Source organism: Schistocerca nitens, chromosome 4, assembly GCF_023898315.1.
Source record: "Schistocerca nitens isolate TAMUIC-IGC-003100 chromosome 4, iqSchNite1.1, whole genome shotgun sequence".
Lineage (NCBI taxonomy): Eukaryota > Metazoa > Arthropoda > Insecta > Orthoptera > Acrididae > Schistocerca > Schistocerca nitens.
Window position 1 is genome coordinate 85,156,944 of NC_064617.1, and position 72,089 is coordinate 85,229,032.

The 72,089-nt window shown below is 41.2% G+C and overlaps 1 protein-coding gene across 1 annotated transcript; it reads right to left on the reverse strand.

The window, feature by feature from the left end:
- Positions 1-4,116: 4,116 nt before the first annotated feature.
- LOC126253452 (UDP-glucosyltransferase 2-like) lies at positions 4,117-48,853 on the reverse strand. The gene is made up of 7 exons (XM_049954798.1): positions 48,757-48,853; positions 24,604-24,789; positions 20,256-20,446; positions 11,496-11,955; positions 8,972-9,191; positions 7,036-7,255; positions 4,117-5,450 (listed from the first exon to the last, which is right to left on the reverse strand). Exons 2-7 carry the CDS (start codon positions 24,778-24,780, stop codon positions 5,174-5,176), a joined length of 1,545 nt encoding a protein of 514 aa, XP_049810755.1. The 5' UTR covers positions 24,781-24,789; positions 48,757-48,853; the 3' UTR covers positions 4,117-5,173.
- Between the last annotated feature and the right edge of the window lie 23,236 nt (positions 48,854-72,089).

Here is a 72,089-nt window from a genome sequence, read left to right on the forward strand (position 1 = left end):
GCAGCTCAACAGTCTTGTTATTTCTCGGGCCAAACCCCTTCTCCAGATGAGTTTTGTTGGGTTCAAGTTGTAATTGTACAGTGGCAAATGAAGAAATGCAGCATTTGTATGGTGTGCTCGATGCTGTGAAAATGATTCTTTTCCATGTTTCAAGTAGGAGTAATCAGCTGAATTACGGGCCTATATCACTAACCTCGATTTGCAGTATGGTTTTGGAACATATACTGTATTCGAACATTATGAAGTACCTCGAAGAAAATGATTTATTGACACAATCAGCACAGATTCAGAAAATATCGTTCTTGTGAACCACTGCTAGCTCTTTATACTCATGAAGTAATAAGTGCTATTGACAGGGCATCTCAAATTGATTCCATATTTTTCAATTTCCAGAAGACCGTCGACATCGTTCCTCACAAGCAGTCTTCTAACTAAACTGCGTGCCTACGGAGTATCGCCTCAGTTGTGCGACTGGATTCGTGATTTCCTGTCAGAAAGGTCACAGTTCGTAGTAATAGACGGAAAGTCATCGAGTAAAACAGAAGTAACATCCGGCGCTCCCCAAGGAAGTGTTATAGGCCCTCTATTGTTCCTGATCTATATTAACGACATAGGAGACTATCTGAGTCGCCGCCTTAGATTGTTTGCAGATGATTCTGTCATTTACCGTCTTGTAAAGTCATCAGATGATCAAAGCGACTTGCAAAATGATTTAGATAAGATATCTGTATGGTGCGAAAAGTGGCAACTGAACCTGAATAAAGAAAAGTGTGAAGTTATTCACATGAATACTAAAAGATATCAGCTAAATTTCGATTACACGATAAGGCACACAAATCTGAAGGATGTAAATTCAGCTAAATACTTAGGGATTACAATTACAAATAACCTAAATTAAAACGATCACATACATAATATTATGGGTAGAGCAAACCAAAGCCTGCGATTCATTGGTAGAACACTCAGAAGGTGCAACAGGTCTACTAAAGAGACTGCTAACACCACACTTGTCCGCCCTATTCTGGAGTATTGATGTGCGGTGTGGGATCCGCATCAGGTGGGACTGACGGATATCGAAAAAGTACAAAGAAGGGCAACTCGTTTTGTATTATGGCGAAATAGGGGAGGTAGTCTCACTGACTTGATACGTGAATTGGACTGGCAATCATTAAAACAAAGGCGTTTTTGGTTGCGACGGGATCTTCTCATGAAATTTCAATCATCAGTTTTCTCCTCACATTGCGAAAACATTGTTGCCATCCACCTACATAGAATAAAGAACATTTGGTTTTTCATTTTTGCCTTCAAAAATTAAACTTATGTTTTCTTAATTTAAGCAACCTCTATTAACTGCCTTTCATAAAGTATTGATAATTAAGAATTTATATTTGGAATGAAAACAGGAATTTAGAGTGCTGTATGTAATTAGAAACAAGAGGACGTCCATCATTGATAAAAAATGATGAATTTTACAACTGTGAGACGTAGATATTTCAAAGAAAAACAATTACTCAGGTTGAACTTGAACCAGCGAACCAGGAACTCGTTACCTCTGAATTTATGAAAAACAAAAAGAACAACCTATTTCTCGGCACTTTTTAACCGTGTTCTACTGCAGAACAGTAAGCAGCGTCAGCCATTTTCATACTGCGTATCACCGAGCGAGGTGGCGCAGTGGTTAGCACATGGACTCGCATTCGGGAGGACGACGGTTCAATCCCGTCTCCAGCCATCCTGATTTAGGTTTTCCGTGACTTCCCTAAATCGTTTCAGGAAAATGCCGGGATGGTTCCTATGAAAGGGCACGGCCGATTTCCTTCTCCATCTTTCCCTACCCGAGCTTGCGCTCCGTCTCTAATGATCTCGTTGTCGACGGGACGTTAAAAGGACGCTAACCTAACCATACTGCGTATTAATAGCGCGACAATCAGACCTCAACAGTGCAGAGACAGTGACTGTACGCTACATAGCTAACACGGTATTGAGAAATACGTCGATGATTGGTAATACGTTTGAATATCTTATTCTTTTAACTTAACTTAGTAATGACGTATCCCATGCATAAGTAGGGCCTACTTCCAAGAGTGCAACAACACCAGTGTACGTGTGATACGACTGGCCTCCGACCAATCAACGCGTTTGTGATTGGTTACATCAGGTTTATTCTTATGGTGAACGGAGTACACCCCCCTATGTTTTACTTATGTTTATCCGTGTAGTTCGTCGTGCGTTTGAGACGTCTCCCGTGTATGCGCGTGTTTATCGTCAGTTTATTCTGCCTTCTAGACCACTAGTCTGTGTGCGCGCGCCTATTTGTCGTAACTCTTTTCGGTGCATCATCGTCACTATCGCCGTCTCCATCTCGCCGCAGTCTTGTCGCAGTTTCACAGCTGCCGTGGCTGCCGTCGCCGCTGCCGATGTTGTTACCCCTGCCGTCACCACCTCCGCCAACTTCGTCAGCCATACATCAACTAGTAACTTCACCGCCACCATACATCCTCCAACCACGACTAATATTTACACAAGCCCCTCCCATCACCTGCTATCTTCACCTGAAGGTCTTCCACCTTTCATCAGGCCTAACCCATCCCTCAGTCCTCGCCCCTCCAGACATGCCTTCCTCAGCGGCTCCCTCTTCTGATCCAGCACGAGGACCAGCATCATCAAGTACAGCACCAACACCAGAACTGTCACCACCATACATCACCATAGACTCAGCCAGATCGTTTCTGCAATAGGTTCCTGGACTGTGGCACCCCTTTCCAAACAATCCCATCACCTGTTACCTTCAGTTGTGCCCACCACATCTTCCTTACATACGAACATACAAAAGACCGCCAAATGTCTCAGCACTGACACTACCCCTACCCCTGATAAAAAAAAAGCATCTAAACTAACGGAAAGCCCAGACTTCACGGACCGCCACATCAACCCATCTGCCACTAAGTCCACAGAACTTCATACCTTCCTCCTGTCCTGACTTCAACTTCCTAAAATTCAAAACCCTCCTCCTTAAAACCAGACAATATATCCCTTACATACCCATTACTTAAATAATCCCTAGAAATGACTCCGTCCTCATCAAATCCCCTGATCGAAATTTCAGACCAAACTCCTCCAGGTGATCCCTGTGTCATTTTTGGTCCCTATGCAAACCTTTCATCCTTTCCCATAAACTCCACGACCAAGCAACCACAACCTTCTCACCATGCACCAACCACCGTCATCAGACGGATCGACGTGGACACTATGATGGTGGAGGAGGGGGAGTCACAGCTCAACTGCCACTACATCTGTTTTTATATCTTCTTTTGTGACACTAATTTTCCACTCATCTGTGTATATATTTTAATTAGTCACTGAACCAACTTTTTACATTTTACTTATGGAACTGAAGATCTGTCTTTCTGTTGTACAAACTGTTTCTCTTGTCAACCACCACATCCAATCTTTATATTATGTTTTTCAAAATTTCCCTCTTATGTGGCAGAAGAAAGGCAAATGTATTCGCTGACAGTCAGCGCCTTGCTGATATGGGGTGGGGGTGTGAAATAACAAAGAAAAAAATATTCTGTTGACACATGTAAGCTGTAGTCCAAAATTTCTAGGATGCAGATGAGATGAAAAGGACTTTTACTAAAGTGAACCGATCATGACTACAAGAAAATAAGTCGTAAACTTAACTTGTTAAACACAATATCATTTATTTAATTATGAAGAAACAGTGTAACAGTTTATTAATGCCATATATGAGTTACAACATCTTGGCTCTTTTTTTTTAATCCCTCTGTGTATACAGCAGCTCTCACATCGCTAATGTAATTGTATGACGAATGGGTTTCTACAGTTGTTTTTTGCTCTCATTCTCAGGTTATATGATTACAAGTACTTTCCAAATGCTTAGTTTGTAGACTAACAAATTATTCAAGTTACAAGCTGATTGCTTTTTTTTGCAGGGAAGCTATTTCACTCAGCTTCAGAAAACGCGAAAAAATTACACACTTCAAAATGTTCTTAATTTTTTTATTTCATGAAGTGTCCTGAAGAGGATGAAATATTATTTACAAATAGTGCTCCACATAGAAGAATGTATGTGTGGTGCCCCTTTTAAGAGCCGTCAGGCGCATTTTGTCTGGTTTTTCGGTAGATATTTGCATTTTCGTTTTTACAATGCTGGAATCAGTCCAAACAAATATTGCTCATCACACATTTCGTACGGTGCCCCAGGGTCAACGGAAAGCGTCGGTTTGTTTCCCATTACTACAAAAATGATTTTAAAGCTGGATTTTCTGTGCCCGTTCGACAAAGCGGTCCCAAATGGGTCTATTACGGTATTCGTTGCATCGATATTTACTAGCAAGAACATTAAGGCACGCAGAATAACCCGTACCCCAGGCAACAACTGAGCAGCGTTGCAACATGGCGACAGCAACCAGTGTGTACCAGGGCGGCACGTGTTTGCTGATTTATTTAATTATGAAGAAACTGTATAACAGTTTAATGCCATATGCAAGTTACAACATTTTGGCTCTGTTTCTATATCCTGTATTTGTATACAGCAGCTCACACATTGCTAAGGTAATTCTTCGTGGTTTACTCTACATACATATCGATAAAAGAGTATCATACTAAACTAAGGTGACACCACTCTTTTGAATCGGCATATAAAAGTCCGCCTTAAAAATTATTTTGTTTGTAACGGGAAGTAAGCCAGCACTTTCCATTGACACTGTGTGTCGCATGAAAGATGTTACGAGCAGTGTTTGTTTGGACTGACTCCAGCCACATATGCATAGGTATGTACACCTATGAAACTTTCGTCGAGGTTGTATCATATGAAATACCACGTACAAAATTTTTAAACTTCACTTGTACAAATCGCAGAACTCAAAACAGTATTTTGAATTGTATAGCCAGCCGTTCAAACGAAAACTGTACTTCAAATAACAACAATAACAATGTAGTCATACACACAGCCTTTTTCCCACTTGCAACATTACACAACTTAGATTTAAAAGTTTTATACGTTGTATTTCATACGACACAAACACGACATAGATTTCACAAATCTGTGTGAATGTATATATTCCAACATTCCACTTGAGACATTCAAGCTCATGCTCAGTGAATTAGTAGGCAAATAGACTTCTGTATAACAGAAGATTACACGTCCTCAGTTCGTTTTCAGTTTCTTGGATTTAAACAATTTGTGGATTAGAAAGCTAGCAATGTGGTAGAGAGCTATACAAAAGGCCATTACAACAGCCAGCAAGAAGGCAACGACATCTAGCAGCAGGTATTGGTACCAGGCCAAGTCTCTTCCACCACTACGCAGATGTGGGGCTCCATTGTGGCGAAGTACATACTCGATCCACTTCACAGCTTTAGGCAGGCTCTCTTCCTTATGCTCACGGTATACAGCTGACAACCGCTTCATGTTCTCGCTGAATCTGTAGAAAGAAAGAAAGAAGGTTGATGACAATGCATTTCTGCAGTGCCTGAAAGCGATAACAGGCCATACTTCAGTGCGCAACAGTGACTAGCAGAATCAAGATAGCTAATTTTTGGTAAATCGCATGGAGACATGATATGAAATATTCGCACTGCAAGTCTGGTCGTTGCAGGGGAAGCAAATATGAAAACGAAACTGAGCGGGAGGAATTTGGGTGCAGAAGGTATTTATGATTGGAACAGGGAAAGGACCTGGTCATGTTAAGAGGGCTCACCTTACGATCAAAAAATTGTGTAGCAGAAGATGGACACCCAATGAAGACGTAATTAGGTTTTACAGTGAGTTCCTCCCATCAACAACGCATTGATGGAGACAGTTTTCTAGAAACTGAGGAGCAAATAATATTCTTAAAAGCAAGAAAAATAACTAAGTCTAAAATGTGCGTCCATTTTATTTAAACATTTATAAAAAAAAATATTGACTGGCAGTGCTCATAATAATTCAGGGAGGTGATGGGCATTTCGAGACACCTCAGTACGATATGAGGTAATATAGAGCAAGAGTGTTTTCGGTTTTCATTTCTATGTAATTTTGGTATTATCAAGCCTACTGAACAATATAAATTCCAGTGAAAATGAGGTGACATCATCAAACATAACCCTTGTGATATGGTTCACAATAAGGTACAGAATATATCGGTATCTTGAGTAAGCTAAAGTGTAGATACAGATCACACAGAAACGTGTTCGAGTAACTGGAGGTTATCCGAGACGCTTGATGTCTCTTAAGAAAAATCAGCTTCATGAGTGACATGGTAGCCCTCCTGTTGCCCAATCCACCAATTTGAAATTATCGAAAGGGTAGCTAACTGGTTAGAAAATCAATGACACTGTGTTGTTTCTCAGCTTTAATCGAAAACGTTGGGGATACTGTGGTACACAAATTCCATCTCGTCATGCCACTAGCCAGTGTAGATACTGTATTATTTGGTGAGTTCTGAAGTTGTAGGCAGACTGTCCTTCCAAGTCACCTCTCTTCTACAGTAAAGGAATAGGCTGCTGAGAATGGTACACTAGTCTTAACAATGCAGTAACTCTGATTGTCCACACTGCGATTAGAATATGTAAAGGCATCGAGCCTGTTAGTTTCACTTCAGTTCCTGTACATTAAGACTACTGAAGATTTAAAAGTGTTCAGTAACGTCGTTTCTACACAAAAATTGCCCATACGTCAGAGTCATAAATCGTACAGTATAGAACGGCATCGTCCAAACTCCTGTTCGTGCTACCCATTTCAGTGGAGCATATTTGTATAAATAATAAAATATCTATTAACTTAAGAATCTAGTAACAAAAAAATGGTTCAAATGGCTCTGAGCACTATGGGACTCAACTGCTGAGGTCATTAGTCCCCTAGAACTTAGAACTAGTTAAACCTAACTAACCTAAGGACATCACAAACATCCATGCCCGAGGCAGGATTCGAACCTGCGACCGTAGCGGTCTTGCGGTTCCAGACTGCAGCGCCTTTAACCGGAATCTAGTAACATTAACACTGATTCATTGACACATAGTATTTCGTACCTTTTATCCTCAATAATCGTTCGAATACCGTCCGAAATCGTGTCTTTTGTGACGTCCCACAATTTGAGCTCTATGCCAACACCAGCGTCGACCATTTTCGCTACATTATGTTGCTGGTCGCCGAAGATGGGAATCCCCAGTAGAGGAACCCCGTGATAGGCAGCCTCGTTAAAGCTCTGCAGACCGCCCTGAGTGATGAACACACGGACATTGGGATGTGCTGGAAAGCAAAAAACAAAAAAGTTTATAAAAGTTGCACAAACAATCATACTTTTCTAACTTGCTCAAAAATTCCTATATGTATACATGTATCAATAATATGTAAGGCAGGACAGTGTACATAGCGAACCAGTATCATTCCCACTCTTCGCTCCCCTTTCCAACTCCATTAGTGAATGGCGCAAGAGAACTACAGTAGTTAAACCTTTGTACAACGCTGAATGCATGCAATATCACTACGCGAGATATTGGTAGAAGCAAGGACGTTCGGTATTTTTTGAATCGCCTTATGGCAAGTGCCCTCGTAGAATCTGTTCAAAGTGTTAAGCTACGTTAGCCGTATTTGGGCACTAAAATGAATCAATGCTTTCCGAGATAAACACGTGTTTATAGGAAGGACCGCGCGACGCTTGGTAGCGGATTGCAGCACAGTAGTGCATTGGCGCTCCGTCTTGAGGGTTCGTAAAAATCACGTCAGTGACCTGTGCCTCCTATGATACAGCGTAATCTACAGCCGCACACGAAAAGTGGTTACTGTTTGTCGCATAGGTGTGAACGCGCCCTAACAGACCGACCATTATCCAGGAGGAACATGTAGCTAGTGTCCCAGAAGCGCATTACATCGGATATGGGCACAGACTACGAGAAACGAATGCATAACCGTTGTCAAATATACTGTAGATTACCCCAGGTTGTCAATCATTTCCACTGCACTATCCCACGGAACCTCCTATGCTCTTTTTAGTGCTCTCATGACCGTATCTCTCTTCCTGCATTTAACTGCTGAGACGTCTGTGTGCTAGCAGTACCGTAAGTTTCTCCAGCCAGTGAACGCTTGGACAGAGGACTGGGTAGTCCATAGCTAACTTCATTGGGGCAAAGGCGCTCTGCTATGACTCTGAACCTCGCTACTGAACCCTGGCTACTGAAACCAAAAAATTGATGGCTTGGCACCTCAGACTATCCCTGCGTGCACCCCATTGCCCCAGCCTGTTACTGTATGTCACGGGGTGTACATTTTGAATCTAGTCACCAGAGAGCCGCTTACAACGTCTAAGTGTGGCAAACTAAGTTGCTACCTCGCCAGTGTCTTGCAGCGACTCCAATAATTAGACGTTCCGTCCAGGATCAGTTTACTTCAACAGGAAACGAAGGAATTAGCACTGTTATCGTGGAAAGATCTTCATCGGAATGGTTATGATGACATAGTGGTAAGTTCCTATGGGACCAAACTGCTGTGGTAATCGGTCCCTAGGCTTGCGCACTACTTAATCTAACTTAATGAAACTTACGCTAAGGACAACACACACATCCATGCCTGAGGGAGGAATCGAACCTCCGACGGGGGGAGCAGCGCGAACCGTGGCAAGGCGCCCTACACCGCGTGACTAACCAATATGGTGACATCTGTAATTTGACGGAAGTCATGGCTTGCACATTGGTGGTCAGATATTCTACCGATCAAATGACCAAATATAGCTGATGATTCTTTTTTCCATGATAGGCACGCGAGCCAGTTATTTCCAAAAATAGAGCCATACAACCAGACAGTAGTAACCCATTGCGAACAATAGAGAAGGGAGTTTCTGCTGCCTAGATCTGCAGGAAGTTCCCATATGATTCTTGCAAAATCGATTAATTTTCAGGAAATGAGACAGACAAATGCTGGAAAGAGAAATACAAATTAAGTTTGGTACTTGCGATGTTGGTGACATACCCAATATAGCCTGCTGAGGCAGCCACTTTGAGACTTTGACGTTGGGCGGCAGGTCGTCCATATCGGCCTCCCACTTCCACAGCACCCTCTGTGGGATTTTTCTGAAACCCTCGAGAAACGCCAGCCTCTTATCTTCAGGCATCGAACTCCCTATGACAGTGGAACCCATACTGAAGTATACGGCGCCGTGTTCTGCTCCATCCAGCCACTCCTGTAGGTCCTGATCGTGGAAGCAAACACTGAGCTGTAAGCACCTGTAATAGCTGGTCTTCAAGTTCATCAAGGGAATTTCAAGGCAGATGTGCCGTAAACCGTAACTAAACGTACGTGCGCATCACTCTTTCCCACATGCAAATACAATCATGCAAATATACCACTCCACCAGTAACCAATTGTGAAGAACAAATGAAAAAGTAATATTCACTGTAATTAACAGTCCAGATTCCTCCACGAAATGGAAATGTGGCATTGGTATAGTAATAGTGTAGTCTCTACTTTGGCTATGCACATTACAAAAGATTTGGGCCTAACATCCAGTAAACCATCAGGCCATTCGATACGCAGAACAAACTCTGATTTGATATGGGTCAGAAAGGATGTTGGCAGTTTCTTTTTCAGGGCAACCCTCCTAGCATTCACTTTGACGATTCACATCATATCACATCACTTCCAAATCTGGATGGCTGGATAAGGCGCTGAACTATGTTCGCCCTGAATAGTCCCACTGTCTTTACCACTGCGTTGCCTCGCTATGACCCATAAAGTCTCTGTCATGTCTCAATTTAGTCGTGAGCAAAGCTTAGTGTCTCGTCACTGTTTGGAAAAGGATGACAAAGTGGTCATTTGGACCATTTCGGGAGGGTAAAATCCTTGTATCTGATTAGGTACAGACTGCAGACTCTACAGCGTTCACTGTATCACCAAGTGTCTTATCACGGCCTTTAGAAATGGCTTGTAGGCACAGGAAATGTTCATCATGGTAGAATGTCGGAGAGAGTAACACAATTCAACCGTCATCTACATCTCGGTTGAGGTAAACAACGAACTCCAACGACGAATTTAGGACGTACAGCTGTCTCAGGTGTTTCAGTTTCCCAGGAAACTACGCGCCAGAAGTTCAGAGCAGCTGGTCAGTGTGCCAGGTGTCCAGTAGTGCGTGTTCTGCATGCCGAAGTACAGGACTTAAACTTTTGTGTTCTGCCTCGTCAAAAAGGTCCACAGCACGAGCGTCTATGGAAGGGATTCCAGTGGTGGTTTCCCGTTGCCTTCCACTGATGATATAATAATGAGGACAACACAACACCCACTCCCTGAGCGGAGGAAATCGACACAGCCGGGAATCGAACCCGCGCCCCTTGGCGTGACAAACCGCCGCGCTGACTATTCAGCTATTGGGGTGGACAAGTACAGGGAAGGTCCTATTTATTATGGAGCACGCTTATATGAGGAAGTACGCTCATTTTTGTTGAGCCCTACTTCAGTTTTCAAAAAAATTATCGGCATAAGTTCCCGATATAGTAACAAGAAAAGACTGAGAATGAATCTGTTTGGTGGTGATGGGATCCAGTGGTTAGGGAGGCACCACATCAGATGAACTTAGAGGGCCTCATGGTGGTCAGAGGGGGTTGAGAGGTACTGACAAAGTAATGTAACGACGTCCATATTTTCTGACGTGGTAAAGGTCCAAGACTCCCTGTTTGATACCGATAGCGCCTATCTGCATGAAGCTGCTCCGGTGGGTGAAGTTCTTGTAAAGTTCGTCAGTGAGGTCACCTAATATGAATCCTGCAGAGGAAGCCTGGGAGTGGACATTTAGTCCTTAGCCTGTCACTGAGGACCATTCAAGGACCTGTACACAGTCCTTGTTGAGAATTGGAATGGACTACCAATAGAGCTCTTTAAACTCCCCGTACAAAGCATGACACACCTGCTATCATGCGCTTGTGATAATAGTAAGCATATTCCTAATGAACAATTTTCTTTTCGCGGAAGTGATTTTCCCAGCTACTGAGCGAGATGGTGCCGTGGTTAAGACACTGGGCTCCCATTCTCGTTGATGGAGATTCAAATTAGCGTCAAGATGCTGTGAGTTCCATAAATCGCTTTACGCGATTATCAGGATGTTTACTTTCAAAAGTACACTGCCGACATCCTTTCCATTCCCTCCACAATTCGAGCTCGCATTCATTCCATCTGTAACAAGCTCGACGTCGACTGCACATTAGATACTCACCTTCCTACCTTTTTAGTTTCGTTATCAAATTTTGTTATGTATCTTGTTTCGAGGTTTTCTGTAACTACATGTCCTGGAGAAAGTTGTACCTTGTTGTTCTGCATTTCGATACACTTTTGAGGAATTCATTTGTTGATGGTGTTATGTTTTTGGGTATGTATGTAATGTTATTATGATAGTCTTAAAATTATATACTGCACTTTAAAATTAGTGATAATTTTGTTATTTTTATAAGTCAGGTGGTGTCAAAGTGATTTGTACTAATGTAACGACAGAAGAATGCGTAGTTACCTTAGGAAGAGGTGCTGGGTTTGGTTCCACATGTAGTCCAGTCAGTTCTATCATGTGCGGCAGGTACGGTCGAGGGTAGTTTATACTGAAATGGTTACCCATAAGCATCAAACTGAAATTTTTTTCAGTTTCATAAACTGATGGAACGTCAGGCCCGAAATATTTCCTCTTGATTTCTTCTTGGTGCGGCATCATTACGTAGAAGTAGCGATAGTTCGTGTAAAGCCATACCCATGTCATGTAAAGCCTCTCCCAGAATGACATGTGGTGTGAAAAGGGCACCATAAAGCTTGGAATGTAAGCGGGATTGCTGGGGTTTTCATCGGTCCAGAGGCTGGGTACGCCTGCGTTTATGCTGATGTACCCGACGAGAGGCGGGGAGCCCACTTTATGAACCAAACCGTAGAAGCACGGCGACAGTAACCGTTCCAAAATGACCAGGTCGAATTTTGGAGGTGACCTGCAACAAATTTGCGTGTTAGTGCGCTATTGCTACCTGAACACGTTGAAGAAATACTGGATTAATCTAACTAGTACAACATGCGGCTTACGACAAATAGCAAAACTTCCATAAAAAAAGAAGAAAAATGATGACTTGGACCTCATTTTTACATTGTACAGAAAGAGACTTCATAAATTATAGGAAACTGGACAGAATAAAATGAATACTATGGTATCCATTTCTAATGCTTGTTTTCTAACTCTTCTGCAACGCATTGACGGTTTCATTGAAGTCCATACCCCCCCTCCCCCCACTAAGTTGTCTGGGGTATTGAATTTCAGATAAGAATGATAGATGGCTTTTATTCCATTCATTGGTCGACTAGGGATCTCGTTTAAAGCCCACACTTTAGCTGCGACATCTCGATCAACTGTTACGAAAGAGTGTTAGTATAATCTTCCTCACTCGTCACTTTTGAAATGACACGTCTGACTATTGCTGATTTGCTATTGCGTCAATGGAAAACTAATAATTGAAAGGGCTTTCATTTATAATTACCCTGTTGCAGATGTTTATTTCAATCTTTTAACCTGTGATTTACGTGTTGTGGTAGTACACTACTGGACATTAAAATTGCTACACCACGAAGATGACGTGCTACAGACGCGAAATTTGACCGACAGGAAGATGATGTTGTGATATGCAAATGATTAGCTTTTCAGAGCATTCACACAAGGTTCGCGCCGGTGGCGACACCTACAACGTGCTGATATGAGGAAAGTTTCCAGCCGATTTCTCATACACAAATAGCACTTGACCCGCGTTGCCTGGTGAAACGTTGTTGTGATGCCTCGTGTAAGGAGGAGAAATGGGTACCATCAGTTTCCGACTTTGATCAAGGTCGGATTGTAGCCTATCGAGATTGCGGTTTATCATATTGCGACGTTGCTGCTCGCGTTGGTCGAGATCCAGTGACTGTTAGAGTATGGAATCGGTGGGTTCAAGAGGGTAACGCGGAACGCCGTGCTGGATCCCAACGGCCTCGTATCACTAGCAGTCGAGATGACAGGCATCGTATCTGCATGGCTGTAAGGATAGTGCAGCCACGTCTCCATCCCTGAGTCAACAGATGGGGGCGTTTGCAACACAACAACCATCTGCACGAACAGTTCGACGACGTTTGCAGCAGCATGGACTACCAGCTCGGAGACCAAGGCTGGCTAGACGCTGCATCACAGGCAGGAGCGCCAGCGATGGTGTACTCAACGACGAACCTGGGTGCAAGAATGGCGAAAGGTCATTTTTTCGGATGAATCCAGGTTCTGTTTACAGCATCATGATGGTCGCATCTAGCATCCGTGTTTGGCGACATCGCGGTGGACACACATTGGAAGCGTGTATTCGTCATCGCCATACTGGTGTATCATCCGGTGTGATGGTATGGGGTGTCATTGGTTACACGTCTCGGTCACCTCTTGTTCGCACTGACGGCACACTGAACAGTGGACTTTACATTTGAGATGTGTTACGACCCGTGGCTCTACCCTTCATTCGATTCCTGCGAAACCCTACATTTCGGCAGGATAATGCACTACCGCATGTTGCAGGTCCTGTACGGGCCTTTCTGGATACAGAAAATGTTCGACTGCTGCTCTGGTCAGCACATTCTCCAGATCTCTCACCAATCGAAACCGTCTGGTCATGGTGGCCGAGCAACTGGCTCGTCGCAATGCGCCAGTCACTACTCTTGATGAACTGTGGTATCGTGTTGAAGCTGCAGGGGCAGCTGTACCTGCACTCGCCATCCAAGCTCTGTTTGACTCAATGCGCAGGCGCATCAAGGCCGTTATTACGGCCAGAGGTGATTGTTCTGGGTACTGATTTCTCAGGATCTATGCACCCAAATTGCGTGAAAATGTAATCACGTGTCAGTTCTAGTATATTTGTCCAACGAATACCCGTTTATCATCTGCATTTCTTCTTGGTGTAGCAATTTTAATGGTCAGTAGTGTATAATTAGCATGTGGAGAACGAATAATACGGTTGAGTGTACGTTAGTAACAATTAAAAGGGATTTAGTAACTGTACAGTAGTCAGAAGGTTTGTTTAAGGAAGGGGAGAGTATCTTCCACTGTTTCTCGCCCTTGTGACACGAGAGTGGAAAGAGCTGCGGGGCTGCACGTTTTGCTTTGAGCGCGTGGTCGCTACTTTGTGTATGCTCGGACGTGCTGCCAGTTCAAGGAGGTAGGCAGCAGCGGATCCATGTGCTTCCCATTGTCTGGAAGTGACGTCACGAAAGTTGCTCCCGCGATCCACGAGAAAGACAGGCATCACAACGAATTTATGGCGTCGTGCTAGTCGGCTTGTCCGCCACATTTCGCGAAAGCTCGTCTCCGTACAGGGCCACAGAGAAATCAATATTTAATTGACAAGGTACTCACGAAAGGTCTTGTCTTTGTCGTTTGCGTTTAAATGCGTACTAGCTCACGGTAGCACAGTCAAGAGTTCTTAAACTCGTCTGAAATATTTACTCGCTCCCCACCGGAGATGGCTGTTGGCACCTAAGTCCTGCAGTGTCACGTGCTGTGACGTAACGCGCCACCGCTTTCTCGTGGGTCTCGAGTCGCCACCATTCTGACCCCCACCGACGCGCAAGTCGCCGAAGTGGCGTCATATCTAAAGGCTTGCACGGGGCGAACTGTCTACCCGACGGGAGGCCCTAGTAACACGACCAGTCTGACAAAGACAGTCGTCGCATCACACATTCGTACACGTGGGACGTAAACCACTAAACGAACATCACAGCTCGATACATCAAATTTGAAGGCTGAAGGAGACAGTTATTCTGATGTACAGACAGTCTTTGAAAGTTAAGTATTTAATTACAGGAATCTGCAACGGTTTTTGCACTAACTGATCGGCCTACCATATGAAATCGCTTATCGACACAGAACGAATGAGCTAGATACATGTTTATTTAAATGTTTAATTAGGTAATGAGAAGTCTCTGAATTGAACAATTTATTGAAGTGAGCATAACTACCCATATAAAACAGATACACGAATATCGCTGCAGCATTTGTTAGAAAACGAAGTACACATGATAACATTTACATTGTAAGTTTTCAGTGATTAATAGCCTGCAGACTAATCCAAGCCCTCTTACTTCATCCTCCGACAGAACCAAGAACACCACGTCATCTGCGTACGGGCGGCAGATGAAAGAATGCCCTCTCATTGTTATCCTCGTCAACCGGCTCCTCAAACCGTGTAACAGTGGCTCAAGAGCGGTGGCGAAAAGGAGCATCGATAGCGGATATCCATGGCGGACAGAGGCCATGATAGTAATAGGGCCCACCACATGGCCATTGACCAGTAATCGCGACGTGGCACCTCGGAGGAGCCGCAAGACGACTTGTATAAATCTGTGGTGGAAGGCCATCCGTCGGAGTACGTTTCCTAGTAAGTCACGACTCACTCTATCAAAGACGCGGTCGAAGTCCACCGTCACTTAGGCACCACGACTGCGGCAGGTCGTAGCCAGAGCTATGACGTCAAGGTAATTGCCGAGTGCTGTCTGAATGTTACTGTCACCACCAGAGCGATGACTTGACGGATGAAGCGCCGAAGGCGAGCAGCAAGAATCCGGCTAAAAATCTTGAAGTCACAATTAAACACGTTCAACGCCTGATCATGTCCAACTCCCCGACCTCCCGACGGCTTGGTGACCGACATAAGGAAGCCTTCTATGAATTTCGGTGGGAGGGCCAGCTGAGCTAACCAAGCTCGTCTCACGATCCGCTTCTCCCAGTACCTCGTCTCCTACCTTCCAAACCTCACAGAAGTTCTACTGTAAAACTTGCGGAGCTCAACTGGAAGAGCACTTGCCTATGAGAAGCAACGATACCGAGTTCGTGTCTCGGTCCGCCATATGGTTTTAATCAGCCAGGAAATTTCATCAGTGCACACTCCGCTGCAAGGAGAAAATTTCATTCCGATGACACATGTCATTGAAGTTTAGGTCGCACACATTCCAACTCTGCGATGCTTCCTACTATAGATAAGCCCCCATTCTTTCGTATACTTCCTTTTGTAGGTGCGTTGTGTGTATTTGTTCTTACACCCCTTACCATACGTGTAACAGTGTGTGGGTTTGGGGGGGACGGTCCCCTCGGGAAAAAAAGCGCCCCCCCCCCCCCCACAGACACAAAAATTAGAAAATTGTTTTAGCGTCCTATCAAGCATCAAGTCCACCCCCAGAAATTTTATCACTCCTGGAAAACTATTTTAGCTATTACATGTCTGCTCTTCAGCCATATGATATTATAGATTGTTTATCACGGCTATAATTTGGGCAGAGTATCAGGGACTTTGGTAACGGCCTTGCCGCAGTGGATACACCGGTTCCCGTCAGATCAACGGAGTTAAGCGCTGTCGGGCGTGGCCGGCAATTGGATGGATGACCATCCAAGCCGCGATGCGCTGTTGCCATTTTTCGGGGTGCACTCAGCCTCGTGATGCCAATTAAGGAGCTACAAGACCGAATAATAGCGGCTGCAGTCAATGAAAACCATCATAAAGACCGGGAGAGCGGTGTGCTGACCACATGCCCCATCTATCTGCATCCTCATCTGATGATGACATGGCGGTCGGATGGTCCCCCTGGGCCACTTGTGGCCTCAAGACGGAGTGCTGTACTGTATCAGGGACTTCAGCCAAAAATTGGAAGATGGAGGTGTGCCAACACCTTGCAGCTATGAGAGCTCGCTGGTCTGGGAATTAGGTTTAACTCCATAAAAAGCCCGAATATGTCGAGGTGTTTTGATTTAGATGTCTTTAAAAAAGCGAGAAACTTCTAAAAGCTGGTTCCCTCCTTTTACATCCCTAACTCTGCCCAGAACGTATTCGCCTTTTTTTGCGCTATGATAGGAGAATTTTTCATTCTGGTTCCCAACTTTTACTCTATCATAATTCTGACATTAGACCACCACTGCTTGGCAATGGAGGTAGATTTTTGTTGATCCAGGCGACGACTGATCCGGTGCAGGTTACCGAATGAAGCTTTCACAAAACAAGACGACCGTTAATAACATGTTGCTTGTCTACTTTTAAAGTTGAACTGATTCGCACACGTCTGGAACTCAGAATTGGTTCATGTAAAAACACTCAAAAAACTTGTGTGTTGCACGTAAAATCCGAATGAAGCTAAATTTTTGAAAGCGAGTTTTCAATTTTATCATAGGAATGTATTTTTTATTTATTTGATTCACTTTAAACCGTCTCCACTCATTCAGTTCACGTTAGAACGAATTTTATATGCTATATTTAGCTCCACGTTAATTGAGTCTTGTCATTGGAAGATGACTATCGGGTACAAAAAATTTCGTTCTGACTTTATCCACTTATCTATCTTCGTGCAACGTTTGAGCGGATTCGTACGAGTTTAAAGTATGGAGTGGAGCGCTTCAAAAACCTTCTAGAAAAACGTGTTTTTTTGCACGTATATGTGGCGCGAGTAAAAAGTCTCATAATAAACGCGTTTTTGCACGTAAATCCGAATGAAGCTAGATTTTCACGGTTAGGAATATTCCAAAAGGCCAAAAGAATAATTCATATTGGATCTTCGGAACAAGCTATGGAATGCTAACCAACGCGATGCAAGATTAGTTTCTGCGTGATTCACAATATTGAAATTCTGCTTTCTAAATCAAAAGTGCCGAATTTGGTAGATATTTGCTATAGTTTCCTTGATATGAAAATATGATGTTTCAAACCATCGTACCATTTATTTTCTGACTGCATCGTTTTGGGTATAATAAACTGGTTGGGATCGCTGCGTTCGTGGTTAAAGGTAAGAAGATAAAAAATAGGGGCCGGAATATAAACGGTATCTCTCCAGAAGTGTTAAATATCCTATCATTTTCCTCCTAGTTACCAATCATGACATGCCACAATACCAGCAAATTCACATCCGACTTATCCCACCTCCACACATTCTTAATGACCTCTCCCAATGCACCTTCCATAGTCTCTCTTTCCTAGACGGCGAAATCCGACCTAACACTTATCGTTCCTGTTAGATATAACTCACACCTTCCCATCATTTCTGATCTTTGATTCCCTCCTCCTTTCCCGTCCTATCCTTTTCTCTCCTTCCTTATCCATGGTCCAGTCTCCATCGCAGTCACGTCTAACCGAAATCCAAGGAGTGCTACTATTCACTGTCCCACACCACACATCTCCCGCATATCAACCGAGAAATTTCGTTACCGGCGAACCCCTCACAACATTTAACCCTTCTATTCCCAGTTTACCCTTTCTCAGTGCGCATCGCGTTGATAATTACCCCTCTCCTCGTTATTGTGTTTCGTCACTATTATTATTTAGTGATCGGTTGGGGGGAACGTCATAGTCCACAATGGATTAAGATTCTACTACTGCTTATATCATTTGTCAAAAAATATTATTGAATCAAAATAAGAAAACCATTACCACGAGATTAGAATTAAACTTCAACCTTCATGAACCTTGGACAACATTCCGTGTGCGCTAACATTAGCCTTGCTACATGCGACCGGAAGCTCGGGAGCCACTACATCTGCTGACCCAGCATTAACGACTGCCGCGCTAGCGCGTGCACTCAAAGGCAAGGGCAAGCAACCTTGAAACTCGTGGCTGAGCCCATAGAGATGTTTAAGCGCGAGGCGTCGCACCTCCCAGAGGTTGCATTTGTTCTCTTATCGATCGACCTCACAACGTTCAACTTAGTGCAGCGAACTAACGTGTTTCGTTCTCATCGTAATAAAAACCATTAATTTCGTGTTTCAAAATGCAACAAATAGTTTTTAACAATTTTAAAAACTTGTAATTTTTTTGTTTTCATGTTAAAATGGTTCTGAACACTATGGGACATAACATCTGAGGTAACCAGTCGCCTAGAACTTAGAACTACTTACACGTAACTAACCTAAGGACATCACACACATCCATGCCCGAAACAGGATTCGAGCCTCCGACTGTAGCGGTTGCGCGGTTCCAGACTGAAGCGCCTAGAACCGATCGGCCACAACGACCGGTATGTTAAAAACTATAATTGTGTGCTCCGTGAAATTTCAATATGCTATTAAAAAACTGGATGTCATAAGCATAGGTGAAAGTTAAACACCCAAAGCATGCATGTGCTACTGTTGGCAGCAGAATTTGATGTAGAAGCTGAAGGTGGAGAGGAAGGTGGAGAGACTAATGAGGAAGGTGGAGAGAGTAACGAGGAAGGTGGACAGAGTAACGAGGAAGGTGGACAGCCTAACAAGGAAGGTGGAGAGAGAAAGAGGAAGGTGGAGAGAGTAACGAGGAAGGTGGAGAGAGTAATGAGGAAGGTGGAGAGAGTAACGAGGAAGGTTCAAATGGTTCAAATGGCTCTGAGCACTATGGGACTCAACTCCTGTGGTCATAAGTCCCCTGGAACTCAGAACTACTTAAACCTAACTAACCTAAGGACAGCACAAAACACCCAGCCATCACGAGGCAGAGAAAATTCCTGACCCCGCCGGGAATCGAACCCGGGCGTGGGAAGCGAGACCGGTACCGCACGACCACGAGATGTGGGCAACGAGGAAGGTGGAGAGAGGAAACAGGGAGGTGGAGAGAGGAAAGAAGAAGGTGGAGAGAGGAAAGAGGAAGGTGGAGAGAGGAAAGAGGAAGGTGGAGAGAGGAAAGAGGAAGGTGGAGAGAGGAAAGAGGAAGGTGGAGAGAGGGAAGAGAAAGGTGGAGAGAGGAAAGAGGGTGGAGAGAGGAAAGAGGAAGGTGGAGAGAGGAAAGAGGGAGGTGGAGAGAGGGAAGAGAAAGGTGGAGAGAGGAAAGAGGAAGGTGGAGAGAGGAAAGAGGAAGGTGAAGAGAGGAAAGAGAAAGGTGGAGAGAGGAAAGAGGAAGGTGAAGAGAGGAAAGAGGAAGGTGGAGAGAGGAAAGAGGAAGGTGGAGAGAGGAAAGAGGAAGGTGGAGAGAGGGAAGAGGAAGGTGGAGAGAGGAAAGAGGAAGGTGGAGAGAGGGAAGAGGAAGGTGGAGAGAGGGAAGAGGAAGGTGGAGAGAGGAAAGAGGAATGTGGAGAGAGGAAAGAGGAATGTGGAGAGAGGAAAGAGGAAGGTGGAGAGATGGAAGAGGAAGGTGGAGAGAGGGAAGGTGGAGAGAGGGAAGAGGAAGGTGGAGAGAGGAAAGAGGAAGGTGGAGAGAGGGAAGAGGAAGGTGGAGAGAGGGAAGAGGAAGGTGGAAAGAGGAAGAATAGAAGATTGAGAAGTAGTAGGACTGACAGAGCAGCTACGTACTTTATGAATTCCACCATCTCTGGAGCACTCAGTTCGCTCTCACAAATACCACGGAACTGTTCCTTCCACGAATATATGTTATCGGTTGCTGTCAAATGAACCATCGTCATCCAGTCCCAGGTGGTTGCACTTGTTCTCAGAAACTTGTACGACGCAGATATGTCAACTTCTGTAAAGTTGGCGATGCTTTTCTGGAAGTAGAAATAATCATGATGTATAACGGGTATTTGATGAGACCTTCAGAGACAAAGTATTTAATTTCTTACAGTTATATAAGTTTCATAGTAACAGCCAATGTAGGTCTCTATACTATCCTGGTATCCAAAATTAAAGCGACAAACCGCTATTTCTCTGTGTTGTGTCTAATTCACGGTATAATCACGCAAAATGTCAACGCATTTCCGTACGATCGTGTTCTGCATGGAAGATGGCATTCTGGTCAATGGACAACCACGTCAATTATGACCTAAGTGCACTTATCAAACGGGGTAGTGTTTGCCGGGTAGTCCCACATCCACAATGGCTCTGTATACAGTCACTTACGGTGCAGTATGGCACAAAGAAGACGCCTACCAGACCCTCTGCCGTGGAGGGCCATAAGAAAAATGGGAGCAGGTCAGTCGCAAACTGACGTGATCCGTGGGCTTAATGTGAATCGTTCTGTTGTTTCTCTGATGTGGCGACAACTTATAGAGACCGAAACAGTATCCCGAAGACCAGGGCACGCCCGACCACGTGTGATAATAAGGAGAATGGAGAGGACAGTTATTTGGCCGTAAGGGCAAGACGGTACTGCCTTAGTACTGCACGGCAACTGGAATCAGACCTCGCAGCATCCGCTGGACGTGTTGTATCGAGACAAACGGTACACAAAAGGCTTCGGCAAAGTGGCCTTCATTGTTGGAGACTTGCTGTATGTGTACCTCTCATACGTCTTCACAGAAGGCAACGTCTGGAGTGGAGTCGTCAACATACCACCTGTGCAGTCGAACAGTGCGCCAATGTTCTTTTCATAGGTGAGTCCCGATTTGGTCTGGAGAGTGATTCTCGTCGCATTCGCATCTGGAGGGACGTGGAACACGATTTTGGGACCCAAAAAAATATGGAAAGATACCGATATCGAGGAGGATCTCTAATGTTGTGGGCAAGGATTATATTGACCACATGGACACTTCATGAAATTCTGTGGGTGAATCGGCAAGGTTTAACAGGAGCCAGGTATCGTGACGAGATTTTGGGACCTCGTGCGATTGTTTAGAGGTGCTGTGGCCCCAGACTTCATATTGATGGACAATAATGATGGACCTCAAAGAGCAAGAGCTGTTTTCTTGGAAACGGAAGATGTTGCACGCATTGCGTGAGCTGTTCGCTCTTTCGATTTCAGTCACATAGGGCATGTCTGGGGTGAACTAGAAAGAGGGACTGCATCATTTTAGCATCCATCAACCACTCTGCAAAACTTGCCAGCAGCTCTCCAGGGAGAATGGGCGTTATTGCCTCAATATGAGACTGATGACAATACTCACAGCATGCCCCATCGTTGTCAGGCCTCTACTGCAGCCAGACATGGTAACACCACATGCTGAGAACATTAACCAGCTGGCGGAACTTGTGTGCAAATCCGGTAAGTTGGAATAAACGGTCCGCAGCTCGTGGTCGTGCGGTAGCGTTCTCGCTTCCCGCGCCCGGGTTCCCGGGTTCGATTCCCGGCGGGGTCAGGGATTTTCTCTGCCTCGTGATGACTGGGTGTTGTGTGATGTCCTTAGGCTAGTTAGGTTTAAGTAGTTCTAAGTTCTAGGGGACTGATGACCATAGATGTTAAGTCCCATAGTGCTCAGACCCATTTGAACCATTTTTTTTTTGAATAAACGAAGAACGTTTTTGTCTGCCGTTATGCATATTGCAGTCGTTTACGTTTTGTGTTCTTTACATTGTTTCTACTTTATTATCAGTGGTTTACACTGTTTTGTGGCAAACTAAACGCAACCTTGCAAAATTTCCGTTTGTTGTTTTAATTTTGGAGACCAGTGTAATTTACACTAATTTAATGTATATGCATTAAGAAAAGCTTCTCTTGTATTGTGCGTTACGCTACTGTCGACTTGTGAGAAAGCTTTACAAAGATGAAGCAGTTACCTATGAGAAATGTCACCGCCTTAAAAATGGAATGAACTTCCAGTCCCCAATGACAAGATGGATAACGATAATCTTTAGCAGGTACGTTGCCGCCATCAAGGGGAAAAGTTCATTGTTTCCTATAACCGACCGTTTGGAAAGCCATACGGGAAATATCGAAGCAGAAATGTTAGTGCTTGCAATTACTACAAATTTTAACACTCGACTACTGAGTCTTTAGGATCTTATGGAGGAGGATGGTCTTACAAGACAACATTCGCACATGTTTATAAACGAGATTGATGAAACTTAGCGAGTATGTGGAATATTAAAATACTGCGATACATACTTTTTGGTTTTTGTTTAATTTCACTTTGAATGGATAAAACACATGCCATAAGGTAATTCGACACATTACGTTTAGTGTGAATATCTTCGAACCTATGATATATAAAAATGTGTTTCAAATGAAAGTTTTTCACAGGACCCCGCCCTTTTCTTACAGTTTTCAAGGAAACTAATGGAGAGTTTGGACCTAGAATTTGAGAATCTCATTTTGAAGTCCTAAATGTTCATGTGTCAGCATCGACAAATGGTGAACTACCGTCTGACTATTTGACAGAAGTTTTCTCTCCCAGTCTGGGAGACACATCGATACTATTGTAAGATTCTTCAGCTCGTGTAAAAGAACCGTTTTGAACCTCGTACCTGATGAGGATTTTGTTCATCTGATGATCCCAAAAGGCGGGATGTGACGTGTGCATCCGTTGGCTATAAATTGCATTTGATGTTGGAAAAACATCGTGAGAAGGTTTTCAGATCTAGTTCTGCTGACTGATTATGATATCAATTTCCAATTGAGGTACGACATAATGACGCTGAAGCCACCAGTACATAATCAGTTCTCTCCGCCAAGGTTTTCCAGTGTCCTGAAATATGCCTGACACAAATCAGGATATTTAGACACTAGCCTGTCAGAATCTGAGAATCCTGCTGAATTTTATGAATATCCTGATTTGTATCAGGCATATTTAGACGCTAGCCTGTCAGAATCTGAGGATCCTGCTGAATTTTATGTTCTATTTTGTTGTCTATCGTGTGCATTATGTGAAGAAATTTAGTTCATTTTATGCAGATGTGAAAAACTTACATTTTAACTTTTTCTTCACATACTGTCGGAATTTAAATGATTTTGTATCATAACAATGAGCTACTTATAATTTTCAGTTAGCAAAATACAGGGGTGTGAAACAGTAAACTAAAAAACAAAAAATTAATTGAAAACATAAAATTTAAAACATTAAAAAATAAATAAAACAAATAATTACAATAATAATGAACATTTAGGTATTTTAATTAGCTATGCTGAAAATATTCTGATGGCACACTGTGTACAGCTTTTTACAAAGTTCGTATTTCAGAGACCAGCTATATTACTCATGGTTGGATGTGGTGTGAAAGCTTCCTTAATTTGTGTTATAACAAGCATTTTCATTTTTCAAAATAAATTAATAGTGGTGGGATATTTTGTGAAATTTCAAATTAGTACAGAAGTTGATTGTTCGGTTTCCAAGAATGTTAACTACCTTTCAATTTTTTTTACGAAACATTTTTGTGTTTCACAGTTTCAAAAATATTCTCTCTAAATCCATTACTCGATATTACCTTCTGGGATGCAGAAATTTGCGGAAGGGTTGCACTTGAACGATTCTCTTCCGTCGTAGTTGGTCCCATTCTTGCAGGATCTTTACCGGCCGCACCGATGTCCGAGCCTTGATGTTTTACCAGATTTCTGGTATTCACAGTACACTCGTGAAAAGTGTCGTACGGGAAAATCCCCACCTCGTCGCTGCCTTGGAGATGCTGTGTCCCATCGCTCGTGCGCCGACTATAACACCACGTTCAAACTCACTTAAATGTGTTAACCTGCCATTGTAGCAGCAGTAACCGACCTAACAACTGCGTCAGACACTTGTTTTATACAGGCGTTGCCGACCTCAGTGCCACATTCTTCCTGTTCACGTATCTCTGCATTTGAATACGCATGCCTATACCAGTTTCTTTGGCGCTTCAGTGTAGATGCTAGATAGGACGCGGAGGTTCTTTTCATCACATATTTTGAGCTGTTACACTTGTTCTGTTAGTTCTAAATTATTACTGGTGTTGCGTCCACAATTTAAGATTAACGACAGTTTGCCCACCGCAGTTTTTGAACAGACGAGAAATGAGGTACCTTGGACGGGTCGGTGGTGATGAAGGTGACCTGGTGGCCTCTCTTGGCCAGCTCCAGACTTATCATCCTGAGGGGTAGTTGGTGGCTGACGGCCGGGAACGCCACGACGGACAGGATCTTGGCCGCATCCGAGGCTCCCAGCACCGACAGCATCACCAGCAACAGGCCGGTCATCATGGCGGTCGCCTGCCGACAAACAATAGCTGTACTGCACTCGTTACACACGCTCACGTCTTGATGACAGCTCATGCGGCTGTTATAAATGATCCAGCAAATCCCAGTATATAATCTTCACCATATTACAAGTGCAGTAGAAGCAGTGAAACGATATACGTATCACACAGCAAGGTAACATGATACTGCTGAAGCAAGAAGTAGATCGTTAGGGCAGCTAGTACGAGCATAAAAGAGAGGCGAAGGCTTGCGACTAGAGACAGAATTGTAGATTGAAAAAATGTTAATGTGGAAACGTCAAAGACAGAACATGTAACATGTAAAATTTGTGTATAGCAAAAACGCAGCAAATTAATTGATTAGATGTAATAGGAACTCAAGAGGACATAAAAGCACTTTATAGACAGTTTCGCCACCATCAGCCGTTTTACATACAATAGGCTCCTTCCAGGTTTCTCCATGCATTAAGGTCCAGTTTAGTCTACACCGTTTCCAATACATCATGGTCTTTTCTTGTCTGTTGGAAGCCAGCAAGAAAATTCCTTGGGCTATCTATTTTCTTATCTCTTGGAAGCCGGCAATAAACTCACTTTTGCTATCTACCGCCCATTCGTCTGGCTACACGTCCATTTGACTTTAATGACCCTCATAGTTAAGTGTTCCTATTGCCTATCCCTCAACAAACTGTTCGTTCTCGTGTCTCTACGAGTAACTTTGGACAAGTCTCTCCGAAATCTCGCTGAAAACTCCGGTTTTTAATGGTTTCCGCGCCAAAAGTAGCTTGCTTTATCTGTGTGCTTTATAGTTTACGTTTCTTGCCTATTTGTGTATTTACTAGGCACAGTATCACATTTTAATAACAATGGAGTGTAGAGTTCCGTCGTCTTTAGTATGGATAGGGACGACAGTAGTTGAGTCTGGATGATAGCTAAGTTATGACCTTTCACTCACAGCTCAAGGTGCTGCTGGGTTTGATCACACATCTTGAGGCTGTTGCCAATGGGCGTCAATTTGAGGGCCAGACATGGGTATCTAAGAGACATCCAGCATGTCCCATGTGTCCCCCAATCATTTCACTATTGTGGCTGCCCTGGTTACACCCATGGACGAGTAGAAGCCGCATGAAAGGCCGTCCTGCGTCGTCTTACAACCAAGTGTCAGTGTCTGTTAAACATATTGAGTCACATGCAATTATTTGCTCTGTTTCAGAAGAAGCATATTGGCCTTCAAGATAAGGGAGTTCACAGAAAACGAGGTGGATGGGAGTTCCAATATTAGCCATGTAATAAGTACCTTTAGAGATACGGCAGTAAAGGAGCTGTGTACTTTCTGGTGCATTTTTCACCGTATCTACATCTGGGTCATAAGGGTTCAAGGAGATTTATGACCTTATTAGTATAATTTTATCCTAATCGGACAAGTTATGAATTTATTAGCGGAATTTACTAACCAGTTAGCATAGTTTGATAATAATCTCTGAAATTATCTTAATTTATGACCCAAATTTACGATTCAGTTAGCATAATTTTTTACCCAATCACACCTTCTCTTGAATATGACCTGCTCCCTCACACCTCTTGGCCAAGGGGAATTCAAGGGCAGTTATCCTAGTGGATATCTGAAGGTCAAAGACATCGGGCAAGATGGTAGAACTTTGAAATGTCACAGCCAGTCCGAAGATGTTTGCCTATATTATGTCACAAGCAAATATGACGAGTGAAACGGCTGACGATCAAAGAGTCAAAAAGACATTGGATTCATAAAGTGTCATATGAATCACTATGACGTCACTTGACCTTAATAGTTCCCACTTCCCTTCTCCTCCTCCCCCCAAGAGGAATCACTTATTGCACCTGACACTATGATTTATAACATGATACAACAGATAGAGTCTGTCCACCCCCTCCTTCTCTCCCTAAGAGGAATCATGTCCTACAGCTGATGGGAATGGTAGCTTATAAACAGATCTTTCATATATATCCTAATGTAGTAAACGTCGTCGAACCCACCACTTTCGACAAGTACACCAGAGTGTGATCACTCCCCATCAGTACTTCCAGTAAATACAGATATTTTGTTCTCCCCATTCGTATTAAGATTTTTTTCCACATATTGTGTGAAGTAATTTGGAAGCCCTACTTGCACTTTAGTAATAATTTATTCTTGTTTGAGTAGCACTTTATACTTTTCCTGTGTCACATACAACAGTTTCTTTTTTATGAAATGGGTCTCCTTTTCCAGTTTCGACATTAACCACCCTTAAATGACTAATTTCTTCAATAGGGCTTGCCTTAAGTCTGTTTGATACATGGATCATTTTTCTGAAGACTTTTGGAGCCACATTATTTACAAGAACAGCAACAATTTATGGTACTTTTTCTTAAGACCTATGGAACAGCAGCAAGCACATCATCCAGTCCATCACATGTTGATCCAATAACATCTTTTTTTAAGCAGATCCAGATGCGAAGAGAGACTTTTACATTGATCTTAGAGATATGGTATAACCTCATGTAGTAAATTCCTTCCAACCCATCATTTTCAATAAGTCGACCATTTGATCACAGCATTAGTATGTACAGTGAATGCAGATATCTTGTATTCCAAATCTACATCCAGAATTTTCCATAATCTGTGTGTAAATGTATATGCAAATGAAAAAAGTTTTTTGTACAAGAATACATGTATTCTTATTCACTACCCTACCAGGCATGACTTGGTTTGTTAGCATCAAACCGAGATACAGATGACCAACCCAGCCATACTATCTACAAAGTGCTTGCAGGAGCATCTTTTCCTCCTCCTCCTCCTCCTCCTCTAAATGTCTACACAGAAAAAATACCATAAACACAGTGCTACCTGCCAAAGAAACCTCATATATACACTAAAACACATGGACTGAGGTGGAGGTGGATTGCTAACTTAAGCTATTTATAATACATCTCTAGATCCCCTGCTTCTTACAAATTCTCACTCCACACCACCTAACAAAGGCGACATCCGTTCTTACTTCATCATATATTATTGACATAGAATACCGATCAACTGCTACTGTCAAAGCTTTGTATATTCGTACTCTTAACGATGCAAGATGTATGTGGCAGAGGGAAATAATGTTCGAGGAACAGATTTTATCCAATTGTAAAGACATTGAAAGGGTACAGTACCGCCCGACATTGAAAATAGGTACAACATACTTCATTATTTTTGTCAGAACAACACATTTTTTGTAAAGTAACTCAATTTCAATTTATACAGCGAAGCCGGATACCAGTGTGGGAAAGAATGACAATTTATTTATTTAATTGATCACATGTGCACTCCCTCAAAATAAATCCCTACATCCAGTTTGGTGAGATCTGTGAAATGAATGAATGTATGGTCGTCTGCTAACTGCAGATAGTGAATGTGAATATATGATCATCTTTGAGACGATCCTTTGGCCACCTTTGGTGGGACCAAAGAGATGAAGTTTACCTGAGCTTTGAGCGCCTGAAATGTGGCTGACCAATACGGTAGCAAGGTGCTCCCCCACTTCGACAGAGGTGCGAGAGGACCTGAAGAACGGCCATGTTTCAGCACTCTGCCGCTGGATCTTGTGCTGTTAAGACCTGTCTTAGGTGTGCTCCGTAAATACAAAAGAGTGGAGACATGGTATGCATGTGGAATATTTAAGAGTAGTTTGAAATAATAATTTCTCTATTTCAGGAACTTTTGTGGGGAGAATTAAATGTCAGGCAGGTAATATTAATGGGATCGTAGTAATCTTCGGAAGTGACCAACGGTCACAATGAAACCACGTGTAGCAATAATTTGAAATACTTCCGTGTGCTTAAGTTAAGCTGGATTACTAGCGTGTGTACTATAAGTTGAAATATTTAAGAAATAGCGTGTGCAGGACTTGAAATTAGAGACGAGTACTTCCACGTGGTGAGTACTGTGTGAGTCTCAATCTGTCTTTGAGACAAAGGATAGAGAGAAGTACTCGCCATGGTATCAGTTGAGGTCTCGTGTGTGTGATGAATATGTTCTTAATATTACTTTGCGTGATATGTTTCCGTGTGACGCTTGATTCAAACTATAATACTCTGAGAGAGAAGCAAGGTGAGTCAGCCGTCTATCCAGCAACGCCACTTGGCTTGCATTGCACAGGAAGACGTGCATATATCTCCAGAGTTCATAGTAGGAAAGTAGAATTATGAAGTGGGGCAGTGTCGTGTGAAACTGGGATAAATATTAATTGAAGTGGGAAAGCTGAAAGTGATAATGTTGTGACTATTCCCTGTGTTGTATTTCATGTTGTAGTGTGGTGTATGTCATGTAATTTAAGTATGTGTGGTTTGCATGGGCGAGTAGCAAGGTAGTTTCGGAGGTAGTGGGTTATGCGTGTTCCTTTTGTACCGCTCGGTCTGTAGGAAAGTTTCGAGATGATGATTGTGAGAGTCGAAGTGTGAGATATAATAAAAGATCCACCATCCTATCCAGAAAGTGCACTGTAGCGTTAAATAATTACGAGACCATAAGATAGAGAATCACCAATGTAAAGTCATGCCCACTGGGCGGAATTTCTCATGTGTTATTGTTGTAGGTTATAGAATTTGTGTGTTTAGGTTACAGAATTTATCGGAATAAATAAGATAGTGAAAAGAAAAAGATTGGTGGCCTTTTCCTTCGAATTGTATGTTGTCATGATATCCAGAATTTATAATGTGTGCGCCATTCATATTCAGTGCGATGGCCACGTGTTGATAAAAGCCGTTAAATAAAAAAAAAAGAAAATGTGGTATTGCTAGTGCGTAGTGAACAGTCAGAGTTCTGTAAATTACTGATAGTCAGATGTGCGTTTCCGCTGCGTATTATTCATATAGGAGGATAATTTGTAACTTAGTTGTGAGTACTAGAGTTCATGTTACTCGACAGATAAGAATGAATCCACTCGCTTGGCAGACCACTCATCTTGCAGGCCTGACTGCTTGATGCCACAGTATGAGCAAGGCATGTGGGTGCCTCTCAACATAACACAGTGGCCAGCATCACGATTGTGTGTGTGTGTATGCGTCGCAAGAGCCCCATGCGTCCAGGGTATCGTTCAGATGGGGATCCACTTGTGCCACATCTGGGTACAGTTTGGAGGTGGATCCACCCCTGTTGCATGCAGGCCTTTGTTAGGTGGTGGTGTGATATTTATACAAATTATCAGCATGTCCTGACTCTCAAGCACACTACTATATAAAGTAAATGACACTAACAATAACTGGCATAACACACAAAGAATAACACACAATATACCATGTGGTTTGTTTGTGATTGTTTGCTTCACCGTCATGGGGAAGCGGAGACAAGGGTAGTGGGGTTCCTGACGTGGGTGCTGCAAGCTAAGGAGCTGGACATCACCGTCAATCAGCCGATTGTCAAGCACTAGGAGAAGAAGCCGTCGTTATTGTGACCATTTCCTGTGCCTATTATTAAAATATGAAATTGAGTTGTAAGTATTCAAATGAAAAATGACCTATTTGTAAAATGAAGTCAGTCTCCGTGGTAGTATTCAGCGGAAAGCACTGCATGTAAATGTGAAGATTCGGTATATGTCGTCTTCTGTAACAATATATAAATGTCGTAAAATAAAACATCGAGACAGAATTATTTGGGAGATGTATACACCCGAATTATGAATTTCGTTCCCAACGTATTTACTTTGAAGAAAGTACTAACCTAACCAACTATAACAGGAGGATGTAACCTGAAGGACTGACATAGTCTGACTACAGGAAACTACCATGATGTTTAATATGTTTGAAAAGTACTACCTACGACAACCGAAAATTTATGTCGGACAGAGTGATTTTTGCGAAGTGGGAATATTTTCTGGAAGTTATAGTGAAAGAACACGTCACACTGGTCTAAAATATTGTCAGAATGAAGAGAGGATGTTCTTTTAACAATCTGACTTTACTTTAAAGCAGAGACATTACTGTGATAGTTACTCTCTTTACCCATGGAGGCAAGAAAAGAGTGGAGGTCACATTACGTCACGGCCAATGTCCGCCATCTCAACTAGCCCAAAACATTAGGTTCACCGCATTCATACCCACACAGTCCAACTCAGTGACACTGCCCCGTGACGTCACTCTGTGTCGTATTACTAGAGCAAATACGCATTCAAGAAGAGAAAAACGTTAGAGATTGCTTTCTTGACACCAGGTTTTTCACGTAAGTTCTATAGTTTGTAGTATTTAAAACAGTTCTTGATCGCACACGGCAGAAATAATTAACAAGAAGCACTTGTCGACATCAGTATGCTAATGTTTTTGGGCTACTTAAAACGGCGCCCACTGTGGGTTCAAAACAACGTAAGTCTACAATGGTACGTTCTTTCTTATTTTAACTTTCACCTCTTTACCGATCTGGAAGAGAGTTTGTGATCTATGGGAACCATAGCAACGGAAGAAATACTGAATCTAGATTACGATAATTTCACGAGAATTGACTTAAATATTGCTCACCAATAATGTTAGAGCTGTGAGGACGGAGCTTGAGTTGTGTTTGGGTAGCTCAGATGGTAGAGCACTTGCCCGCGAAAAGCAAAGGTCCCGAGTTGGAGCCTCGGACCGGCACAATGTTTTAATCTGCCAGAAACTTTCATATCAGCGCACACTCCACTGTAGAGTGAAAATTTCGTTCTAGAATGTTAGAAGAGTTTTTACCCCTGATCCGTAGAAGTTATGACCTGCAACCTTAGAAAATGTCTCCGGAGAGACGGCAGATTTTGCGTCCGGGAGTACGAAGTATGAAAAATCTACGCTGGACGTTGTGGCCGAGCGGTTCTAGGCGCTTCAGTCTGAAACCGCGCGCCCGCTTCGGTCACAGGTTCGAATCCTGCCTCGGGCATGGATGTGTGTGATGTCCTTAGGTTTGTTAGGTTTGAGTAGTTCTAAATTCTAGGGGACTAATGATCTCAGACGTTAAGTCCCATAGTGCTCAGAGCCATTTTATGGAAAATCTACCGCGAGTAAACGAATTCACTATTACCCCTCGAAGACGCAACTGATACAGAACGGCCGTGGGAGGCTGCTTGGATTGAGGGGGTACAAATATTGTTGAATAATCTCGTCAGTGTAATTGCATCTCGTTATTAACGAGTTATATGTGTATTATTAACGCGACCAAAGCTAGTGCACATTCCTATCGTATTCTGTGTGATTGAGATCTGCGATCCTAGCGCGGATGTCGAGCGACATACGGGATGCGGGTATCGAGCACAAAAGAGAATAAATCAAGAAAGAAATAGAATCGAATCATCATACTACCGGGAGACAGAAAACATGGGACGAGCATCCAAACTCGATTGAGAAGACTCAAGATCAACTTCGAATAAGAAGATGAAGTAAGAGCAGAAGAGTGATTTCTTTTTGTGCAGGTGGTGCAGCTGGTGCGAGTGTGGAGAGTGTTCAGGCCGGCTGGCAGCTACCAACACGCCACGACGAGCAGTTAGCGCCTGCTGCATAGTCACGCCGCCTACACGTGGACACGAGGATGCAGTCAGCGTGCCGACGCCGCGGCCCAGGTATATGCAGAGGACGCAGCCCGCCTGCCTCCATCACCTCTCGCAGCAACGAGTCCACCAACAGGATGAGAAGCTCGGTGAATCAAATCGATTGATAACAGTATCAGAACGATTGATAACAGTATCAGATCGATAACAGTTCGTGTTCTCTACTGCGAGTGTAAAGTGAAAAATGTTAAAATGTGTGTGAATTCCCGAGGGACCAAACTACTGAGGTCATCGGTTCCTAGACTTACACACTGCTTTAACTTACGCTAAGAACAACGCACCCACCCATGTCCGAGGTAGGACTCGAACCTCCGACGGGAGAGGCCGCACAATCCGTGACGTGACGCCTCAAACCGCGCGCCCATAAACTGAAGGGACCGATATGATAGACCTGAATAGACTCAGAGAGCAGTAGGTGATTCAGAGAGTACAAGTCATATTGAAGTACGACTACCATCGGTCTACACTTATAGTCACACAGTCCTGTATAGTAACTGTTAGTTGTGGCAGCCGTTAATTTAAACAGCAGAAATGTAAATACGAGTGTCGTCTGCGGAATGGACACGAAACCGGAAAGAAAGGTTAGCCACTCACGCTTTAAAGGTGAGATATGAAATGGCTGCTAGTAATTTAGACCTACAGAAAAAAAGGAAGAAAAATTTAGCTCTTGAAATGACGGCTCTTAATTTAGAACTAGAGAAAAAGAGGCTGAAAATTTAGCCAACCAGTTGCAAATAAAGGTTAGTAGCCCTTGACCTAGGTTTCGATATATGCTAAAATATCTTCAGAAGCAGTAGGCCTTGTTACATCACATGATGGTTCATTAGATTAGATGAAGCCGAGCGGCTCTTGTCAAACAAAACTGACAAAACAAGAATTATCGCAAGCGATGGCTTTAGATAGCAGCCAGGTTACATATATCGTACATCAGAATGAATGCTCTCTCGTAAATGCCCACAGGTACAGCTTCTCGTCAACATAAAATTGTAATAGGCTTCACAGGATAAAATATTTGCATAAGTTATGTGTACCTTATGCCAGAGACTAAGGCCAACCAGGTTGGTTGCAGCAAAGATATTGTGTTGGTTGTGTTGATTTGCGGAAGGGGACCAAACAGCGAAGTCATCGGACTCATCGGATTATGGAAGGTAATCGGTCGTGCCCTTTCAAAGGAACCATCCCGGCATTTGCCCGAAGCGATTTGGGGAACCAGGATGACCGGACGCGGGAATGAACCTTCGTCCTAGCGAAGGAGAGTCCAGTGTTCTAACCACTGCGCCACCTTGCTCGGTCAGATTTTGTGTAAAAATCAATTTGCATAAAAGATTCTTGCAGGATTCCCTATAGTATTCTTCGTTACAGATAAGCAGATAGACCTTTGACAGTTTACACCATACATAGCTATGCTGCAGCAAAACAGTTGTACCGAAATACTCCGCTGGCAGTAGAAAACATTGGTTCGAACACCTTGGGGTTATGTTATAGAATAGTACACATGTGGAGCCACTTTATTTGTATAGAAATTTGTGTAATATTATTTTTCCAGACAGTAATTCGGTCTTGTGTCAATATAAAATTGTTTACGTCGTTATTTGCCAAAATGTGTAATATTTCGAGTACAAACATAGTAATATGACATGCATGCATCACATGTTGGCACTACTGATACAATCGCATTACGTCACCGATTACTTGTGACATAGCCATCGAGCAGCAGAAAACACAGTTAAAGATGGGTCACAGAGTTCATTGGCAGCTACGGGAGAGGAATAAAATGGGTAATGGGAGGGGAGAGGGCCTTATCTGGTTCGGCTGCTCCTTTGTTTTCTTCAGCTGCCACCAGTGTGGCTACACCCTCTTTGGGAAAGTAAACAAAGGATGCACTGTCATTTATAGCTGATGTAGTGGCTTCCCCAAGACAGGGTTCCTGGGTGCATGGCCAATTATTGCAGATAACAAAGTTGCATTTGGCACAGGAAACAAAGGCATTAGTCAGGTATCGCAATAGGAGGTTCCCAGTAAGTTTCAATTCTGCAAGAACGTGTAGAGAGGCGGAGTGTTGTTTAGTAGCTGTTACAAACGGTAAGAAACCTAAATTTTTACTAGACACAGAGGCACACATGTCAAGGCGAGTTTTATCTCTTGGGTAAAAAAAAAGCAGTTGAACCCTTCACGTTAGATGTTAGGTGGGATAATGATATGGAGTCACTAGGTTCAGAATTGTTGGGATAGAATGGCAAAATCACTACACGGAATGCGTTTTGTAATGACTTCCTGGTCTGGGAACATTTCAGCTATTAGTCCACGTTCCCTGTGTGGGAGGAGGCCGCTTTGTAGTTAGACTTGGTAACTGCAGGAAAACCTATGCAGGATTGATGGTTGGTTCGAGCCTGAGGCTTGACAATGGATGTAAGTAAGCTGCATTTAATGTATATTAGTGTGTCGAAAAATCCAGAACTGTACGGTTACATTATCGCTGGAAATAGGAGTAATCGCAAAAAGAATACCTGGAAGTAATCATCTGGAACCAGAAGATGCAGTGAGGGCGATGCGTTTTGTCAAGGGTTCGTATAGTGGATGCGAGAAAGTTGCAGATAAGCTACACAAACTAATACTGAGCTTTACCAGCAATCATTCTTTCCACATGATTCGGGCAGGGACGCAGGATAATGTAGTCTCTGCCACACACTACGAAACATTCTGATGTTATTTACTGTAAGATGTAACGACATTATAACAACTCACTGACTCGAAAATTACGGCTACATCTGACGATTAGGTCCGCATATTAGAGTTCCGGAGCTCGTATTTATGTTCAGTTAAAAATCCACTGCCGGTAGTCGTGTCTATGTGCGAGAATATTTACAGTCCCAAGTCGCGCATGGTATCCATGACATTCCCTCCATTATTTCGGGATAATACTAAATTAACTGCCTTTCTTTGAAGTTTTCTTCAGCGTCCTCCATCAATCGTTTCTGGTAAGAGTCTCAAAGCGTGCAACAATACTCCTAAAGAGTAGACACCGTTGCTCCCACAGTGGAGCATAATCACGATGTTTTCCTCGACCAGTGTAGGCCCTGCGCCCTGTTTAGTGTAATATAAAACGTGAAGAAAGCCAAAAGATGTGGAATTTATTACCCACTTAAACGAGAACTGGAAGATTACAGTGCACAAGCGACAATGAACTATGCTCCGAATGCTGCACTTGAAATCTGTGTTTTAGTGTAAACGCTCGTGCTGCAGGCAATACGCCACCGCGTTACTTGCTTGTACGTATGCAACACCCACATATCTGAGGGGGTTGAGGGGTGGACACAGCTCACTCGACTGCCCGTGCTCACCTGCAGAGGCGCGCAGCAACCATTGTGTCTATACAGGGTGTTGCACAAGTGATCGTTAATAGTTCACACATGGAAAGTACAGCCCAAAAGCAACAAAAAATCTCCAACATGGGCCCACAGATCAACCTTTGTCGAGGTACACCACATTTTCTGTTGAGGCTCATGTGTCTTGGAAAACATGACATCTCTAAACTTTAAAGTAAGTGTTCGAAATGTTGTCCATGCGTCTGAATGCAACACTGAACTCCTCTCTGAAATGCGAATCCTCTCAGGCAGTCATGGAGAATTCTGTGAATGCTGGAAGGCTGCTTCAATCCGCAAGCGTAATTCCTCAAGAGAGTTGGCTTCGCTAGCGTAGACCAGGCTTTTGACATGACCCCACAAGCAGAAATCCGTGGGATTTAAATCCGGAGACCTTGGAGACCGTCCTCTATATATCCGGTGTTGGCCATACGTCCGAGTTAAAAGCCGGCGCACTCGTAAATGCTGGAGCACCGTCTTGCATGAACCACATGTTCAGGCGCTGGTTCAATGGGACATCATCATGTACCTCTGGAAGTACAGTACCACAAACCGCATGAACTGCTGTCCGGTTAGTCTCTGTGGTAGGAAGTGTGGTCCAGTTATGCGGTCTCCGAACAGTCCTGCCCAGACGTCCAGCGAATAACGCTGCTGATTTCATGATACTTATGTTGCATTAGGATTGACATCGAGCCAAATGTAACAATTACGGTAGTTAAAAATACAGTCACGAGTAAATCCAGACTCATCAGTGGACAGTGTGTACTGCTTACAAACAGGGGATTCAGGATGCACTGTTGTTGCACCCATTGGCTGAAAGTCTCTATTAGGGAAGTCTGCATTGTTGAGGGATTGCACTCGCTGGAGATGATATGGGTAGAGTACTGCCGGCGTAAAATCTGCCACACACTGCTATGACTCAGGACACGCTCTTGGGTAGCAATCCTCCTCCTTGATGTACTCGGAAGTTCGTGTACAAAGCGTAACACCCTTTCCTCAACATCTGGAGTTACGGATCCGGCTCGGTCTTCTCGTACATGGTGTGCGAAACTCCCGGTTTCTCTAAGGCGCTGATGTAACTGGCTAAATGTACGCCTGTCGGGCTACCTGCTCCTTCATAGAATCGTGCAGCCTCAAGTGCACTGCCGTTCGCTTTGCCATACTTTAAGTGCATGTCAGCGTACTCTTCACTGGTGTACCTCTGACAAGGTGCCTTCATGTTCGTAACTAATTGCGACGACGGTACGGCACAGTGCACAGGGGGGGGGGGGGGGGGGGAAGCGAAGTAGTTGCACAAGCGTAAACAAACAGATAGTCGATCCCAAACCTTGAGATACCAACGTAACTACCGCGGTATCCAGATGCGTTTACAGTGGTTCTCAACTCGAATTAACGCGATACGTCGGCAATGTTGATTTTCGGACCCATGTTTACTGGAGGCACTTGGTTACTTCTGGCCTGCACTTTCCATGTGTGAATTACTGACCATCACTTCTGAAATACCCTGTATATGCGCTCTTTAGTAGAAAGTCTCGGCTGTGTACTGTTTGTCCACAACAATTGGACAATCCTCGCAGTGGCTGTCGGGAAAGGCAGGAGTCATGACCTGCCCCCGCATTCCCAAGGGGAGAGGAATGGTGAAAGGAAGGCAGTATGTACCGTCGGATCACGTTGCCTACCCCGTAAACCTTCTCAGACGATTTTAAAGAAACTATGTGGTAAAAAAAAATGGTTTCTTCGTCAGTTACAGCTTTATATGTCAGCTTCATAATTAAGGGCCTATCATTTCGCTGATGATCATAGTTATTATGATGCTTTGCATACAAGAAACATACTGGGTAAAATTCGTAAAGTTTGGTGTGGCTTTGCAGCAAGATACTGTAAATGAAGAAATTACACGTTTATATTTACACCGAGAATCTGCTTTTTCATAAGCTTTTGACCCGATTTGTTCTGAGTTCCTCGTTAAATAAACCACTGTTCCAGGATGCTGTCGCATCTGCAACTTGATTGGATTGTTGGGAAGGTGGCATTGCGTAAACACCGCATTGTTCTGACAGAAGATGCAAATTTTGACATGGAAACAAGAGAAATGTAGGTGATATTCGAAATTCACCACTGATGAAAGACTGGTTTTCAGGTTACAGCAAGCTCTAGTTGACAAGAGTTTAGAAAGGGGGTGGATCAATGGCCACAGCGAAAAACTTGTACAATTGTACCATGAAGTACGTTGTTTGTCTGAATTAACACACAACAATGTAAAAAAGTATGTAGTTCAAAGAGATGGCAGAAGCATTTCTGGACAGTATTCCAATTATGGACAAAAGTGTTACTACATTAACAACAATGTCAAACGAGAGAATAACACACACACGTGCACAGACAGCATTTCCAGATGTGAGTGAAAATCGGACATAACATTTCGTACGTGACATCAACATCTTTTCTAACGACCTGTTTTTAGATGCTGAAAGCAAGCCAGATTGGAAATACGTTTCATTACGGACCACTGATGATGCTTTACTTCAATAAAACGAAACGCATGTGCTGAAAAAATGCACATTGTCTTGTTGTTGCAAAGACGAAATTAAAATACTTTTAATAATTTCTCAAATAATCTCAATAAGGTGTAAGACCGCTTGAAAGAAGCGTAAACGAAGGGCGGATGAGTTGACCACCAATAAATTATTGCTTGTACTAGGTTCATTATTGTTGGCTATTACCCGGCTCATAGCTATGTTACATCCATTATTTAGCAGTTGTAAGAGTTACTACACTCAACAAAGGCTCAAACAGCCAGCGACTGCCACAATTTTCTTCCTACCGTCGTCTATACTTTCTCTCGCTGATATAATCTATTTTAAAAGTGGGAAAATGTACGGATGGCCAAGAATTCGGCTCGCAGACCTTTCCCTGGCACGAGTGCCGTAGCGCTCAGCCGTTCTGGCACTTTTCCCGCACTGCCACGTCACATTATCTGAGCGTGAAGAGGGGCAAATTGCGAACGGGCGAACGCGCCGCCTTTAAATGGCGGTGCAATCTCACTTGGTGTGACAAAGTTTCATGTTTCACACTTCTCAACAACATATATTGAAAAGAACAAGTTTTCACTACTACTCAATTATTTTTGGCGCACTGAAGATGGAATCCCAGTTTGATTTTACGAAGAGTACTCTACGGCATTGGATCCTTATGTCGCTTGCATTTATCGTGAAACTCTCGCCCAGCACAAAGTCCAAAGCAAATGAAAAAAGGCGCAGGTGACTCCAGTAAACAAGAAGGGTAGAAGAATGGTCTTGCAAAATTACAGACCAACATCCCGAACTTCCGTTTGGTGCAGAAAAAATGGTTCAAATGGCTTTGAGCACTATGAGACTTAACATCTGAGGTCATCAGTCCCCTAGAACTTAAGAATTACTTAAACGTAACTGACCTAAGGACATCACACACATACATGCCTGAGGCAGAATTCTAACCTGCGACCCTAGCGATCGCATGGTTTCAGATTGAAGCGCCTAGAACCGCTCGGCAACTCCGGCCGGCTATACTGCTAACTATGGATGAAGGGAAACAGGCAGATTCGACATTTCTGGGTTTCCAGAAAGCATTTGACACAGTGCTGCGTTGGTGGCTGTTAACGTAGGTACAAGCATATGGAATAAGTTCACAGATATGTCAGGGGTACGAAGACTTCTTAAATAATAGAACAAAGTATGTTATCCTTGACGGCGAGTGTTCATCAGAGACAGGGGTATCGTCAGGAGTGCAAGAGTGCCCCAGGGAACTGTGATAGGAACACTGTTGTTTTCTTCATACATCTGTGATTTGGCGGACGGGATGGGCAGCAATCTGGGGTTGTTCGCTGATGGTACTGTGGTGTACAGTAAAGTGTCAAAGTTGGTGAGTGTAGGAAGATAAGACGACTTAGACAAAATTTCCAGTTGACGTGATGAATGGCAGCTAACACTAAATGTGGATGAATGTAAGTTAATGTGGATGAGTAGGAAGATCAAACTTGTGATGTTCGGATACAGTATTTCTAATTTCTAGTGCGCTGCTTGACGCTGTCAAGTCGTTTAAATATCTGGGCGTAACATTCCAAAGCGATATGAGGTGGAACATGCATGTGAAAACTGTGGTAGAGAAGGGGAATTTTAGGAAAGTGGTTCACCAGTAAAGGAGACCGCATATAGGACGCTGGTGAGACCTGTTCTTGAACGCTGCTCGAGAGCTTGAATCCGTGACAGGTCGGATTGATGAAAGATATCGGATCAATTCAGAGGCGGGCTGCTAGATTTGTTACTGGTAGTTTCGAACAACACAGAACTGTTAGGAGATGCTGCGGGAACTCAAATGGGGATCCCTGGAGCGATTGAAAAAGTTAAGAGAACCAGCATTTTAGGCTGACTGCCAAACGATTCTACTGTCGCCAACACATATCGCGCGTAAGGACTACGAAGGTAAGACACGAGAAATTAGGGCTCACATGGCGTATAAGTAGTCTTTTTTCCCCTCGCTCTATATGTTAGTGGGAACAAGTTAGGAAATGACTGGTAGTGGTGCATGGTACCCTCTGCCACACAGTGTACCGTGACTTACGGAATATGTAAGTAGTTGTAGATATAAATTTTCATCTTGTACAAACTGTCGGCAAACGCGGACAGTTTCACAGATTTCCGCACTCAGCTTCCACGTAATAATCTCTTATTTAGTTTCACAATCGACAAAAAAAGTCTTACACACACACACACACACACACACACGTATGTTGGTCGAAATATACAATAGCAGCACTTTTGTAACCTGATTATGGAGACGTGCAAACACTGCCTGAGTAAAGCAATGTAGACGTCCTGGACAGTTTTTATTTTAACGGTATTTGTCTTCAAAGATGGACTTATCTCGTACATCAATCAGTAACTTCTGCACGTGCCCAGGGCCGCTTTCAACTGAAACGGCAAACTGTCTCGCAAATAACTGAAAGGCGAATGTTACATTGGCTGTGTCCTCAAAACGTTACGACACTATTGTTGTAATACTTAAGAGGCTACAATGAATCCTTGAAACCTCCCATTTTCTTTAACGTCGGTGAGCTTAGAGATTTGAACAACGCGATTTTCCTTTTAAGTGCATCCCAATCAAATCAGAAAAAAGTTGTTCCTCGCCTTACAATTTCTTACTCTTCCTATTCTTTGCTTTCTTCCTCTTGTGTATGTTCTGTTTTGTGTTGTTTTACTGTGTTTACCTTGTACCCATTTTCTATGGTGAACTGTCTGATTATGTTTAGTTCTTGTGTGTAGCTATGTATATCCATTGGAATTCTGTTCAGCTGTCAAGGAAGTATCTGAGTCTGGCCGATTTGTGGGCTGTTGAGTGGTCTGACATGTTGTGAATTATTGTGGAGGTTTTTTTAAATATTGCGGACTAGTATTTGGGCTTTTTATTTTTTATGTGATGTCGAGGAAATGTATTGTTTTCTCTGCTTCGCTTTCAAGGATGAAATGGACAGTACTGATATCTTTATGTAACTGTACCACAGCGCCATGTGTTTCATCTATCATGTTAATTATGTCACTAACATAGTGGCACATGTACAGTACTTTGTACTATTTAGGTTTTATAATTTCATCAAGGATTTTGTTTTCAAGGTGGTTGAGGAAGATGCTGGCCATCAAGCCACGCATGACTGATCTTTTCACGAGTCCTTTCTGTAGGATGCAGAATTCATCTTTAAATTTGAAATAATTTAGCTCTGCAATTACTTCGAAAATAGTTGAGACCCTTTGAGCCTGTGTTTCTGGGATAATGTTTCTCTCAGTTGTCTTTCAATTATTGTGATTGTTCCTTCAATTGATAGGTGAATGTACATTGATGTGATGTCAAATGAGAGTAGTATTGCTGTGTTGCGTATATTCATAGACTTTATTTTTCGGTTAGGTCACTGGTGTTTGCTAGGCTTCTGTTTGTGGACGTATAGTGTTTTTGTAGAAAATTCTCCATGTGTTTCGCTATTATCACAGGATGGTGCGGTTCTGAAATTTGTCATAGATGTGATCAGAACATCAAGCTTTGGAGAGGGTTGATTTGTTGCTGTGGCGCATCGAATGTCACAGCCCAGTGAAGCGAACATCCAGCAGTGCTGATTATCAGTTCTGTTTTCAGCTTGGTGTGTGGTCCTGTATACATCTAACTATGATACGAGCGTGAAAGGTTCAACGAAACAATAAACGCACCATCCTCCACAGTGTTACTGCTACGTTACTAATGTGGACGCCATATGTAACAGCTGACAGCAGCTCAATATTGTCGTGAAAGATAATAGCATGGCGGAGATTAATTTTGAAGAAATTAATAACAGACTATTGGTGTGGAGGAACTTCAGACTACATGTTAACATTAAGAGTACAATCATGACAGTGTTGAAAAACAAATTTATGTAGTCTATAGGACATAGGGAGCCAAAGTATGCCTAGGATTAAAAATTGTAAAACTTCATTAAAATTTATTGGTAAGGTAAAGAGGAATGTTATTAGTTATCTATATTAGGATAGACTGATACACGTACCTTGAAAGCCTGCAACGCTTCATAAAATGTTCGAAATATCGATATGAGGTTTTGGATGAGTGGTAGTGGGGAAAGGAACAAAGAGTGAAAATTTCATTCTGGAAACAAATATTTTTGTTAATTGCTGAGATTCATATGTTATTCTCAACAGAATTTGACAGTATTTTGCTGTATTATTATTAGTCACATTATCTTTTTGAGTTACTTGCGTAACTAATTTATTTTTAACAGCGCTTGACAACTATTGGAGTAAAACTTGAGAACATTCACAGATAAACATTTAACAAATGAATGTGGTAAATGTGCGGGTGAACTTCTCCTGGGAAGAGCAGTTACAAATCTGGCAGACTATATTTACGTAGCGCTGGATGTGAATTCTTTTCCTGTTGCAGACATTATTGGCTACTTTCTCGACACGGTTAACGGGCATTAACCCAACGATCCCATCCAATCAGCCGAGAACACATTCATCACATAAATATTTTTTGAATTACATTCGATGGCTCGTGAAGGGAAATATGGTATAATGACTCTTTACATACGTTGCTTTAACATTTCATCAAATTAATGGGAAAGGCGATAAAAGTGAATCCGAAGTCCGCCAACACGAGGTAAACTCGCAGCTACTTGAACCAGAGGTCGTGACATACATACGGGGTGTTCAAAAAGTCTCTCCGCAGTGCCGTATGATTATTCGCCTGCCTGGGTTTTTCCAACGAAACAATAAACGCACAACGATACTGCAGTGATATTCTGTACCCATTCATCGGAGAACTTGGGTTAAGTGAAATACTGAACGGTTATTTTCGTCAAGATGGTGTAACCGCGCATACAGCTCGCGTTTCAATGTCACTGCTTGCTGATGTTTTTGGTGATCGCCTAATTTCACAGGGACTTCGATAAAAACGTCCAAAATCCATCGATGAATTGAAAACTGCAATATCCACTTTCACTGCGTCTGTTACAGAAGAAATGTGTTTGGAAACATGATTAGACGTACTGAATTGTGTATTCAAAAACAGTAGGGACACTTTCAACATTTAATGTGAAAATTTGTAAGTAAAAATGAATATTCAATAAATTAGTAACTTGTATTGCACTGAGTTTCATTTCGGTATGTTGAATGCGCAATACGGCACGCGCGGCTAACAATCATACGGCACTGTGGAAAGACTGTTTAACACCCCGTACTAGGATTGATACTGAAAGTCGTCAATCAGTTCACTTCTCATATAATATTGCGGTTTTGCTTTAACATGTTCGCGGGGTATATTCTCTGTGTCTGCGTTTGTTCCTATTTCTCATGTAAGGTGGAAGATCACGCTGGGTACCTAATTTGAGTGTGTTTAATACTCATTTTATTGATATTACTAGTCAGCACAACATGTACCCCATCCGTCCTAAACATGGATGGTGATCGTTTTGAATGAATGTGGGTGTAATTAGAAAAGTATGCAACTGGGTTAATTCAGGTGGAATTCTTAGTTTAATTTTGCTGTAGCAGACTGAAAAGACAGCTGAATGTAATATTCGAAGTCCTCTCCTGTGACAAAAGTCTGTCGCAACATTCAGTCGCGCGCCCTTAAACGTGCCACCACGATGTTGGCCCTCTGAACCCAGCCTGAGGACGCCGTCTTCAAAACTTCAGCCGTTGAACGGAGTGAAAAATTTTAAGGCGGAGGAGCGATCTCTCGTTTTTTTCTGATAGCAGGAAACGCATGGAACCTCGGGCCAAATCGTCTTGCTGATTGGTCAGTGCATCCCTACCAAGTTTTTTCGTCCTCTGTACGCGCAAGAGAGGAAGTTAGGATTTTGACCGGGAGTTACCGGGGCACGGACGACTTGGATCGCAGTTCCATTTAACGTAGATTCAGATGGTAGCGAACTTGGTCCTTAATTGGCCTTAATTCACTTTATGTATCGTGTGCCCAGTTAACTTTCAAGATTATTTTTGCTGTGAGTGACGAACCGCCTTTGAAGATTGACCAGTTGTTAATGCAAAGTGGCGAAATTTACTCCCGATTACTCGGGGAGTTTGAATCTTTGTGAGTGGGCAATTTCGCGTCCATGATACGGCCCTTAATTCACCCAATACTTTGTGAAAAATTGTACGTTATCACCGTTTGGTTGTGTGGAAGCATACCATATTACTGTTTGTATGTCATCCATGTAAGTGTAGTTTCAGGAGTAAGCTCCATCTGTTAAATAAATGAGCATTATACAGCTACTTAGATCGTTGAACTTCATCACAATGTACAGACGGCCACCCCCCCCCCCCCCCCCCCACTCCTGCAGTCTTAAGCCTCAATAATCTGTTCCAGAAAACTATTTGGAACGTTTAATAAAGGGCAAACTTTCATTGGTCGCTGCATGTTCACTAATTAAATTTTCGATAGCAATTTCAAACTGACGATAGAAACTAGCGTAATATTAAATGAAAATTCATGGAACTTCAAACGATTTGGCATTCAGCGGCTCAGTCATGGTTAAGCACTGTTATTGTGCAACAGTTAGCTCTTACATACGAAACATCCTTGGTACAAGGTGAAAGAGCAGGACAAACACACTAACGCCACCTTTAAAAACTCACCTCGGATTTCTGTTTCAGCTCGAGGTGACTTTACAATATGCTGGCCAACTTCGGCCTTTCATTTTTTCACAATTCCCAGCCATTTATGTACGCATACAAAACACTTAATCGCAACAACTGTCAGTCATTATAATTCTGCTCAGTCCAAGGACGTCCGAATGTGATAGAAAGAGGACGAAAAACTTAGTATTTTGGTAGGTACAAAGGTGACAAGTAACAGTAGTACAGCAAAAACATTCCTCACTTTTTAGCACTATCACGCGCCAAAAGTCTATTTCTTAGGTGCATGCATCCAGAGAGAAGACAGACGATCGTATAAAAGTAGTTGCAGGAAAGGCAGCTAACTGCAAAAATCATAAGCAAAACTAATACACAAGCAAAATAGGTAGCTCAAAAAACACTCGTTTCCGAGGTTCTTTAGTATTGATAGTCTGGGACACTTAGTTACCAGGGAGAACTAATAGGGAAGATAGTAAACATCCAAAGACGGGAGATACCTTTCACAGGCGTTTGTTCAGTAAACTCGAGATAATCGCGGGGATGTTCTTCAAACTGCAGTGTCAGATGCTGCAAGAAAAGCTTTGCCAAACACAGGTTTACAATTAAAACTGCAAGGTCGTACGTAAGGAAGAAGAGTTTACAGACTTATGACTTCCTTTTTTTATTAAAACCGACCCCAAAGTACAAAACAAAACAGCACTTGGTTACGTGCACAATTTTTGTTCAAAATTTTATGTAAGGAGAAAAAATATATATGGGGGAAACAATTTGTCTACTGGTTTATATGCCTTGCTATCGTAGTTAACATTCACTGCAAAAAAGAGAACGAAACGGCATATTTTACAGCAAAGCATTTCCTTTGCTGCAGACAGTATTGACACAAAACCGGAACATTGTTGTTTAGAAGAAATGCATAACCCTCGTCCATGGAATTGTTTACGAGGGTGTGTAACAAGCTGAATTAAGGGTCAAGAGCTTCTCGAAATGTCTGCTAAAAGTTTTCCCTTTACAGATTACTCTATAAATGCTCGTACCACACATATTAAAAATACTTGGACTGTGTCTGTCCAAGAACTTTTGGAGATTTTTTGCTAACAGTGCGTCCCCTTTGTATATTATGTGTATATATTTATAGTGTGTATATAGTAAGAAGAAATTTCGTATATATCTTCCCGAACGTTCAGAGAGTATCGGATAAAAATTTGAAGTAAATACGTCAAGAACTTCCCGAGACACCTGGTAACAACCTGTCCCCTTTAGTTATTGTATTTATAATTTATACATATTTAAAAAGTATTTAGCCTAAGTCCGTCGAAACGTGTAATAGAGTATCGTATAAAAATTTGATGTAAATCGGCCACGAACAAAAAAAAAAAAAAAAAAAAAAAATGGCTCTGAGCGCTATGGGACTTAACATCCGAGGTCATCAGTCCCCTAGAACTTAGAACTACTTAAACCTAACTAACCTAAGGACATCATACACATCCATGCCCAAGGCAGGATTCGAACCTGCGACCGTAGCGGTCGCGCGGTTCCAGACTGAAGCGCCTAGAACCGCTCGACCACATCAGCCGGCGGTCAAGAACATTTCGAGAGTTTTGACAACATTTTCACTTCATGAATATAAAATTTACAGCCTATGTAGATTCGAATGTTTATGAGAGCATCATGTAAATATATAAAGTAAATCGGTGAAGAACTTTTCAAGTTATTCTGTTGTTCCTTTTCTATGTAGGCGATTGAGGAGACAATCTGAGCAGCCGTCTTATGTTGTTTGCTGATGATGCTGTGGTTTATCGTCCAGTAAAATCAGAAGATCAAAGCAAATTGCTAAACGATTTAGAAAAGTTATCTGAATGGTGCGAAAATTGGCAGTTGACCATGAATAATGAAAAGTGTGAGGTCATCCACAACAGTGCTAAAAGGAATCCTTTAACCTTCGGTTACACGATAAATCAGTATAATCCAAAGGCCGTAAATTGAACTAAACACCTAAGAATTTTAATTACGAACAATTTAAATTGGAAAGAACACGTAGAAAATGTTGTGGAGAAGGCAAACCAAAGACTGTTTTATTGGCAGGACACTTCTGAAAGTGTAACACATCTACTAAGGAGACTACGCTTGTCCGTCCTCTTTTGGAGTACTGCTGGGCGGTCCGAGATCCTTACCAGATAGATTAACAGAGTAAATCGGGAAAGTTCAACAAAGAGCAGCACGTTTTGCATTATCGCGAAATATGGGAGACAGTGTCACGGACATGGTATAGGATGAACACAACTAAAACAAAGGCGTTTCTCGTTGGGGCGGAATCTTCTCACGAAATTCCGATCACTGACTTTCTCCCCCGATTGCGAAAATATTTTGACGCCGATCTACGTAGGGAGAAACGATCATCATAATAAAATACGGGAAAACGGAGCTCGCACGCGTAGAATAAATATCTCTGGAGTGAGCATTCACATGCGCAGAACAGATTTTGTGTTGTCAACATACATTTTAACAGTATCCATTTGATACCGGGAATAAACCAGCTACGTAACTTTTAAGGGCAAGTGATATTACATTCTGCTTCTTTGCGATAGGTGTCACGGTTCAGATACACTCGATTTTTTGTAGTTTTCGGTATGATACGGCACTTTAGAGTATTGCGGAGCCTGACGTACATTTTTGCGGTGATAGTCTTGCTAAATGACTTGACAGTACGCTAGTACTTTTGCAAGTCTCCGAAAAACTCCGAATTTGCCACACATTAGCGATTATATCCCTGCTAATTCGTCTTTTTTTCTGCTATTTCTTTATTTTCTCGTTTTTGCGAATTAAAGCAAAATTTTTCTTACTGGTGACAATTTGAAGTATTTATTTAACGTATTTTACGTACTTGCTCCCAGTTTATTAAATAAATAGTAGACTGAGTAATCTATACACATAATCGGCAAGTCACTGAAAAATGCATGGAGGATAGTATTTGCTGAAACAACTAACCATTCCCTTTCCTGTTCCACTAGCAAATTTACGAGAGGAAGCGATTGTTTGTAATCTTTTGTACGAGCCATAATATCGATTATATAGTCATAAAATCGTAGAAAAATAGGTCTACAGAATCAAGCCTTAATTATAGTGCATCTCGAAATTTTTAAACATATACAGTGTCTCTTACTAATATGATAACTATAATTAGAGCTACATTGTATGTACCCATGAAAAGTTACAATCCCTCTTCTCACATATTTTTCTTTGCATCTGTAGCAACAACAGTAATTTACCATCGCTATTACACTATCAACAAACGGTGAAATACAAAAAAAAGCTCTTGATATTATAAACTTCAAACGCAGCAGAAAGTACACACGCACAGCGAAGTCCCGAAAACACGTGACAATCCTGGTTCAATTTTGGCAACATGGACAGAACACAATGCTCACTCCAGAGATATTTACTCTATGCTCGCACGGAAAGATATAGTGCATTTTCTGCGCGCTGTTCGAGGATGGAGTAATAGAGAATTATTCTGAAGGTGGTTCGATGAACCATCTGCCAGACACGTGTGATTTGCAGAATATTCATAAAGAAGAAGATTTGGAATAAAAATTTAAAGAGCGTCATATCTTTATATTATAGTATGGATATAGATTAAAACAAGACAGTTCGGTACAAATACGCAAAAAATACAAAACGGCTGCGAATGTAGAAATGGAACAGATTGGTGGTACTGTTTTTATAAGGTGACTAATTAGTCGAAGCTTAGAAGAGAGGCGGTGCCAAGCAGAGTTTGATCGAAATGAATTCGCGTACTAGTAGTGTGGTAAATGTTGAGTATCTTCAAGGTCGTCTAACCATTTAAGCCTTAGCTCTTTGCCTGTTATTTGTTCCTATAAAGTAATACGCGTTATATAAGGCGTTTACTGACCTCAGTAACTAAGGAAGCTTTTCCGTGGGCGTTGGCTACGCACGAGGTGTGAGCACGTGTAGTTACTCAATCCTCGCACTGCTAGCGTCCCGGCCACTGACTGCCGGCTGCTGAGTCTTGGCCAACGTTTTGTAACGCGCGACCTTGACGTGCACAGCGTTGCATCATTGCTGCTAACTCGCACCAACACCGTGCGGCAGAGATACTAGACCGTTAAGATATCGCTCGTGTCACGGTGCACGTGGTATTGTCGATGATTGGATGCTACGATAAGAGTGTCTCGAAATGTGGTAATTAAATAATATACGCAGTTTTGTAACAAATCGCGTTCTCGAGTGAATACGAACGTACTGAACAGACAAAATACAACTCTGATAAATGCTATCCTATGGAAATTTGATGAAATTTTGCAGCTCCTAAGCTATCTGCGTAGCGGAAGTAAATAATGCAAACTGAAGTTCTAGTGTTAGAAAGTCATTTCGACACATTATTGTTTATACACTCAAGTTCAGAAAGAAACAGAACGCCTTGAACGACTCATTCATATTCACAGGATATGTTCTGCAGAATTTTTTTATTTTATTTACACGTCAAGTTCCGTACGACCAAATTGAAGAGCAAATCTCCAAGGTCATGGAACGTGTCAATATAATACAACAAAATGTTTATGAACCCAAAAAAGTCAGTCAATAAGTTTAAGTAAACGCAATCAACAATACAACAAGAATCAGCTTAATTTTTCAAGGAACTCCTCTATAGAATAGGAGTGACCCATGAGGAAACTCTTCAGTTTCGATTTGAAAGCGAGTGGATTACTACTAAGATTTTTGAATTCGAGTGGTAGCTTATTGAAAATGGATGCAGCAGTATACTGCACACTTCTCTGCACAAGAGTAAAGGAAGTCCGATCCAAATGCAGGCTTGATAGCTGCCGAGTATTAAACGAGTGAAAGCTGATTATTCTTGGGAATAAAGTAATAATGTTAACAAGAAATGACAGTAAGGAATTATATATTGAGAGGGCAATCTCAAAATACCCAGACTAGTGAACAGGGGTCGACACGAGGTTCGTGATCTTACAGCACTTATTGCCCGAACCACCTGTTTCCGAGCCAAAAATAACTTTTTAGAATGGGAAGAGTTACCCAAAATACACCATACAACATAAGCTAATGAAAATAAGCAAAGTAGACTAATTTTCGTGTCGAAGGATCACTCACTTGAGATACCGTTCTAATAGTAAAAATGGCAGTATTAAGTCTTTGAACAAGATCCTGAACGTGGATCTTTCACGACAGCCTACTATCTACCTGAACACCTAGAAATTTGAACTGTTCAGTTTCACTAATCATATGCCCGTTCTGTGAAATTAAAACGTCAGGTTTAGTTGTGTGTTAGAAACTGTAAAAACAGAGTCTTACTGTGATTTAACGCTAGTTTATTTTGTACAGGCCATGAACTTAGGTCATGTACTGCACTATTTGAAATCGAGCCAATGTTGCACACATCATTTACTACCAGGCAAGTGTCATCATCAAACAAATATTTTAGATTTACCTGTAGTACTAGAGGGTATATCATTTATATAAATAAGGAACTGGAGTGGTCCCTGGGACACCCCCCGCCCCCCCCCTCCCCCCCCCACTTGACAGTACCCCACTCAGACTCCACATCACAGCCGTTATCAACATTGCGAATAATGACCTTTTGCTGCCTGTTGCTAAAGTAAGAGGTGAACCAATTGTAAGCTACACCCCGTATTCCGCAATGGTCCAACTTCTGGAACAATATTTTGTGATCAACATTATCAAATACCTTAGTTAAATACAAAAATAGCCAAGCGTTCGAAACCTTTTGTTTAACCCATCCAGTACCTCAGAGAGAACAGAGAATATAGCATTTTCAGTTGTTAAACGACTTCTACAGCCGAACTGTACTTTTGATAGCAAATCGTGTGGTATAAAATGATCAATTATCCTGACATACACAGCCTTTTCAATAACTTTTGCAAACACTGATGGCATAGAAATAGATCTAAAATTATCTACATTATCCCTTTCACCCTTTTTATAAAGTGGCTTTACTACTGAGTACTTTCATCGCTCAGGAAACTGACCATTTCTAAAGGAAAAATTACAAACATGGCTAAATACAGGGCTAACATGTGCAGCACAGTACTTTAATATTCTGCTAGGCACTCCATCATATCCATGGAGACTCCTAAGTCTTCAGTGATTTAATTATTGATTCAATTTCCCCTTTGTCTGTATCACAGAGGAGTATTTCCGACATCAATCTCGGAAAGGCATTTGCCAGCAATGTTCAGAAAATGATCGTTAAATACTGTGCATATATCCGATTTATGAGTAACAGAAATACTTTTAATGCGAACTAACTTTATATCGTTGACCAGACACTTTCTTCACAACTAACCATATGGTTTTAATGTTATCCTGTGGATTAGCTATTCTATTTGCATACCACATCCCCTTTGCCTTATTAATATTTTTAAGCACCTTACAATACTGTTTGTAATGGGCTACTGTAGCTTGATGGTGACTACAAACATTTGATATAATTCCCACTTTGTTCTACAAGAAATCCTTATCCCACTAGACAGCCACCCGGGCTGCCTATTACTGCCAGTAACCGAATGGAAAGCAACTCGCAAAGAGCATGAGAAATATGTTAAGGAAAGCATTGTATTTATCATCTATGTTATCAGCACTATAAACGTCCTGTCACTCTTGTTCCTTGACAAGGTTTAAAAAACTCTATTGCTGTTGGGTTAACTTTCCTACATAGTTTGTAATTAAATATGACATTTGTTTGAGTACAAAAGCCTTTTAGTGTTAAAAAATTGTGCACTGTAGTCTGAAGGGTCATTCGCACTTTTACTAACAGAATGCCCATATAGTAATGAAGAATAAATAAAAATATTGTCTCTGCCTGTGTAACTGTTCCCCTGCACCCTAGTTGGAAAAAACAGTCTACTTCGGATCATATGAATTTAGGAGATCTACCAACATCCTTTTTCTTGCACAATCATATACAAAATTAGTATTGAAGTCACCACATATAACTAATTTCTGGTACTTCCTACAAAGAGACTCAAGAACCCTCTCTAGCTTAAGCAGAAATGCTCTGAAGTCGGAGTGAGGGGACCTATAAACAACAATAATTAGAAGTTTAATTTCACTAAATTCAACTGCCCCTGCACAACATTCAAATATATGTTCAGTGCGGTGCCATGATACCCCTATGGACTCAAAATGAATACTGTTTTTTTTTTTTTTTTTTTTTTACATACGTAGCCACTCTCCCAGTCCGCAAGGAACTCCTCGAAAAACAGCCAACTAATCTGTATCCCGGTAAAGGAGGCCTCTGAATTGTCAAATTATTTAAGTGATGCTCTGATATACCAGTAATTTCAGAGTCAACATCTATAAGCAGTTCACTGAGTTTATCTTTAATACCTCTTATATTTTGATGGAATAAGCTAATTCCTTCTCTACTTGGAAACATAACATCCTCGGAAGGTGAGCCCTTAGTCACAGGGACTTCCTTTCAGCAGGTATACCTATCAGTTGATTTCAATCTAAAAAGGTGCAGTTCTAACGCCAAATACTAGAGGAATTTTTCCATTAGTCACCCCACCATCACCCACTACACTGTCACCTGTAAGCTTAGCCAGCCTCCCCTTCCCATACTTATTGAGATGCAGGCCGTGCCTAGTGAAACCCGACCTACTGATAGACCAAACTGGCACCACTGAGATGTGACCCATGCCCTCTGCCATCAGCGCTGTCCCCAGCCCCATGTTAACGCGCGTAACAGCCGCAGTAAGGTGAGGCCGATCATGATGGTGAAACAGTTGCACGAAATGCACATTAGTGCTACCAGTTTGAGTAGCTATCTTTACCAGGTCACCACCTACGTCATATTCCCCATCCCTATCAACACTGTTCCCTGCTCTACCCACTATCACTACCTGATCCTCCTTCATAAAATTCCTACGTAACTCCCCTATGCTGTCAGTCACCTGAGCCAACCCTGCTGGTGCTGGTGACCTGGTACTCAGTCCCCGGAAATACGGAAGCGTCCGATCCCGCCCGTCTGTTTTGACCCAAACGTCACAAATATGGCGGAATCGACCATAAACCACGATTGCAATATGGCGCATATAAAGTCGTTACGTATACATTATGAGGACGAAAATACATCGAAAAACACACACACACACACACACACGTTCCACAAAAAGCCTAATGACACTAACGGGACAAGCGCGGGAAATAGGGGTTTTTTGGGCGGGGACAAACTAAATATAAACAAATTTAGACACCCACCCTCATACAAAACCACGCAAAACGACGAAAAAAACCGACATCACAAACTCCCCAAATCCCACTAAGCACAATATCATCTGGAATCGGACACTTCCCTTGACCTATATAGCTCAACAGCAGCTCCTGATCCCATAAATTAGGACCTAACACTTCCCTTGACCTATATAGCTCAAAAATATCTCCCGATACCAACATTCACAGCCACACACTGGGATCGAACACTTCCCTTGACCTCCTGTTATCCTTACGACATCTCCATATCCAGCCGTCCCTGGTCCGAGACAACGGAACTTTAAGTAAGCCCCATTTCTTCACGACATACTGAACACTTCACGACTTAATCCAAAAATCCGAATAGTTGAAGAAATTTTATTAGAGACAACGCACTGTCCCCCATCATAGCCAACAACCGAAAACTGTTGACCCTGTCAGTCATATCCATGCCTACCAAAGACATAAAAAAAAGCAATGCAGGCGTCCATCAAGTGACACGTGGCTGCGGCAGAGTCTATATAGGAGAAACAGGAAGAACTGTTACAGAACACATTAAGGAACATGAACGGCACACACGGCGAAAACAAAGTGTTAAAATCGGCAGTACCGGAACATCATGAGAACTGTGGGTTTCACAGCGATTTCAATAACGTATGTGTGCTTGGTAAGGAAACAAACATTTATAGAAGAAAGTTCTGAGAAGCGGTCGAAAGTTCCAAGAATGCATCTGATTTCGGTAGAGAGGACGGCTAGGGGCCTCCGCCATGAAGGAAGTGAATATGCGGCAGCGGTGTGCGAGTAACATAGACAACGCGCTGTAAGTCACCTCGGAGGACAATAATAATTTGGGTAAACATCCCCCCACCCCCCAACCTCTTGTTCTGTCCCTTTCGCATCTAGCAAATGATGACGGCCAACGAACAGCAGTAGGAGGAATTTCAACCAACAACCCTTCTTCTATCCAATGACGATGAGCGATCAATAGTATCCACAAGAGTTTAGCCAATAACGCCCCTTCTTCTCCATCAGTGCGGGAATACTAGCCTATGACGATGGCCCACCAATGGAAGCCATAAGAATTTAAACATTACTACCACTTCTCCAGAAAGAACACGGGAAAACTCCCCTTTACAAGAGAACGTGCACTGGTCTCTGACAGTGGTCTAGCGGTAGTGGGCACCGGAAGATCCCAGCAGAGGGGTCGAAACGTCGATTATTATAGAGGAAATATGACGCGGCCTAATAATCCAGAAGATTTTAACTTCAACGTCCCCATAGTTCACATTATCGCATTCACCGCTCGCACGTCGGAAAGACACAAATGGCACACTAATTGCTTACTTACATGTCGGTGCTTATAAACCCGCATCAGAGTCGCCCTCGATGAGTATCTCGCAGCAAGATCCTCTAAGGAAAACTTTTTGATCGCTTTTATAATGATGAAGCTGGCATGGAACAATCATATTGAAAGAGGCTTGTCACGTTAGTGTCGTAATGAGCGGCATCAGGTCGTTTTATGAAATCGGAAACGCACTGGTACTGGTCGAAGTACGGGTTTCACACCATGACAGTCAGCACTTCACAAAGGTGAGACATTTGTAGCTAGAGACTGACTGCTGTACAGTCTACGATGCCCAAATGTACCCATGAAACAAATATTTAGCCATTCGTGTTACTAAGTATGAAACCTGAAAATCCGTCCAGCAGATCTGAACACGATGATATGTGTGCCTGTTGAACAAAATTAGTACACTGAAGAGCCAAAGAAACTGGTACACCTGGCTAATATCGTGTAGGGTCCCCGCGAGCACGCCGAAGTGCCACAACATGACGTGACATGGACTCGACTAATGTCTCTAATAGTGCTCGAGGGAAGCGACACCATGAATCCTGCACAGCTGTCCATAAATCCCTAATAGTACGAGGGGGTGGGGATCTCTTCTGAATAGTATGTTGCAGGGATCCCAGGATTCTCAATAATGTTCATGTCTGGGGAGTTTGGTGGCCAGCGGAAGTGTTTAAACTCAGAAGAGTGTTCCTGGGGCCACTCTGCTGCAATTGTGGACGTGTGGGGTGTCGCATTGTCCTGCTGGAGTTGCTCATGTCCGTCGGACTGCATAACTGACATGAATGGATAGAGGTGATCAGACAGGACACTTACGTACGTGTCACCTGTCAGAGTCGAATCTAGAAGTATCAGCAGTCCCATATCACTCCAACTGCACACGCCCCACACCATTACAGAGCTTCTGCCAGCTTGAACAACCTCCTCCTCACATGCGGGATCCATCGACTCATGAGGTTGTCTCCATACCCGTACACGTCCATCCGCTCGTTACAATTTGAAACGAGATTCATCCGACCTGGCAACATGTTTCCAGTCATGAACATTCCAATGTCGGTGTTGACGGGCCCAGGCGAGGCGTAAAGCTTTGTGTCGTGCATTCATCAAGGGTACACGAGTGGGGCTTCGGCTCCGAAATCCCATATCGATGTTGTTTCGTTGAATGGTTCGCACGCTGATACTTGTTAATGGCCCAGTACTGAAATCTGCAGCAATTCGCGGAAGGGTTGCACTTCTGTCACGGTGAGCAGTTCTCTTCAATCGTCGTTGGTCACGGTCTTGCAGGGTCTTTTTCCGACAGCAGCGATGTCGGAGATTTAATTTTTTTCCGGATTCCCGATTTTCACGGTACACTCATGATCTTACGGGAAAATGTCCATTTTGTCGCTACCTCGGAGATGCTGTGTCCCAACGCTCGTGTACCGACTGTAACACCACTCACATACTCAAATACACAGACTCACATAATCTTGATAACCTGCCATTGTAGCAGCAGTAACCGATCTGACAACTGCACCAGATACTTGTCTTACACAGGCGTTGGCGACGGCAGCGCCATATTCTGCCTGTTTACATATCTCTGTATTTGAATATGCATGCCTGTACTAGTTTCTTTTGTGACTCAGTGTATATGAAGGGTACTAACGTTTCCCGGGATATAAAATGTAGACTGGCAATGGCAAGGAAAGCGTTTCTGAAGAAGAGAAATTTGTTAACATCGAGTATAGATTTAAGTGTCAGGAAATCTTTTCTGAAATTATTTGTATTGAGTGTAGCCCTGTATGGAAGTGAAATGTGGACGATAAATAGTTTAGACAAGAAGAGAATAGAAGCTTTCGAAATATGGTGCTACAGAAGAATACTGAAGATTAGATGGGTAGATCACATAACTAATGAGGAGGTATTGAATAGAATTGGGGAGAAGAGGTTTGTTGCACAACTTGACTAGAAGGAGGGATCGGTTGGTAGAGCATATTCTGAGGCATCAAGGGATAACCAGTTTAGTATTGGAGGGCAGCGGGGATGGTAACAATCGTAGAGGGAGACCAAGAGAGGAATACACTAAACAGATTCAGAAGGATGTAGGTTGCAAAAGGTACTGGGAGATGAAGAACCTTTCACAGGACAGAGTAGCATTTAGAGCTGCATCAAACCAATCTCTGGACTGAAGACCACAACAACAACAACGTTTCCCAATGGATTACTCATGCAAATAGCGTTTTTAATCAACTATGAGTACACTACGCACTACTAGAAATAAAAAAAATGAGTACTTATAAGCAGTGTACTCCCATGTGGAGTTTTTATATTCTACTCAGCTGTAAGTGTGCATGAAGAGGTTTTACATGATACGCTCAAGTTACGTATTACGTACATTAACACAATCGGTGGGAGGCGAGGGGTGATGGACAATCGGAAAAATAGATGTGGTCCACAATTTCGTTATTTACCATTGACTAATCGAACAACTGTGTACCAATGTAAACGTTAACACAGTCGATCATAAAGTTTCCGGTTGTTATCTTGAAAGATAATGATGCACACAACTTCACAACTAGTTAAGGGGTGAAATTAAAGTGCAATTAACACCCATAGCTGCATACAGACCTTGATATAAGACAATGGGGCAGTGGAAAATGTGTGCCCCAAACAGGACTCGACCCACGGATCTCCCGCTTACATGGCAGACGCTCAATCCATCTGAGCCACCGAGGACACAGAGGATGATGCGACTGCAGGGACTTAATCTATGGCACGCCCGCCCGTGAGACCCACATTGGCAACTTATTGTCCAGCAATATATTCAAAAATTGAAACTTCCTGGCAGATTAAAACTGTGTGCCCGACCGAGACTCGAACTCGGGACCAGGCAAAGGTCCCGAGTTCGAGTCTCGGTCGGGCACACAGTTTTAATCTGCCAGGAAGTTTCATATCAGCGCACACTCCGCTGCAGAGCGAAAATCTCATTCTGGAAACATCCCCCAGGCTGTGGCTAAGCCATGTCTCTGCAATATCCTTTCTTTCAGGAGTGCTAGTTCTGCAAGGTTCGCAGGAGAGCTTCTGTAAAGTTTGGAAGGTAGGAGACGAGGTAGTGGCAGAAGTAAAGCTGTGAGTACTGGGCGTGAGTCGTGCTTCGGTAGCTCCGTTGGTAGAGCACTTGCCCGCAGAAGGCAAAGGTCCCGAGTTCGAGTCTCGGTCGGGCACACAGTTTTAATCTGCCAGGAAGTTTCATATCAGCGCACGCTCCGCTGCAGAGTGAAAATCTCATTCTGGATATTCAAAAATTGTTCAAATGGCTCTGAGCACTATGGGACTTAACATCTGAGGTAATCAGTCCCCTAGAACTTAGAACTACTTAAACCTAACTAACATAAGGACATCACACACATCTATGCCCGAGGCAGGATTCGAACCTGCGACGGTAGCAGTCGCACGGTTCCGGACTGAAGCGGCTAGAACCGTTCGGGCACCGCGGCCGGCCAGCATTATATTCATAGTGCCTCTGCCCATTATACACATTACTCGCTGCTTAACTGCCGATTCCCGTAAGAGTTCGGGCACTGTTTGTGCATCCGCACATAAGAATTTCATTCTGACGAGCTGCATGGTATCTGTTCTTTCGGACATGTCCGAAAGAACAGATACCATCTTCTTCTCTAACAAATTTACATCACGTTCCACAATCGCAAGAAAATATTGTGCAAAGACGTTCGCCATAGGTAGAAATTGGGAATTTATGGCGCTCTTTGGCGTGATAGGAAAATCAAATCAGACGCAGCCTGTTTACAGAACCCAGTTTAATTCTCTACTTAAATATTTTCAGCTGGTAACTTTCTCGTTAAACAGATGTGCAGGAAAACTGTCTCATCTAACTCCTCTTCATAAACAATTTTCTATTGCAGATGATAGCAATACCAATGCATTTTTGGCATCGCCACATATAAGAAAGAAAGTAGCAAGACAGAGACGCCAAATAACAATACAACAAAACAGTGAGGCATTGGAAATTGTATACCAGATAACAATAAAACAAAACAGTGAGGGATTGGAAGCTGTATTCGGAATATTTTGGCCAAATTTCTTTTTAAAGTTATCGACCCAAATAATATTCGAAAAAGTTCATGTCACTAATTATAGAACTCTGTTCTGCACATAGGAGGTTACTACTGCCGCACATAGGAGGTTACTACTGCCTCATCAACAAATCCACTTGCACCCATATTCCACTCCAGCAACACCAATCACCAGCTTAAGTGCGTCAGCGGAGACGAGAAGAAATACATATTTTGAAATCGTAAATGCCTTCAGCGTACCTGACATTTCGCCTTTTGATATTACTTTGGCATATCAGATGTTTACAATTCCAGACGTAAGATATGAATATTTTGACAGACCTCTGTTTTTCAGTAACACATTGTAGTGGCATGTGAAATTAACTCTTTAATTATTTTTTTTATTAAGCACTGTCCAACAGAATTTTCCCTGACTAAGACGACTCAAACTTAACATATTCATTTATTACCCACAATATACAAGCCCAACACAAACTAACTGCTATACATTGACAACATGACTTCCAGTAATTAACAACAAAGAATGGCCCTGAATTGAAAGAAATCCTAACAACAATACCATCCCAAAAAGGATGAAATTAAAAAAAATATGAAACCATCTTCAACTCTGTTTACTGCCTAAACTCATTTCAATCACCAATCCTGATAGTGGAAACCCCATTCTTTTTTATGTCACTTACCTCACATAAAATCTTCATAACACGAACTACAGCAAGTAGCAACAACGGCCAGCTAAATAAAAAGAGTCTAACTATCATAGACTCTAACTACTAAGAGGCATTGTTCACCAAAAGAAAGATTTGGTCGTAGAGCAAACACTGTATTTAGAAAATTTTACCTTATTCATGTGATATCCAGTTACAAAAATTATATAGTTGTCAATAATTCCACTGCCCAAACATTACCAACCACACATCCATCATCATACATTTCCTTGTAACTTCTTTGGAACTGGAATTATTATATTCTTCTTGAAGTCTGAGGGTATTTTGCCTCTCTGATACATTTTGCTCACCAGATGGAAGAGTTTTATCATGGCTGACTCTCTCAAGGCTATCAGTAGTTCTAACGCAATGTTGTCTACTATAATGGAGGTATATAGGCAATCATTTTTTACTCAGTCATTGTGTGAGTCTGTGACAAGAGTAATCTACAGAATTGTTGTGATGTACCCTCCCCTATGCACTATTCAGGCGGCATATTTGTTTTAGATGTAGGATTTTGCTGGTGATGGAGTTGTTTACAAGTAGGTGGGAAGACCTGTGATGAGGACTGGTAGTTGATATGAATGTAACTAAATCTTTTGCACATTAATAGGACTAGGAATTCTATACACTGTCATCAGAAGCATTAACTGGATTAAGATGCATAGCAGTAAGCACCTGGAACAAACTGAAGCAGAATGGATACGCTTGGCTCAGATTGATTTGCTAGAATCTTAGGGGAAGGACTGACACTTTGAATTATGTATGGTGTGCGAGCAGCCAGAAATCTAGTTTGCATGTCACCTAACATTACAACTGAGACCTACATGCAAGCACTGGTGAGTTTGTTTCTACAAAAAATAAAAAAAAAATTAATTACCATTACAGGTATGCACACTGCCAACTGCTCTAATTGGAATATAATATCATGGTCAGCTTACTCTCAAATAGCGCATGAAGGGAAAACGAACAATGCTGTAACTAAACTAAATGTTTTTCCTACTCTTACAGTAGCTTTAAACTGTTCTTGGTAGTGTGAAGCAGCTGTACCAATGTGAAATATTCTCCAGATAGTGTGTGTTGGAAGTTCTGCAACACTGTCAGAATCACGTTACGTTGGTATATTCCAATTTGACAAAAAAAGGCAATTTATTTCTTGCAAGAAGATATACCTTCAATGAAGAATTTGATACAATTATGCCATCATATATCTAGCATAACGATCATAGTAATATGATAAAGGATATTAGGACAGAAACACATATATAGACAATCATTGAATACTGATGAATTGCTGGTCTTACGCCTTTGAATTTATTTGTGAATTCCTCATATACTAAATGTGCAGCAGTAAGACTTCCTTGGCCATTAAAAACCTATATCTTGCATGGCAATCGCAGAGGAGATTAGAATGTGTACAGAGGCATACAAACAATCAGTGTTACTCAATTATTACATATGTGAATGGAAGAGGAATGAAAATATCGTTAATACAGCTACGACATAGTCCGCACCTTGCAGTGGTAAGACTTCCTTGGCCATTAAAAACCTATATCTTACATAGCAATCGCAGAGGAGAATAGAGTGTGTACAGAGGCATACAAACAATCAGTGTTACTCAATTATTACATATGAGAATGGAAGAGGAACGAAAATATCATTAATACAGCTACGACATAGTCCGCACCTTGCAGTGGTTTGGAGAATACATATTTGGACGTAGACTCTTATCTATTGGAGGGCTCCAACGCTGGCAAGATATAGTACTCTGCAGAGAATTGACAGTTGGTGGAAGCTGAAAGAATTGATAGTCGGTGGAAGTTGAAACTGTATGTAAGTAAGTGTAGCTATTGACTCTTAAACAGCCGAAGATAACTGGTAGTGTTCCAGTATGCTTTTGACCACAGTCACTAGAAGAAGTACCAATCACAAAATCGTTGAACATAAGCATCTGTATGGTTGTGAATTTCTTCCTGCGCGCTAGTGTGCTATTTTTCTCATTCCAATAGCTCTCTACTTACCCAGAAATGGTTAGCGGGATCGACAGCCTTCTAACTAATGGAACATTGCTTTTGCAATGTAATGGGATTTAGAGAATTAACAATGGTCTGGGAATTGGCTGGGGGCATTTCAAGCCAGCCTCAATCATCAAAATCAGGTAGATTCAAATGTTATATGGTGAAGACTGGAAGATTCATGAATGATGAGTGATGCTCAGAGAAAAAGGAACCTGACAGGTGAGCTCTATATCACATCTTCTAAGTGTTGTGAGCAACCATACTACTTTCTGCTATGTATGTTTCATGTGTTTCATGAAGTGACTACATTGAGAAAATTAGTAGCTAATATGAAGGTTTTTGTCTAGAGACAATCAGCAGTAGAAGTTCCATCTTTTGTTTTCTTGGTACATTCTTCTGTGAGTTCTGTCTGTCTACAAATGGACAGACTGACATCTTATCAGGCAGACTAAATTTATTTTTTTGACTTGTAGATGAAATCCAATAAATAAAGTTATGGAATTACTCTGCAGCTTAAGAACTCTGACCAACAGTCAGACATTCTTTCCATGCGCAATGCACAAATAATATTAACTGCAGATGAAAAACAATTATGCTTGATAATGCCTAGGAGTGACAAAGATATCTTATTGGCACGATAGTGAAACATGAAACAAGGAGAGAGGCACCTGCTGTAACTGGAGCATAATTGGACCATGTTCTGCTAGAATGCTGTTGATGTGTATGCTGTGCACTACCACAAAGGCATTGTGGAAACATATGACATGAAGCATACTGTACGTGTCTTGCTACAGAGAAGAAATTTGTCAGCATAATCAGTTATTCATTTATGGAGCTAGGGCAGACATTATATTAAAATATTCTTAGAGTATGTGCATGTATTTAAGCAGTGTGACTGTGGTTGGCCGACTGGTCATGTCATACTGCAGTGCAGCAGTGAACTATGTGAGCAGAGGTAGATGGGGCACGTAATGACTCAGGATGTGCACGTGCATTGGGCCAGGAGTTGCACGGGGGATGTGTCCAATGTTTTTTTTTTCAACACTACAAACGACTAGAAGGGATGCAGTCTGTTCCAGTACACAGGGCTAACATGGTTACTCAGTTTTCTTTAATTGAGATATGTATGGATGGATGTTGTTCATAGAGGCTGGCTGCAGTGCAGCACAGACGCACCATACTATTGCGTTCACTAATCTCCCCCTTGGTGCTAGGCAGGTGAGCAGGATGTGGGAGGGGTGGGGCGGACAGCACAGCCACTGGTCAAGACAAGTCAAGCTCTGTATTCATAAGATTTTGTTTGTCCACATTGTGGAGGCAAGCTGCCTTCAAGACTCGCTGCAGTGGCAGCGCTCCAGTTTACGGTTACATAATGGTAGCATACAGTCAGACTTGAGCAGGACAGGACTCTTGCATTCTTTCTTCGAGTTTTAAATAAAGAAGTGATGGTAGCTCTCTTTCCATAGCCTTGGTGGTATCAAGAAAAGCACTCTGGGGCCTAGTCTATGGTGAGATAGGAAACACTTTGAGAAATACAGAAATTTATTGTTTATTTGTACAGTTCATAGCTCTCCTTTTCTTACCCTGGTGGTAGTGGTGCTTGTGCGGAGCATATTAGTGAAGTATATATTTTCCAGCCATTATTTTTTTTATAAGTCCACTGTAATCATATAGTGTCAGGAGAGCTGATAGGTACATCACAGAAGTGTAGATGGTAAGTTTGTTTTAATTGAAATGTAGGTTTAGTGCATATTTTGTCATTAAATAAAAATTGTTAAACGCTGAATATCTGTGTAATTTATTAACAATGTAGGAAAAGACAGATTGCTGCTTACAGTGAAGAAGACTTGTCAAGTTGCAGACAGGCACAATTAAAAGACACTCACATAAGGCTTCATCAGCAAAGGACACACACACATACACACACACACACACACACACACACACACACAAAAACACACGACTGTCAACTCAAGCATCTCTTGCCAGAGTGCTGGAGATGGCGATCATGTTTACATGATGTGTGCTTGCCTTTTGTGTGTGTGTGTGTGTGTGTGTGTGTGTGTGTGTGTGTGTCCTTTACTGATGAACACTGTGGCTGAAAGCTTTGTGTGATTGCCTTAATTGTGCCTGTCTGCAACTTGACATGTCTTCCTTACAGTATTTAGAATTCTGTCTTTTCCCACATTGTTGAAATTCCTACCTGGAGTTTCCATTGTTTGACTGTGTAATTTGTTAGATTATCGAGATGTGGTCATTGGTTGACCAATATTTTTACATCAGTCTTCTAGAAAAAGGAGCTATTTGTGGAGAAAATCTATAAAACTGTAGTTAAAGGCCCATACTTTTGTGTGTTGTCTTAAAAATTAGCCAAATTAGTAATGAAACCCCTATTTTCATGTATGTTCTTCAAAAGTTGGAGAAAATAGCAGCATCACCTACATTTACATACATTTTCTTAAAAAGTGTGGGGAAATCAGTAAAATGACAATGAAGTGTGTTTCTTCATAAAAAAAGTGATAAATATTGGTCACAAAGCCACAAATAGTGCCATACGTTCCAGAAAACAGCGTTGGGGGCCAAACAGTCATGAAAACTAAGCCAATACCAGTGACTACTTTCCTACGTTCGAAATTTGCAATATTATCTGTATTTACTGATGCTGTTGCTGCTTCTCCATTAAGGTCCACTGTAAAAATGCCAATCTTAGTATGAAGCTATGGAGCAGTGGAGGGCGGCGGGGGGGGGGGGGGGGGTGGGGTGCTGGTGGTAGAGGTGCAACCAATAAAAGCATAGTGAGGGCAGGAAGACATAATTTTATTGGATCATAAATTACTATAATTAAAAATGACAGTTATCACTTTATGATAAAGGCATTGAACTACTAGGTACAAAGCGAAACAAAGATGGTCATCATGCCCATAAATTATGGTAATTATCCTGACATTAATTACCCATTGATTAGGTCACCCATATGAAGTTTCTAACTATCACAAAATTCATTTCTATTTTCGTTGGGAGGGGCATTGTGACACAAGAGATTATATCAAGAGACCAAATTTTAAGCAGTCCTCAATCTTGAGACAAGGACTGGAGTTAGCAAAATTGTGGGCATACTTAACAAAGCCTTTCTGTGTTAGTATGTGTATTCTGGATCTCTCCACATGCATTGATTTCACTACGAGTTTGAGAAGCCAACCTTTACTGAGCCCAAATTCCGTTATATAAATACAGTTTGTAGATCACAACTGCTTTCACAGATAACCCTGCCTTAATTGGCTAGGTGATGCCTGTGACCAGACTGGAGTAAGTGGTGGTGGGAGGATGTATGGGGTAGAGATTGCATCTAGGTCTACTGCAGGGGTTACAGGGGTATGAGCCATGAGGCAAGGTGTTGGGAGCAGGGTTGGAGTAGGGATAGACAAGGATATTACTTAGATTCAGTGGGCAGGTGTTACTGTGCCCCCAGAAAGAGAATCACTGCTCTCATAGATCAACACTTTCATCCTATTACCCATAACCTATCCTCATATATAAAGGACACCAACCATTTCCTTGCATCGACTCTCCACAGTTCCTGTTCCTTTACCACACAGCACTCTGTTCGTCACTGTTGATGCCACCTCCCTCTACACTAACATCACTATTGCCTGCTCACTATCCTTCCCATCTCTCCCACAGTGGTATTCTGCTCACACACCAAACCTATGCGATATCGTTGTCTTTTCCCACTCCACCCCTGCAATAGACCTAGACGCAAGATCTGTCCCATACATCATCTCACCACCCCTTACTCGAGTCAGTCAGAGGCATGACCTATCCCATCGAAGCCAGGGCTACCTATGAAAGAAGTTATGTTATCTACGAACTAAGCTGCAGCCACTGTGCTGCTTTCTACAAAGGTTTCACAACCAACAAGCTGTCTGTTTGCATGAACCACCATTACCAAATTGTGGCCAAGAGACAGCGTGACCACCTAGGTCTCCAGACTCGTACACGTTTGGGATGTGGCAGCGTTTCCGGGATATTTCGAAAATACATCTCAGAATGTTTCGGTTTCCAGGAGGGACGTGGGGAATCATATTGTTCAACATCCTAGTATTCCAACATTTAAGCGCCCACTCCTTCTGAGAAGGTTAGGACAACTTTCGCGAGTCTGGAATCGGTAACAGGTGTCCGGCACGGCAAGCAGTGGGTTATTGGCTGGGAGCAGTACAACACTCATGCACGGGTGGAGGTTCGTGACCCGGTGACGGCTGTTCACATACGACGCGGCGCAAGAGGCGTCCCGGTGGTGAAGAAGAGAGTGAAACATCATACTACCCCCACGGATTGGCAGGTCTGAGCATGATTAGTTTGGGAAGAAATATATCTGAATTCTAAGTGACTTGCTTCCACAAGTATGACAAGACAACCGATAGACAAAACGCAACCAGCGGTGAATGTCTTCAGTTATTTTACTATGGTTACCACGCATTTTGGCATCGGAGGAAGTGAGAACCTAGCTTGCAGGAAGCCTCCAGAGATCTCGTGGAAGCGTCTGTAACAGCTACCTGTCGAGTGTAATCCGACTGCAGCAAAAAATTACTCACCATGCAGAGGGACTCTCATGGTCAAATTAATTAACCAGCCCATCAATTTGATATCAATGACGTGCCGCTGGGAGGGTGGAAACGAGGACGAGAGTACCACAATCATGATTCGAGAGCTGTAGTGGCAATCAGGAGATTTGTCGTTTTGGCGAGATCTTCTAATGGAAGATGATCATTGTAATAAAATCGGCTATATTACCAAATTTATAACGTGAGAAGTAGTATGAACCTGATATTTACAATTTCCCTGTGTTGTTACCATGAGAGACTTTTGTTTACTTTAAGAGAGAGCTCGAAAGTGAGGAGGCATCCTGTAGCAGAAATAGAGCACGCTCTTAGCGCTCCGTCATGGGCCAGAAATGAGTTTAACATTCTACTCCTATAGTGCAGTACGTGGCAGATAAGAAAAGACATTTTTCTACGTGATGAGAGAATACTTAGAATAAATATAGCCTATGCCATAGTGTTGTACCGGATTTTCACAACCAGCAGCGATACTTGAGTGATGTGAAAATGCGTGCATGGTCCCATTTCTTCTGTCTTAGAAAATAACTCATATGAAAGAGAGAAATCTACATTTCACGTCAGAAATTCGAGGTGTATGGTCAACAACATTTTTGGCTCGGATTTTTTAAACTGAGCAGTCTATGTCGGGATGAAATTGATTAGAACTACTCTATATATCCTAGCCACTGGTGCTTGAGTCACAGTGCATGGCAGGCAATGGTGGGAGCGATTACAAGAAAGTCAGGCAACAGGAAGTCGCAGATTAGCTTGGTCTGTGATGGTGGCAGCTCCTGGTTGGCTGGTTCTTCAGGTATACAGTACACTCGGTAGATGGCGCTGGACTAGATTAGAGGTGGCTGGTCAGTCTTCTTTAACGCCTTGAGGCACCATGTTCAGGTAAGATAATGAGAACTACATTCATAAAAAATATTGTACGAAACATTTCCCATGTTTCTGTTGGCTAGGATGCGACTTGAGTTGTAAATGGGTATGTTCAGCGACTAAAGGCTTATTTATTGAATCCACTTTCATATTGCTGTGGCTTAGATAGCTGTACAGACAAAATATTTAAACTCTCAATTTTGTTTACTGTCACTAGCATTTCTACTGTGTATTTTACATTTCATTTAAGATTTTCAGTAAAATACACATTTCATGAAAAAGAAATTGTGATCTATAATGATACACACTTAAGAAAACTACTGCAACCTGGGTAATATATTATTATTCTATATAAATGTAGTCGATTCCAGTGATATCTAGTGCTGTTTACAATTCAATGAATTTATTTGAACTTGCATAGAAGAATAATTATCAATTACATTTAGGTACATCAAAAGATATTTGGGTTCCTTTATTTGAAGAGAAGAATATGTTACTTACTAATAATATTTTATCTTTTATGTATTGAATTCCTGAGGATAAAGATTTGCCCTCAACAAATATGAAACAAAATAAGAAACATTATTTTCAGTTTCTGAAAGACAACGAAATACCATACAAAGAAATTTTGACACACTCTTAAGGAAATCACTGAAATCTGGCTAAATATTTTTACCTAATATATAATCATATATATATATATATATATATATATATATATATATATATATATATATATATATATATATATAATGTAGTCAGTTCCAATGATGACTGAATCAGTCTTTAGTACATCTAATGCTGTAGTTCAGAAATACCTATGACGAATATTTTTGAATTTAACAGAAAAAGAATTATCAGTTAAATTTGGGAAGTTGGTTTAAAGATGTTCGGGTTCCTTATTTAGTCAAAAAATATTATAATTACAAATGATATTTATATTTTACTAAGCAAGGAATTTCAGGTTCCCTGACGCCAGTACCTATAAAACTCAATAAAATAAAATGACATTTATTAGATTCCTTAAAAAACTATAATTAAGTATGTATAGAAGTCAAAGACGATTTCCTCTTACTTTAGAATATGAATATATACGTAATGAAATTAAACAAGTAATACCCAACAATTTAGTTAAAGAACTTGGCTTTTAGTATCTGTTAGAAATTAAAAAAAAATTAATAATGAGTTTAATAAGTAAGGCTGCCATTGAAATTAAAGATCATTGCACAGCAATTGAGGATATATTAGTTAAGTAACTAAAGTATACAGCATCTGTTTCAAAAGATACATCTCAAAAAATTATTGAACGATAAGTGAAGGAAACATAAGCAAAAGGCCAAGATAGTCTACAACTAAGATATATAATTTCTGATGTAGTAGAGATGAAGAAAGAGCTAATCATTTACGTTGCCAGATCTAAGGAATATTCCAAGAAAAATTATTTTAAAGTTGGTGTTGTACTGTCCAAAAATCATCTCTCAGGAAGATAATCCAGTTATAATAGTGGGTAGACATAAACAAGATAAAATATTTTATGCCTCAAGAAATGAATATATATATTATAAATTAGTAGAAAATATGCTTAATATTTATTTTGGTGTACACAGAGTAAATGGAAGTAAAGAAATGTACAATATTCATTTCAACAGTCTATCATATTGCATTGGCAAATTATGTGACCTATGCAATGATACTGTTGATGAAATAAATGAGAAGAGAAAACATATTTATGACGAAATTTTGAATGTGTCCACTATAGAATTTTAATTTATCTAATATATTTTTATTCTATATAAATGGAATCAGTCATTGGTCTTGTTATTAACAAGCTTGCATACAATGGTAAGCAAGTGTATGTAACTATTGATGAAAATAATAATCCATGGTTTAAAGTAAAAGATGTTGCTAAACTTTTAGGATTTACAAACACAAGAAAGCCAACTAGAGATCATGTTAGATAAAAGCATCATATTAAATATAAAAATTCAAGTTGAATAGATACACTCTTCTTGCATCCTGAAACACATTTTATTAATGAACATGGATTATATTCTTTAATTATGAAGACAAAAATGACTTCAACAGAAGTTCTTCAAGACAGGATTCTGGAAAAAGCTTTAGCATGTATTTGAAGGCATGGGGAATATAATACAACTATTAATGTAAAACGAGTTTATGTGGGTGAAATAAGACATTTATACAAAAATGAGGTAAACAATTTAATAGACCTATAGAAATTTTAGGTGAAAAGAATGAACAAATAAATAGTTTGTTACAATAAATTGTTCCTCAATTAAGTGAAGAAAACTGAAGACCAATTTTCGTTATTTTAAGGTTATATGATTTTAATTATGAGTATTATGTAATTTGATACAATTTAGAAATGCACAAAATCAAATAGATATTATCAGAAATGGATATCGAAATTGTGAAGAATTTTTAAGAATTAATTATGTACCAAATTCAGTAAATTTATCACCAAATGAAAGAAACCTTAATAATTATTTATCATCGAAATTATTCCAATATTTCAGACAATTATTCACAAGAACAACCGAGTAATGATTTAATGACTTTTCTTCATCAGTTATAAACCCTGCCTATTTGTCTCCCTTTTAAAAATTTAATTTTTTAATAAAAAATATAAATGTAACTATTCGCTACCTTTACCAAAATTCAACTTTTGTAACTATAAGGAAAGCCAGCGATCGGAAAAATTTAAGTATTTAAATCCATTTTTAAAGTATTCATAAACAATACAAACTTTTTCTTGATTAAGAATCTGTAAATAATTAATATTTTAATTACTTAATTGATTTATGAATTAGGGGCTATGTCTTCTTCATTGTGATTTGTATAACATAAGCTAGAAAAAATAAAAGTGTAAGTTTTTCATTCTTAATGCAGTCATTTATAAGGAAAAGTTTTTATTAATATTTAAAAAAATTTCATTACTTTTATATACCCAACTGTTATGTCAATGATCAAATCCTAACCATGAAACATCTACTTTATCTCCTTTTTTTTCAAAATTTTTTCAACAAGGTATACATCACTGTATTTTGTGTGCTGTAATTCTTCTTAGTAATACTTTCCTTTAATGTTTTTCAATTTGTATGTGATAGTATTAGAACGAATAACATTTTCAATTTCAAAAATTTCTGTGGACTAATTGGCTGTATATCGCTTTTCAAAAAGACCTTTATGTTCACTGATCCTAAGTTTGTCTCTTTTTTTAAATTTATTTTTATCTTTAGCTATGACAACAGTTGGTTTATAATTCTTTTCATTAACTTCTATCAGTTTAATTTTCATAGTTGATTGTTTTGTGTTATTATACTGGTCAACTAAATTCGAAACTAGTTTAATCCATTTCCTTGAAGAGAATTTTTTTCCACATTTTCCTTTCAATGTTCTATAAAATTGTTCAACAACAGTTGCATTTAATTCTGTGAAAGTTGAATAATAATTAATGTTTTTTCAGTTCTTAAAATCTTTATTATAAAATTTTTTACCATTATCTGTTTGTAAATATTTTGGATTGCAACCTTTTCTAAATAGTTTTTCAAAAGCGTCAACTACATTCTTACCTGTTTTACGTTTTACTGGAATAGTTGAAAAATATTTTGACAAAAATGTCTACAACATTAATAAGTATCTATATCCTTCATTTACTTTAGAAATTCTTTTTAGTTTTCCTGAGTCCATTTTGACTAAGTCTGCTTGCAATATTTCGTCTACACTGAGAAAAATTACATTTCTTCTTTTAAAAATTTTTCTCATTGGTTTATGTAATTCATTAATACTTTCTTCATGAATATTCAGACCATTACCTACAGAATTCTTTTAACAAATTTACTCTTTTTTCTTTTACTTACTGTACAAAGACCTTCAGTCATCTGTCTTCCACCTTTAGTGGTACCTCTTTGAGGGTTATGTGTTTCAGTAATTTATTACACTTCAAACAATAGATGTAACCATGTTTATCCATTTGTATAGAGTAAAAATTTATTAAATTTTTAACATTATTTTAAAGACTTCAGTACTTCTAAACCTTTACCAATTTTCAAATCTAATAACTTAAGTTTACCAAACAGTAAATCTGTTTTATCTAATGCATGATGAAGAGTTTCTTCCATGTTATTTATTTCTTTATTGTGATGTTTCATGATACCTTCATACATACAATTTCTTTGCTTTAAATGTTGCTGTATTCAGATTTTCCAAGAAGATTTTTAAATTCTTCTTTATTGACATAATTAATGTGTTGTGTTAGAATACCTGTGTATTCAGGTTTTATAACAAGATTTGATAAACCATTCTGTAAATATAGTTTGTTCACTACATCTTTTAAATCTATTGGATAACTTATATTCGCAATTCTTCTGCCTTTAAACCAAACCAACCTCTACTTTCTTTAAAAATGGTATTTAATTCTTTCTGAAATTGTTTAATTAGATTAATTATTAATGAGTCTACTGATGACTAAATATTTTTGATTTTTGAAATTAATTCATTGCTAGTTTTTGGTTCTAATGATTAAAAATAGTTATTGAGCTTATTTACAAATTGTCCATTTATTAAAGTAAAAATATAATTAAACTCATAATTGTCTGTTAACAGTTTTAAAACAAATAGACATAAATGGCGGCAAATTACCTCATTAAAATTATTTTTCTCCCATCATTGTAGTATAGACTGTTTGTACCTAAAACACCTAACTAGTTTAATTGGTATATTAGTTCCAAATGAAGCAAAAACAAATTTTCTATCATAAAAGCGCCATGAAAATATATGATTTTTAATTGTTTAACTAATTTCCTATATCAAAATTTCTTAATGAATTGGTATAGAAAGCGATCATTTTTTACATTTTTTTATTCCAGTGCCCTTCTTTTCCATTGCTAGATTATGTCTTTTTTGTTGTTGCCACACGGAGATCAGAATGAGGGACTATTTTACCTCCAGAATATTTTACCCAAGAGGATAGCATCATCATTTAACCATACAGTAGAGCTGCTGGCCCTCGGGAGAAATTATGGGTATACTTTCCCCTTGCTTTCAGCCGTTTGCAGTTTGGTTCACATTACAGGCCAGATAAGTCAATCATCCAGACTGTTTCCCCTGACTCAACTGAAAAGGATGCTGCCCCTCTTCAGGAACCACATGTTTGTTTGCCCTCTGAACAGAAACCCTTCCATTGCAGTTGCGCCTGTGGTACGGCTATCTGAATCGGCGAAGCATGCAAGCCTCTCCAGCAAGGGCAAGGTCCATAGTTCACGGGAGAGAAAAGAGGGGGGGAGAGTATGACCATGTAGTACATAAGAAAACCTACCGATATTCAAGGAAGGACAAGGCACACCTGTTACA

What these genes read in the sequence shown, in the direction of transcription:
- LOC126253452 (XM_049954798.1), bottom strand. Translation starts at nt 24,780, where the DNA reads ATGATGACCGGCCTGTTGCTGGTGATGCTGTCGGTGCTGGGAGCCTCG. An exon ending in GAGATGGTGGAATTCATAAA is followed by an intron (nt 11,956 to 20,255) that starts GTACGTAGCTGC and finishes AATTTGTTGCAG; the next exon opens with GTCACCTCCAAAATTCGACC. An exon ending in GCCTCAGCAGGCTATATTGG is followed by an intron (nt 7,256 to 8,971) that starts GTATGTCACCAA and finishes TTTGCTTTCCAG; the next exon opens with CACATCCCAATGTCCGTGTG.